This window comes from Chenopodium quinoa, unplaced genomic scaffold (genome assembly GCF_001683475.1).
Source record: "Chenopodium quinoa cultivar QQ74 unplaced genomic scaffold, ASM168347v1, whole genome shotgun sequence".
Lineage (NCBI taxonomy): Eukaryota > Viridiplantae > Streptophyta > Magnoliopsida > Caryophyllales > Amaranthaceae > Chenopodium > Chenopodium quinoa.
In genome coordinates, this window is record NW_018742204.1 from 18,058,821 (window position 1) to 18,130,909 (window position 72,089).

The 72,089-nt window shown below is 34.2% G+C and overlaps 4 protein-coding genes and 1 long non-coding RNA gene across 5 annotated transcripts in view; 2 read left to right on the plus strand and 3 right to left on the minus strand.

Annotated features, from left to right (window-relative positions):
• The window catches only part of LOC110695184 (peroxidase 57-like), a 1,826-nt gene extending 215 nt beyond the window's left edge, over nucleotides 1–1,611 (minus strand). Inside the window, exons 1-3 of the mRNA XM_021872440.1 lie at nucleotides 1,048–1,611; nucleotides 577–756; nucleotides 1–472 (exon numbers count right to left, since the gene is read on the minus strand). The exon at nucleotides 1–472 is cut by the window's left edge and continues 215 nt beyond it. Coding sequence (XP_021728132.1) covers nucleotides 1–472; nucleotides 577–756; nucleotides 1,048–1,536 — 1,141 coding nt within the window. The 5' untranslated portion in view covers nucleotides 1,537–1,611. The remainder of the gene's footprint in view (nucleotides 473–576; nucleotides 757–1,047) is intronic.
• A 5,897-nt stretch (nucleotides 1,612–7,508) lies between these two features.
• LOC110695264 (peroxidase 57-like) lies at nucleotides 7,509–9,159 on the minus strand. Its single transcript, XM_021872548.1, has 3 exons — nucleotides 8,626–9,159; nucleotides 8,191–8,370; nucleotides 7,509–8,075 (listed from the first exon to the last, which is right to left on the minus strand). Exons 1-3 carry the CDS (start codon nucleotides 9,022–9,024, stop codon nucleotides 7,509–7,511), a joined length of 1,146 nt encoding a protein of 381 aa, XP_021728240.1. The 5' UTR covers nucleotides 9,025–9,159.
• Nucleotides 9,160–10,258: 1,099 nt separating this feature from the next.
• Nucleotides 10,259–12,038, minus strand: LOC110695350 (peroxidase 57-like). Its single transcript, XM_021872621.1, has 3 exons — nucleotides 11,417–12,038; nucleotides 11,117–11,296; nucleotides 10,259–10,968 (listed from the first exon to the last, which is right to left on the minus strand). Exons 1-3 carry the CDS (start codon nucleotides 11,867–11,869, stop codon nucleotides 10,402–10,404), a joined length of 1,200 nt encoding a protein of 399 aa, XP_021728313.1. The 5' UTR covers nucleotides 11,870–12,038; the 3' UTR covers nucleotides 10,259–10,401.
• A 17,944-nt stretch (nucleotides 12,039–29,982) lies between these two features.
• On the plus strand, nucleotides 29,983–30,834 carry LOC110695436. Its single transcript, XR_002506068.1, has 2 exons — nucleotides 29,983–30,641; nucleotides 30,728–30,834. It is a non-coding gene; the product is annotated as an uncharacterized LOC110695436 (long non-coding RNA).
• A 27,499-nt stretch (nucleotides 30,835–58,333) lies between these two features.
• On the plus strand, nucleotides 58,334–63,252 carry LOC110720813 (cytochrome P450 CYP736A12-like). Its single transcript, XM_021899857.1, has 3 exons — nucleotides 58,334–59,264; nucleotides 62,212–63,059; nucleotides 63,094–63,252. Exons 1-2 carry the CDS (start codon nucleotides 58,551–58,553, stop codon nucleotides 63,025–63,027), a joined length of 1,530 nt encoding a protein of 509 aa, XP_021755549.1. The 5' UTR covers nucleotides 58,334–58,550; the 3' UTR covers nucleotides 63,028–63,059; nucleotides 63,094–63,252.
• Nucleotides 63,253–72,089: the final 8,837 nt, after the last annotated feature.

Below are 72,089 nucleotides of genomic sequence, written 5' to 3' on the forward strand. Positions count from 1 at the left end.
TGTTGAATAAGGAAGCACTTTGCCCGAATTGTTGAACAAAGGGAACCGTTTTAGGGTCACGAGCCAATGCTTGGTCAATTGGGAGAATTCCTCTTTGCTTAAGGATTTGATCAAAGAAAGAGTTGTCAACTATGTTTGAGCTTTGTGGATTTTGATCAAGAAATGTGGAATTATTCGCCGTTGTGCCCTTGGGGCATGTTGGCATAAGTTGTTGGCGAAGAGTTGGGTCCATAATTGGGTCAAATTGGGTAGTACCTTGGTAAAGTCTATCTTGGAAGAATGCACAGCTTGAGACACCAACTGTGTGACAACCTAAAAGAATAACCATTTCTTCTGTTGTAAATTTTTTTTCATTGAATGCTGAAATGGTTTCACTGACGGTCAAAAAAGGGCTTGGTAAATTTACATCTTGAGCTCTTGACACTAGTCCATCTCTTCGTCCTGTTTGTACGGAGTAAATCGGTCCACCTCCCTGTTGTTGAAAAACCATTAAATGTAAATATTTAATCCTAAAATGAATCGAATCACCCTTAATATGAAAGCAAACTGGGTTAATTTGTAAGTCTATGAGCTTACCAGTTTAATCAGTTCTGTAGTAGCAATGGCAATAATGTCAGCACACGAAACAACACCCGGACATTGTGCTTCTGCAATTGCTTTCAAGGCATCAATCAATTCATATCCTCTTACGCTAAGGTTAGGACCTGCTGCTTTCTCAGTGGAAAGTCCATTTATGAGGATCGATGCATCACATCCCTTCAATAATTTAATGAAAAGACCATTAGTACATGCAGTTGACAATGACAATGTATGATTATGACATATATTGGGATTGGGGGTGTCCAAACATTAAGCTAAATTAGTAAGTGTATTTTATATAAGAAAGACATATAGATGTTATAATAAGGTTTTGAATGATTCTTTCAAATTATATAAAAAGTAGTCAACCTAAAATAACAGGTAATAAATGAGGGCATCACTTGGAAATGAGATTGATGATGCAATGATCGACATAGAATATAGATAGCAAGAGCGTTGAGGGCTTACATGTACGAAACAATCATGAAATTGCATACGAAGGATGGCAGGAAGAATAGTTGGATCCTTTCGGAAATGTTCTTGTACTTTGATTGCAAGCACTGCCTCAATATCCACTAGTTTGTTAGGGCATAGACCTTTATAAAAGCCGACCTGCAAACCCGAAGGTCTAGTAGGAGTAGGAGTAGGAGTAGGAGTAGGAGTTGGAGTTAGAGTGGTAGGTGGAGGAACATTAGGAGGACTTAGAGGAGGGCTTAAAGGAGGGCTTGAAGGGATTGGAGTAGGACTACTATATGTAGGAGGCTTGTTATGCCCACGACCCACATGTCGACCCTTGGAACCATGGCTCTTTAGTCCATAAGACTTTCGGCCATAGCTCGATTTTGATCGTCCTTGTTTCCAACCCAAACCCTTAGACTCACCCACATTGCTTAATGCTAAAATGAACATTGTTAAAGCTAACACTCTAACTAAAATACTAGTAGCTGAAAACTTCATATTGTTTTAGCTTCTTTAAATCGATATTATTTATGAAAGTGTTATAAGTGTATGTTTGCAAATGTGTTAGCAAATTGGCTTATTTGTTTCAATTGGGCAAGGACCTATATATATTGCAAGACATGCACAGGTTTAGAGGTATAATTAATTGGCTAATGATTGTTATTTAATTTCTAAAACTCCTAAACTTTGGCGGCTTAAATTTACAATTAGTATTGCAAGAAGACGTGCGTAGCAGAATGTATTGTCGCCATATTCTTCTGGTAGGCAAAGTCTCCAACACAATTATTTGAAGATTATTGTTTAAAATATAAAGGATAGAATAGACGTGTTGCCGTACAAGCTTAAGCTGGTCTAATTATAATAAGCATATTATATCTCTTTTATTGTTCGCTTTTGTAGTTTCGTTTCTAATATTGCTTTGTTCCACTTTAATTTGCAATGACAAGGGTTTTAGTTTCAAATATTTTTGGGTATTGGAGAATTATTTATATCTTTCACTGCCATTAAAATCCGAAAATGTAGAACTTTTGATAATTCATCACAATTATTTAATAAGTTATTATTGATAATTACAACTACTCCAACAATTCCTCTTATGTCTCTCACATTTTTAATAGGATCTTGCTAACGAACGCCCACGGGGTGTTGTATAAGCATTTAAAATATTACCTAAAGTGGTATTAATTTGAGAAAACATGACAAAATCACGCGTCGATTAATGTTATTTTTTAATTTAATCCTTCTATTTTTAGCTAGCTTATCTAATACCCCGGAACGTTTGTTAGCTTTTGCCTTTTTAATAAGTTATTATTGATAATATTTAATAAAAAGATGCGGAGTATTAAATTAGAACTAGTTCTAGAGCCAGATTATAGTTAATTAGGATCATGCCATGGGAATAACATGTTGACTTTTTAATATTAATCTCAACTCATGTTCGTCAACCGTTTAACATCGAGCCTGATATCATTTTTTATATGAAGAAAATATTTGCAAAATCTGGTTCGTTTAATTTCAACCTGCATGGGTTCGGTGATTAGAATAACATGTTGACTTTGTAAGGGAGGATTTGGGGAAACCACTTAGTTGACCTTGTCCAATTCAATTCAATTATTTTCTTAATTGACTACCAAAGTTATCAGAATGTCATAATATTATTCAATTCAAATGATAAGTTCGATCAATGAGATATGGATGCACATAGACATGTAGATATTAATTTTATTTACTTTAGGTGGTTGAAACACTTAGCTAGCAAGAATATTTCTCTATCTTCTTGTTATTTAGTACTTGCCGTAGTCGTTTAAGGGTTGTATACTTGTATGTAAGAAAATAAAAGTAAATATTAAGATAAATATATAGTATGTACGCCATGTGATTAATTTTGCATATATACATTTGGAATTTTCTTACTTCTTATTTTATTTGATTTGTGCATATTGCTTGAGAAATTTAATCTATTGTCATTTGTCAATGAGAATCGGAATTAGGTTCATAAAGTATAATTTATCATTGGGAAACTCTATATTATACTCCTGAGGTATTGACTATTCCACGTTATACCCCTCCCTTTGAAAAGTTCCATGTTGTAACCTCAAGGTCCCAAAAGTGATTAAGTTGTACCCCTACTGTTAGGGGTGAACAAAAACTGGCCCGGACCTGAAAACCGACCTGAACCGGACCTGTTGAGACCGGACCTTATCCAGACCTGTAGATTCAGGTCCGGTCCCGGTCCTTGAAATTCAAGGATTCCGAGTTTCAGGTCCGGTCCGGGTAAAACCCGGAAATTTTAGGTCCGGACCTGAAACCGGTAAAACTACTTTTTTTTATTTAATAAGTTTAAATAGGTCCATAAACAGGTCCAAACAGCTTTAAATAGGTCCAATCAGGTCTAAACAGGTCCATAACAGGTCCAAACAAGTCAGCACTTTCATATTATTTAAAAAAAATAATAATAATCAGGTCTATTCAGGTCCAAACCCGGACCGGACCTGTTGATTCAGGTCCGGTCTCCGGTCCTTAAAAATCAAGGATTCAGGTCCGGTCCGGTTTTGGACCGGTGTACAACCCTACCTACCGTTATCCCTCCGTTACATGTTGCCATAAGTGGGTCTCACTTTACACCTATTTTTTTTCTCGATTTTTTGCTAAAAAATTTCCCATTAAAGGTTTTAGGGGTCACTTTAGCTTTAAAGGGATCAAATTGAGCTCGAATTTTGCAAAAAGTAACGTAAAAGCCCCGTTTTATGAATTCTAAATTTAACTATGAGAATTCAAATTCACAAAAAGGGGCTTTTACGTTACTTTTTTGCAAAATTTGAGCTCAATTTGATTCTTTTGGAACTAAAATGACCCCTAAAACCTTTAATGATACAATTTTTAGCACAAAAACCAAGAAAAAAAATAAGTAAGCGTAAAGTGGGCCCCACAAACGACAACATGTAACAGAGGGATAACGACAGGGGTCACTACTAGAAAACATGTAAATAACGACGGAATTTTTCCATCGGAAACACCCTAAATTCCGTCGGAAATGGGGTTTTCGACGGAATTTTCGTCGTAACGGGTCGTCGGAATACATGTTGTAGGAAAACCGGCTTTTCCAACGGAATTTCCGTCGGAAACACTATTTCGACGGAAATTCCGACGAAATTCAATCTGTCGGCAACGATTTTCAGGCCAGAGAAACTCTGTCGGAAAATTCCGACGGAATGTAATCCGCCGTAATTTTTCGACGGAAATTCCGTCGGAAAATTCTTAAAAAAAAACAAAAAAAAGCCTCCCACCACCCCACACCACCAGTCCCCCCCCCCATCCAGACCCAACCACAACCATACACCACCAGCCCCCCCCCCATCTAGACCCAACCACAACCACACACCACCACACACCACCATCGACCCTATCCCACCACCGACACCACCACAACCAAAAATTAGCCCAAAAAACCGTAAATTAACCCAGGAAAACAAAAATTTACGCGACAAAAGCAAGAAATAACACACAAAAACTCAAAAGTTGTAGATCTACATATTTAATCACAATTTCATAAAATAAAACGATGATTAATCAACAAAAATTAAATCAAATATATAAATATACAATTACCTATTTAAATTTACAATATATCATTACAATTACATATAAAATTAACTAGATCTAAGAATCTATCCTAAATTAAAACAAGATCTACCAAAAAAAGACGATGGTTGTTGGGTTTGATGTTGATGCCCGATTGTTGGTGTTGCGTCGCTGTTGAGGTTGATGTTGGTGGTGGTTGAAGGAGCTTCATGTTGCAGTTGGTGTTGTATCGTTGTTGTTGTCAGTGTTGTAGGTGAACTGAAAAGAAACGAAGAGAGAGAAAGGGCGATGAATAGAAGAAGAAAGGAAAGAGAAGGAGAAGAGCAGAGGGGAGAACGAAGGAGAAGAGAAGCAGGGAGAACGAAGGAGAAGAAGGAGAACGAAGGAGGAAGAAGGAAGGAGGAATGAGAAAGAGAGAATGAAGGAGGGGAGAGAGAGAAAGAGAGAGCAGAAACATAAGAGAGAGAAAGAGAGGCGGAAATAAGAAAGGGGGAAGGGGCTGCTTTAGGGTTTGGGGAATTTATTTTAATTTTTTTTAATTACTTTCCGACGGAAAATTCCGTCGAAAATTGTAAATTCCAACGGAATTTTCCGTCGGAAAGCACATATATTCCGACGGATATAAATTCCGACGGACTATAATTCCGTCGAAAATTGTAAATTCCGACGGAATTTTCCGTCGGAAAGCACATATATTCCGACGGATATAAATTCCGTCGGAAATTTCCGACGAAAATATTATTCCGACGGATATAAATTCCGTCGGAAATTTCCGATGGATTTTCGACGAAAATATTTAATTCGTCAGAAATTTTCGACGGAATTTATATCCGTCGGAAATTTCACTTTTTCCGACGGAATTTCAGGCCGTCAAAACCAGTCCGTCGTAATTTGCTTGTTTTCTAGTAGTAGGTACAGCTTAATCACTTTTGGAACCTTGAGGTTACAGCGTGGAACTTTTCAAAAGGAGGGGCACAACGTGGAATAGTCAATACCTCAAGGGTATTATGTAGAATTTCCCATTGTCATTTAAGTGAACATCGTTTGATAATAGGTCCCTTAAATGTCATGCATAATATAATGCCCCTCAGTGTTTAACCTTTGGCTAATAAGATGAGTGTTACAACATATGTTTATTCGTTTGCATAAGCTAATATTGAGATTATAATTTTATAAAGAGCATTCGACCACCACCATATTTGTACACTCGTTAGTTTAGAGAACCTTGCAAATTTTGCTAATCACTCATTGCATTAAATAGAGTTTCATTAACCTTTGACCATATTTATGGACCAACTCAACTAAAAGTTAGGGGTAGGTGGATGAGATTTGAACTCGTGATCTTTGAGTCACGTTGTCTCTAATACCATGTTCAAGAACCAACTCAATCAAAAAGTTAATTGAATAGTTAAAGCCCATAATTTGTTATATACTCTATCAAACCCCTTCCCCTATTTTTGCAATAATTTACCCTTAACCACTATTGCAATTTCCCTAGAATTGCTTAAACCCTTTCCTTTCCCAATACTCTCATAGTGTCATCGATTGATTATTGCTTTTCATAAATTGAATTTTGATTGTACATTTGTACTGATCTTGTATCGAGTAACCAACACTTCTCCTTGTACAAGTCAACTATTTACATCCGTTTTTTTTTTCAGTTGATCGTATTCCTTTTTAGGAAAAAAAATTTAGCTGACATTTTTCCTTTTGGGGTAAGTATTTTACCTTGCATTAACTAGCTATCCCACTTGCTTTATCATTCTTTCTCAATCTCTCTCTTCTTCTTAATATATGCCTAAATCAACGCGTCAACTATATAGAAACGGAGAAAGTATTATTTAATATTTAAATTTGTATGTATTTGAGTCTCCCTTATGAGAGTTTCTCGTTTCCCTCTAGGATTTCTCTTTTAGGAGGATTTTCCTAGCCTTCACAGCTAGGTTTTTTTTTACTCTTCTCCCTTTTCTCTCCTCTCCTTTCTTTCATCTCTTTTGTTTCTGGTCTTAATTGTGAATAATTGTAGGGGATTTCCATGGGTATTGTTATTGGTGGTAATCCCTCAAACAATTTTATCTACTTTTAATAAATAAATCTCATCGTTGAAATGATGTTTTTTCTATTGTGGTTTATTTTGTTATATGTTTCACTAACAAGGATTAAAACCCTAGGGTTTCATAATCACCATAAGTATCTAGCTAGTGGACCACATGAATATTTCACCCAAACATTTATTTATTAGTAGATTGCAAGCCGAATTAGTGCTGACTCTACAGATGAAGTTGTGCGATTAAAATGTGATGTAATTAGTGCCTAATCCTGTATTTTTTTTTTTAGGAATTGTTAGAAATTGTTTGTAAGAGCCATTTGATGGTCTCTCATCCATGAAACCATGTTTCTTCATTAAAAAAAAAACAAAATCTTAATTTGTTTGAGTAGAAAACTCAGAAGATCATCAATAATGATTGCTTCAAATATGGGTTTTTTTTTTTTTAATTAAACATATATTGCCTTTTTCATTTTTTTAATTTATTGTATGCTTTATTTGCTTGATATATAGATAGAAGGAATGCTTGATTCCATTTTACATATATGCTTAAATGCGATCAAATTATATAACTTTTTAGAATAATTCAAACTAGAGAATGACAGTATAAAAAACATAGAAATTAGTAGAAAACAAAAAAAATTAATAATTAAATAAACATAAATAATTGAACAATCAAAACCTTATAGGGCAAGGAAATGAATGTAGCATATACGATTATATTATAAAGCAAATATAATGCTTGAATGTAACATAAAAAACCAAGAGTTCTCAATCCTTGGCAAGACTTGAAAATATATATACCCTTCACATTTCAAATTTTGTATCAGATGAACTTCAATTAGTTGAAACTACTGCAAGTTTTTCTAATTTCTCCTTGGCTACCGGTAAGGACATCAAGTGCTTGCATTTTCACCATGGCACTAGCCAATTTAGAGTTGAATAAGGAAGCACTTTGCGCGAATTGTTGTACAAAGAGTGTCGTTTTAGGATCACGAGCTAATGCTTGGTCAATTGGGAGAATTCCTCTTTGCTCAAGGATTTGATCAAAGAAAGAGTTGTCAACTATGTTTGAGCTTTGTGGATTTTGATCAAGAAATGTGGAATTGTTCGATGTTGTGCCCTTAGGGCATGTTGGCATTAGTTGCTGTCGAAGATCTGGGTCCATCAGTGGGTCAAATCGGCTAGTACCTTCGTAAAGTCTATCTTGGAAAAATGCACAATTTGAGACGCCTACTGTATGACAACCTAAAAGAATAACCATTTCTTCTGGTGTAAAATTTTTATCACCAAATGCCGAAATGGTTTCACTTACTGTCAAAAATGGACTTGGAAGATTTACATCCTGCGCTCTTGACACTAGACCATCTCTTCGCCCTGTTTGTACGGGATAATTTGGTCCACCTCCCTATTTTTGAAATTGTAGATCATTTAGTATATATATATATTGATCACATAAATTATAAGCTTGATGAGAAAACAAAGTAATTAGTAGCTAAAACCATAAAAAGCCATGAATTTACCAATCTAAGAACTTCCTTAGTAGCAATAGCAATAATGTCAGCACATGAAACAACACCGGGACATTGTGCTTCTGCTATATCTTTTAAGGTGTCAATCACTTCATACCCTCTTACGCTAAGGTTTGGACCAGCCGTTTTCTCAGTGGAGAGTCCATTAATAAGAATTGATGCATCACATCCCTTTAAAGGTAAAAAAAATTAAATAAGTCAGATAGATACAAATCAAGTGAAACATATTTAGAGATAGTTTTTTTTGTCAAAAACTACCTAATAAAGCCCAGTTTTAACATTTTACCTTTTATAAGGTAGTTTCTTACAACATTTTTTTTATTAGGTAGTTTCTCACAAATTTTAGGTTGTATTAGATAGTTTCTGACAAAGAACCCTTAGAAATACGTGATATAACCACAGATTATACAACTAAAAAGAGCTTACATGTACGAAACAATCATGAAATTGCATGCGAAGGAGAGCAGGGAGAATAGATGTATCCTTTTGGAACTCTTCTTGAACTTTGATTAAGAGCACTTCCTCAATATTTTCTAGTCCGTTAGGACATAGACCTTTATAGAAGCCGACCTGCAAACCAGAAGGTGTAGTTGGGGTAGGAGCACTTGGAGGAACAACGGGAGGAGTTAGAGGAGGACTTGAAGGGATTGGACTAGGGCTATTCCTAGGGGGCTTACCATTACCATAGTCTTTTCGACCATAGCTCGATTTTGATCGTCCTTGATTCCAATTCGAATCTTGAGATTGACCCACATGGCTTATTGCCAATATAAGCATTGTTAGAACTAGGGCTCTAACTACAACACTAGTAACCGAAAACTTCATTTTTTTTTTCCTAGCTTCTTACAATGGATAGATTATGAATGAAATTATAATTATTAGTGTAGTTTGTATGCAAATAAATGTAATTAGCAAAGTGGTTTGTTTTCCTCATTTAATTTAGGCAAATGCATAGATATATACTATGTACGGAATACATTGATAGGGAAGACATACAAAACGTGCAAAGATGATTGTATTGTCGCCATGAAATGTTCGTCAGTGTTGCCGTAGTAATATGTAGATTATTTCAGACCATAACTTATATTATATTATATTCTGATAGGTGAATTCCGCTAAGACAATTATTCTGTGATAATAAGTTATAATCCGTACGATTGTACTTCGTATTGTAGTATTTGCCAAAAGAAGAAATAGCATAGAAATTACGCGTTTACATACAACTTGGAAGTTGGAAGTGGTCTAAATATTGTGGATGCATGTATTCCCTCCATCTTAGAAAACATGCATCATTTTGATTTTACACATTTTATTTTGAAATTTTCAGATATACAAAGTACATTATACAAGTACACAGAACATTATATAAGTACCAAATATCACATAATCACTTTTTTTAGTTTAATTTAATTTTCTTATAAAAAATTAATGTGATATTGTAATTATTTTATTATTTTTTTTTTGAAACAAATGTGATATTGTAATTAGATTAATAATATAGCATTTAATATATTTACTTTTTAAAATTTAAGTTGGGAATTTATCGACAATTTACAAGTAAGTCGGTGTAATAAATATTTATTTATTTTCTATTCTTTCCACTTTTAGCTTCTTTTATGCAATCTTTAGGACTGCAAATATCTTTTTCTTTGTAATTATAATATTTCAAGTTATGTGTTGAAAAATATAAATTATTAAAAAACTAGTTTTTATATTTTCATTCAATTGCGAGTATCAAATTTGATACTTCTTTTAATAATTTAATGATTCAAGCTGAAATTAAGTTAAATTAGGGTCTGCTCAATTCAGCTTTTAATTTTTCCTTCATTTCAGCTTTTAATTTTTCCTTCTCTCATAAAATTAAATATTCATTTCAGCTTAATTCAGTTCAGTCCAGCTCAATTCATTAAATGTGAACAGGCGCTTAGGGTCTGTTCTCATACGTTTCAGTTCAGCTCCTAATTTCCTTATCTTTAAAAATATTCAGTTCAGTTCAATTCAGTCTATGAGAATAGGCCCTTAGTTGTGTCAAAAAAAAAAAAAAAAAAACCCTTAAAATAGAATGTATAGGCATTAAAGTTAACATATTATTACATTCATATAAATGCAAATACAATTGCTTAAATATAGAATTAAAATATAGCTAACCATGTTCCATTCCTGGGCTAATAACATAAAATAGCCTACAGCTTAGAACTTTAATTAGTTGAACCTATTGCAAGTTTTTCTAATCTCTCCTTGGCTACCGGTAAGTACATCGAGTGCCTGCAATTTCACCATGGCACTAGCCAATTTAGAGTTGAACAAGGAAGCACTTTGAGCGAATTGTTTAACAAATGAAACTGTTTTAGGATCACGAGCCAATGATTGGTCGATTGGAAGAATTCCTCTTTGCTCAAGGATTTGGACAAAGAAAGAATTGTCAACTATATTTGAGCTTTGTGAATTTTGATCAAGAAATGTGGAATTGTTCGCTGTTGTGCCCTTGGGACATATTGGCATAAGTTGTTTGCGAAGAGTTGGATCCATAATTGGGTCGAACTGGGTAGTACCTTGGTAAAGTCTATCCTGGAAGAATCCACAACTTGAGACACCAACTGTGTGACAACCTAAAAGAATAACTATTTCTTCCGTTGTGAATTTCTTAGCATTGAATGCTGAAATGGTTTCACTCACTGTCAAAAATGGACTTGGAAGATTCACATCTTGGGCTCTTGATATTAGTCCATCTCTTCGCCCTGTTTGTATTGAGTAGTTTGGTCCACCTCCCTATTAACGGATGAACACAAAATTAATTGAAAGAGAAATAGAAAATAAGATGTACTTGTGTTTAAATTAATTCCAAAGTAATGAGTCACAAATAAAATACCCTTCAATAGGAAAATCAAAAGGAAAATCATTAAGTGTAAGAATTTACCATTCTAAGAACTTCTTTAGTAGCAATAGCAATGATGTCAGCACATGATACAACACCCGGGCATTGTGCTTCTGCTATATCTTTCAAGGCATCAATCAAATCATATCCTCGTACACTAAGGTTGGGTCCGGCTGTCTTCTCAGAGGAGAGTCCATTTATAAGGATTGATGCATCACATCCCTACAAAATTTAAACAAAAAAAACATTAGATGAAACATTTTAATTATGTCATTATCAACCATATGGACAATAAAATTGATGCTACAATATAGATGGCTTGAAAGTTGATCGAGGACTTACATGTACAAAACAATCATGAAATTGCATACGGAGCAGGGCAGGAAGAATAGATGGATCCTTTCGAAAATGTTCTTGTACTTTGGTTGTGAGTGCTGCCTCTATATCCACTAGTTTGTTAGGGCACAAACCTTTATAGAAGCCAACTTGCAAACCAGAAGGTGTAGTAGGGGTAGGAGTACTTGGAGGACCAATAATAGGACTTAGATCTAGAGGAGGTCCTGAAATAATTGGAAGATTAAACCTAGGGGGCTTGTTTCTTCCATGACCCATATGTCGACCATTGGAACCATGGCCCTTTATTCCATGAACCGAACCATGGGATTTACGACCATAGCCCGGTTTTGATCGTCCATGTTTCAAACTAGAACCATGAGATTGATCCGCATGACTTATTGTCAAGATGAGCAATAGAGCCAATGTTTTGACGAAAATACTAAAAATCGAAAACTTCATTTTTTTTTTTTTTTTTTTTTCTTTCTAGCTTCTCACAATTGATTATGAATTATGAATGAAATTGCTAATGTATGTATGCAAATGTAATTAGCAAATTGCTTTGTTTTTCTTACTTATGTGAATGTCTATATATATACTACGTACATTGCAAGGAAAGACATGCAAAATGTATAAGTATTTGGTTAATAATTAATTTAATACAATGCACATTAATAATACTTCCAATACTTAGCTTGGTTGTTAGAAATTATGTAGCAAATCGTGCGTAGAAGATCGTATTATTGGCATGGAATGTACGTAGGTGTTGACATAATTATCTGCAGATTATTCCAGACAACATATAATCTTGTAGGTGAATGTCTTGAAGACAATCATTTGGATTTTTTAATAATTGACAAAATTATAAACTAGTGTATATGCATGGGATTATAATATGCGTTGACCCATGTATATGTGATTGTATGAATATTGTGCATAATTATCAAATTAAATGAATCTTGATTATCTCCTTGGCTATCATCTCAATTATTTATTTTGGGGTCCTATGAAACTTCAATTATTTAAGGATATTTTGTGAAAAACTACCTTTTAAACTTTGAATTTTGCGAAAAACTACCCTAAAAACAAAATGTTGTAATTAACTACCTTATAAAATATAAAATGTTGCAATTAACTACCTTATAAAGTATAAAATGTTGTAATTGACTATCTCTAACCGGAATAACACATTTGATTTTTATTTTTCGGTGTTGACCTTGTCATGTGAGGGTCACATGACCCTTAAATGACTAAATTCTCCCCTTTCTCCCAAATTTTCCCGCTTTATACCAACTCTTTTCCTTAACAATATGATTATTCATATTTTATATTGTTTATTTGCAACTCCTTTGATAATTATATGGGCTGAATTGGTGTAAAGAGGGAAAATTTGGGAAAAAGAGGGGATTAAGTCATTAAAGGGTCACGTGACATGGTCAACGTCAGGAAATAAAAGTCAAATGTGTCATTCCGGTAGAAGGTAGTCAATTACAACGTTTTATATTTTATAAGGTAGTTAATTACAACATTTTGTTTTTAGGGTAGTTTTTCGCAAAATCTGAATTTTAAAAGGTAGTTTTTCACAAAAAATCCATTATTTAATCGGTATGTACCTGATTTTGCCGAGTCAATTCAAGTCATCCAATTTTGGGTAATTTTTTTGTTCATTCTGCAGTTGGGACACTTTTGGATCATCCAATTCAAGTTCAAGTACAATTGGGTTGTGGATCAAGTTAGATCATTCGGGTTGACCTCGGTTAGTTTTGTTATAAAGTATATTTACTTATAAGTAACCATGGATGCTAGTTGGATAAGCTTATATAATAACTTTAGCTAATTTAGATAATTTATACCCAAAATATATACTACCTCCGTTAACCATTATATGCAACAAAAGCATATTTTATATCTCATAAATAATACCCCTTTGTTGCAAATAATAATTAACGGAGGTAGTATAATTCATGCACCCAAAATACAAAGAATAATACCTTCAGGTTGCCATGAGATAACCATGCATAAGGTATTAAGGTAATATACTACTCAGACTCCGTAATACCTCACTCAAATAATTGTTTAACTAAAAAAAAAACAAAGAGGAGAGAGAAAAACAATTTTTTGGTTATACTATACTATAAAAAAATACAGTATAATTGCGCCCTCTATGTACGTTTTCTAAATTATTTTGGAAATTTGCTGCAGGTGTAAAGAATCGGTTATATATTTGTTAGTTAGACTACAACTAATTAGATTATTAGAAGGTCAAATTCTTGTTTAATGATGCCATTATTAAGACTATTAACAATGCAGGGGACAATTAGACCCCCATAAAAATCACGTACTCCGTAATACATTGCATCCTAGCTAGTACAGTACAACTTAATGATATATTTACAATATACATGTATATTTAATAATTATTACGGAGTATTATCATAATTTAAATTATTATTAAGACTATTTTGTTATTCACAAACAATATTTGTTAACCGTTAACGTCAAACAGCAGAATCTGGGATACTTTGAACCTGGCATATATTGTTAGTTATTTTAGGGGTTACTTGGGATTTTGTATGCATTAATGCACATGGAGACATTATTAGTCAACTCTTACGAAAGTTTTCAATTACTAATTAAGTCTAAGCACTTTTAATACTCTAATGTAATACGGAGTACTATAGTCTATAGATAATTAATTAGATAATACAAATTAAACTGGGCACGCACTTGTTTATAACGACAACCCCAAATATAAAATGTTCACGGCTTTATATTCGTACAATGGTGGAGACAAAACTTTTTTTTTTCTCTTTTTTTTTTCTCTTTTTTTATGTGGCCATGTGGGTGAATTGAGTGTACTCCTGGTATGTACTATGTAGTCAATTGGATCCTTCCGAATTCTAGTGACCAAAAAATTGGTATGACAAATTTTTAACATTAGTACAATATGGTAGTCATAAAATTCATCCTTCTTTTCTATCAATCCAGAATATGAGGTAATAATTTGAAATTAGAAAATAATAATAATAATAATAATAATAATAATAATAATAATAATAATAATAATAATAATAATAATAATAATAATAAATAAGGGTTTGTAACATTATACGGAGTGTTTGTTGCATGAGATATATTTACCATACAAAGTAATTATTTAAGAGTGAAGATGGCATTTGAGAGGTTTTAATCATATTCTAGTGATGCATTATTGTATTATCTTTTCATTTCTTTTTGTTTGTCTCATATTTTTATATACAATTTTTCAGGCTACAGACTCGAGCTTATGAATATTTTTTTTTAAAATCATAAGTTAAATAAAAAAAAGTGAATATTTCAAAATGACACAAAGATAAATCAACAAGTTCCCACATGGACATGCTAATTATTTTATTTATCAAAGATTTTTCACATTAAAAGTCAACTTAAAAAAAACGAATGGAGCTATGATAGACTAGTCTACTATTCGAGATATAAATAATTTAGATAATATAATTTTCGATGAATTATACTTCGAATTTGAATTAAATCAATTCATCAAGTCAACTAATTGGATACATATATTACCTCCGTTTTTTTAGTTGACACGTTTTGACTTTAGCACTATTAACACACCGACCTTTGACTTATACATAATGAAAAATATAGTCATGTGAAATCTTGATAGATTCATCACATTATATTCTTTCAAAATATCAGCTTTTCAAAATTTTTTATTATTGATAATTAAATATATTAATGATTGAATAAGTGTATTGGCAAACTTGACTAAAGAAACGTGTCAACTAAAAAGAAACGGAAGAAGTATTATTTTAACTATGTTAACTTATTATATTTAGAAAAAGTACCACAATTTCTATGTTATTATCATCCATACATCCTTTAAGGTTTTGCTCCATACATGAGATATGAAATCCCATTACAGGGTTTCCTCAATAACATAATAGTCCTCACATCAAATCAAAATAAATAAAAGAGTATATACCTGAGCAATCAAAGTAGCCATGTTGCTTAAGGAGATGAATATGATAATACTACTTTAGTTTCCGTGCCATGTACGGTAATTTTCAATAACTATTATTAAACTACCATTATACTACGATTTTTATCAACATTTAAAAAATATAGTTAATAAATTTTGGTTAAAATTAAGGATTACAAAAGATATGTCAGATATATAATGACGCAAAAAATAATCAAACTTATATGTTAAGATTTTTTTTTTTATGTAGCTATATAAATATTTTTGTTAAAGGTTGTCAATTTTTTTTTTTAAGTAATTATATTATATAATATTAGGGAATTATTTTGGTATAATATTTGTTTCTTTAATCGACTTTTATTAAAAAATAAAATAAAATAAAAAATACTACGTAAAATAAAATAAAGAACACACCATAAGATGACACGTTGTAATACCCCGTATTTTTATGTATTTTTATAAAGTATTTAAGTATTAATAAAATGTATTGTCAAGGGCTCAAGTATTTTAATTAAATATTTTAAAGGGTTAAAGTATTTTAAATATAAAGTTTTATGAAAGTAAAATATGTTTTGGGCCAAACGTTTATTAATTATTGGGCAATGTAAATTATTACTACATACTCTTATTGGAATAACCCATTCCAAAATCCATAACTTAAGCCCTATCCCATAACTCAAGCCCACATTTTTATAAGCCCAAATTTAACCCTACACTTTCTACTCTATAAATACCCCATGGATCCCCAAAAATTTCCCACACAAAAAGGTTAGTCTTATTTTCTCTCTCCTTTGTTTTATTAATTTGTGTAATTATAATTATTGATTTATGGGTTTTGATTTTATTGTTTAAAATTAATTTAATTAGTATCAAATTGTATTTTGATGATTAAACTTAATAATTTTCAGATTTTATAAATTTTATAACCTAGGGTTTTTAATTATTGAAAATCATAATTTTAGGGTTTTTATGAATAATTGATTTAGGGCTTTTATAGTAATGATGTTTTGAAATTTTGGTGATTATAACTACTAATTAGTTTAACTTAATTCCAGATTTATTTTGAACACGCAAATTCATGTTTTAATAATTAGATTTCCGTTCGTTAATATTAATCCTGTTTTAATCCCGATCAGGTTCTGAACTTGTCCGATTTTGATAAAAAAAAAAAAGTAGTGTTTTTCATGTGAAAACAACGTTTTAAGAAAGACTCACTACCTTTTTTAGTGAGCATCACCTTCTCGTGACCAAATTCAGCCTCTAAATATGATTTTCGGGCAGTTTTTGATTTTTACGAAGTTTTTTTTATGCTTTAAATTTAATCCTTGAGTTTAAAAGGGGTAAGAGATAATTTAATGTTTCTATGGATAATTTAAGTATAAAGATGTATTTTGATGAAGTTTTAAAGGATTTTTTATTAGTTTAAAATGTTGGAATTTTATTTAAAGTTGTATAATTGTGATTTTTAATAAAAGGGTGTGATTATCCATTAAAAAGGAGTTTAATTAGGGGTTTTAAAATAAATTTTTCAGATTATTATAAGTTATTTAAAGTGAGTTTAAGTTGCAAGGGTAATTAATATAGTATTATTGTCCCTTTATGTAGGAGACTTGGTTCGAGAATTGTTGTAGAGTACTCGGTTATTTTAAGAGCTTATTTAAGGTACGTACGCGTAATTAGCATATTTTGGTGATGTAGAATCATGCTAGGTTGGATTTCAATTAATTACAAGTAGTATCATGCTAAGGTTTATGTATGGAATTGTGAATTTATGATGTTTGTAGGGAAGCATGAATTATTTGTGATGGTTATAGATTGGAAGATTATATTTTGGGCATGTTGTGTTTGAACCACATTTTTATTTATGGCATGTTAGAAGGCATGATTAATTAAATTACATGTTTAATTATGTTTGGCATATTGAAAAGGAATTTTATTATGGTTCAAATAATTTTTATTGATGCTTTAAGCATGAGGAAAGAGCTATATAAGTGTCTATGTACACGAGGAATAAATTGTATGTTGGTGCCTTTGTGCACTTAAGGTGTTTTTAACACCGAGGGATAGGATTTTTGGCGCATTATGCGTTTAAGGTGTCTTTGACACTAAGGTAGAATTAAAAAGAGTTCAACAATAAATAGTATGTGATCACTAATTATTCAAGAATTAAATTGGTATGTTTGTTTGATTGAATAATTATTGTTGATTGATTTATTATGCTTTGAGAGTCATCACCAAGTCTAATAATATGTAAATAACGTAAAGTGAAAGAGATTACGCACCAAAACTCTTGGAATGTATATAACTTGAGTATGAACAATGGGGGGAGTTATGGGGTTTTATATTTAACCATAACTTCTAATGGAGTACAGGACGCTGTATATTCTTTTTTTTTTATTTATTATTATGCGCAGGAATTCCGCCACCTTTGAGTGGTTTTGTCGCTGGCACGGTTAGCTCCCGTGTCAGTTAACCTCAAATTTATTTGGGGGAGGTTAGGAGGTGGAAACCCGTTCGATGCGTAATCAATGCAAAATGAATTAGTTAGTGTCTAGTCATCGTGTCTTGTTGATTGGTGTGTATGCTTGTGAACAGGTGCAATGAGGTAAGTGTGTGTTGATAGGTGAAAGCATGTTAGTGTGGCTAATTTACGCTTATGTACTCAGCTTTGCTGATTGTGTGTGTGTTTGTGTATTTGGCCATGTCTTTACCTTGGCCCTATGATGACCCATTTCTAATGGAGAGTAGTGGAAACAAGTAGAGATAAACTTTTCAGGTATTGAAGCATGATCATGATGGGGCATGAGAGAAGAGTGAATCTTACTAGTTTTCATTAGGTTACAAGGTGTTTTATGCTTTATTTATTTATGATATATATTTTGTGTGGACTAACACAATGGTTTGGTTTTGGGAACGGTTTTTGAATAAGGGCCTTTAATGGTTCCAAGTTGTAGTTTGATTTTATTTGACTTGTTCGTTTGGATTTAAACTTTATTTTCGTTTGGTTGACTTTGGGTTGACTTGTTTAATCGGTTTTAAATTTTGAGTCTTCCGCTGTGTATCTTTGATAATTGCCTTAGCCATTTTCACGGTGGCGGTAATGTCTTAGTTATTCCTAAATCGTATTTTTAAAAGAGTAGAAAGGGTATTTAAAGGAAAGGAATTTCTAGGGTGTTACACACGTGTCATTGCTGGTGTGTCTTTTAGTATATTGTTATTGATTATTGATTATTGATTGATAGATTGAAAACCAAAGCAGGCTCAGTCCAAAATGAAGCAAATCGAAGCCCAAACTTTTTAGCAATCCTAGAAGCCCAAGGATAAAATGAGTCAATAGTTAACACATCAACGTTTGGGTTTGAATTTAACACTAATTCCTCAATTTCCTTATCCACTAAATCAAACATACCACCATGCAAACACCAACCTACAAACTCATCACCTTTACCCGCCCTATCAAACTCCAAGGGCAACCCATCGGGTATAACACTATAACTCTATACTGGATATCAAGCCGCGTACGAGCTTGAGAAAAGATGTCGTCGGAGTTGTCACTAGGGCGGGCTTTGGTGGTAGAGGAATTCAAAAGTTAAGAAAGGTATGGTGAAATTTTTTGATGAAGCAAGTTTAAGGGAGAAGTAAACTACTGGATTTAAGTGCCTTGAAGTGGTAAGGGAAGAATTATTGCATGGTGAACTTTTTTATTTGAGTTTTGAGCTTCCATAATTTGCTATTTTAAAAGGGAACGTGTTACTTATTAGCTTGTGTTGGTATTTAAATTTCACTTTTATGGCCGTCAAAGGATTTTTATATATGTACATATATTGTTTGGTAAATAAGAAGAACTATCACCTAGTTCGGAACCTCTCTCAAAAAAAAAAAACAAAAAAAAACTCTCACTTGTTAATCAAACTTGAATTAGTCAATTAGACACTATTTATTAAAGTAAGGATGAAATCAAAGATAAGAGGATTTCCATAGTTTCTAATAATAGAAATAAACCCCCAGGCCAATAAATATCAAAGTAAAAATTTATTTCCTTATCAGTAGACCAATAATTTTTTGTTTTTTAAGTGTTTAAAGATTCTAAGATAATATGATGAAAATCGATCCTACAATCTTCTGAAATTGGGATGAAAGCTCTTATCACTTGAGCCATCTCTTACTCTCTAGGCCAATACTTTGTTAATGACATGGTTTTATATAGGGTTGGTGAAATGTACAATTTGGTCAAATGATTATTTACGAAGGGTAATTATCAAAGGTAATATAATTACTTGTATTCCTACAAATTTAGTGAAAATAGTAAATTTAGAACAAGAACATACGTGTAGAAGGACAATAAAAATAAAATATGAAAATACGCGCTTTGTAGGTCCATGCATATCTTAAGATGAACTTAGCGCCTGTTCTCTTCAGATTATTTTCACTTCAGCTCAAATATGTTCAGTTTAGTTCTTAATTTCCTTCTTTCATAAAATATTCAGTTTCAATAAGTTCAGTTTAGTTCAGTCAATCAGAAACAGGCCCTTAGAGCACACAGTGCAAAATATCTTGTTTGTTTAATTTAGGATGATATTGCTCTTTTAGTTGTCTTTTGTTTTTCACCGTTTGTCTTTTCATTAGTAAGCGGCGACGCGTTCTATTAGAACTGTGCAATTGTGCACTGTCGTCTGTGTGCAAGGTGAAGCTAAAATAAAAGAAACGAGATAGGAAATCAATGAAATATAAAGCAAGTTAAATAGTTTATCTTTCTAGAAATGGAAACAATGTACTTATATATAATTCCTCTATTATCAAATCGCCACTATTGTTTTTTACAAAGCTTACAACGAAACAAACAGACAACACTAAAACTAAAAAAACCAACAAAGGAAGCGACGATCCCGAGCACTGACAGCCAACCAATGCGCTGGGGCAATCCACTTCCGAGGCACCTTACATATCTGGCAGGCAAAAAACTAAGGGAGAAGATCCTGGATTTCTCGTAACAACCAGAAGCTTGAAATCGTAGAGGACCTGGAACAGCGAAACAAGGAAACTAGCGGAGCATAGTCCGTGTAAATGATGAGACGAAGAAGATCCCTACGTAGAGCCAAGCGAAGGCCCCACAAGCAGGTCTGCAACTCTGCCTAGAGAGCATTATGAACACGGCAGGCTCGCACCCTACCACCAAGGACCCTATATGAAGCAACTTCCCTGGCCTGATAATCCAGCCAGCGCCTGCCCGATTGTCGTGACAGAGCCAGGCTCCGTCAACAACCAAACAATAGTCCAAGCAGTCCGTAGACTTTCCTTGCAAACACAAAGGCGACAACTCTTGGCGCGGACTGGGAGAATGAGTAGCTAAGAAAGCCTGATGATGATGGAAATCTTGAGCTTGAGCAGCTCTAGCTGTCTATTCCTGAGAAAGATGATGAAATAAGGAGGAAGACCAAACTGCTTGTCTAAAACCACAACCATTCCGAATAATCCAGATGGACCAAAGGAAAGAGACGAAAGACGTTAGACCAACGATGTCCTTGGAACCCTTAAAGTGCGAAACCACATACACCACCCAGTCAACAGACGGTGAAGATCCTGGAAAGATACCGTGCAGGCCTAGGAGAAACAAATCCCAGAGTGAGGTAATAAATGGACAATCTCTGAACAGATGGGATGTCGTCTCCAGGCTTGCACGACAAAAGGGACAAATCGGATCCACCAGAAGATCTTTGGAATCTAAGGTAGCTAACAAAGGAAGGGCATCATGAAGCAGCTTCCAACAAAATACCTTAAAACGGGGGAGGAGAGAGAGACCCCGGAAGGATTTCCACCAGTGATCCGAGATTTGAGCACTGACAATGGAGACGACACTAATTTTTGTTATTACTTATTTACTTCCTATAATTCATAATAGACGAAAGCCCATGGATGGTTTTTTTATATTACATAAATCATATGAAAAAAATAATTTTCTAACTCAGACCATATAATTTTTTGATAATTTGTTGTTGTTTATATAGGATACGTAATTTTTTTATTATTATTATTATTAATTTTATGTAATTTAAAATGTGACCTTATTTGTTGATGCAAGTTACATGGAAAGTGAATTTATATTTAATAACTATAAATTATAATTGTGGTTAGAGGGGTCAAAAGCACACTCGATCCGACCCGATCAGAAAAATATCCGATTCAGATTTGGAATCCCGTGGACATAGCAATTTAGTATGACTTAACTTTAAATATTAATCCTACATGGTGATATATATATATATATATATATATACATATATATATATATATATATATATATATATATATTGATAAGTCTATTTATTATATATTTTATTCCCCGTCCCACGGTCATATTTGTGCTTATTTGAGCTCTGCATGGCTATTTTTATTACTAATATACGTTTTTTAGTGTTTTTGTAGAGTTAGTTTTATTTTGTAGGAATTTGCAGATATATAATAATTCCCGAGCTTACTGAGCCACTACAAAGATATTGGAGTTTGATCGTGTTTTATGACCGTATATTTAAAGCCAAGGCCGTTCTAAATAAATTTAGTTCGGTGATTAAGGGCTCAATTAGAGAAGAAAATGGTCCAAAGTTCTCACAAACAAGACGGACCAAACTAATAAATAACAAGTCAGGAAGGCCCAAGACATACAAATTCAAGATCCGAGCAGCACAACTCACTGCTTAACGGCTGGGGCCAATCGGACTGGGCCTAGCTCGATTAGGCTTTAATTTCTCGCTTATGTTTGCTTATGTCGGTTGATGGGAATTATAAATACCAAAATATGTCGTACAATAGTACGAATGTGCTTAACCCTCCACCACTGGTACAACAACCACAACAGAGGTACTACCAACCTCCACATCAGAGACCACAACAGGTTGTTACTCCTCCATTTGATTCTGGCCTATCAGAAATCAAAACGATGTTAGCCAATATGCAGAAGCAGATGCAGAGTAGAGATGCGCAAATTGACTCATTAATAGCACATAATAAAATAATAGATACTCAGATTGCGCAACTTTCCTCTACTCTGCAAACTCGCCAGCAGGGAGCCCTACCATCACAGGCAGTACAAACAACAGAATACACAAATGCAATTACTCTGAGGAGTGGTTCACACTATGATGGGCCTCCTATGCCCAAAGATGATGAACCTGCTACAACAAAAATTGCTAATCTTGATTCCGTTAAACCAAACAATGTTGTTACTAGCCCTGCAAGGCTACAGGGTAAAACTAACTTTTCTGATACTTCTTTGCAGGGTAAACCCCAAGATAAGAGTGGAGATGTGCAGGGTTGCTATCAAACTTCCATTCCCTAATAGACATTTAAAGAGTAAGTTGGATAAGCAATTTGGTAAGTTTCTTGAGGTTGTGAAAAATTTGCAGGTAACAGTTCCTTTCACAGATTTAATTACTCAAGTTCCTGCATATTCTAAATTTATGAAAGAAATTTTGACTAGAAAAAGATCTATTAGTGAGATAGAGACTGTTGCTTTTACTGCAGAATATAGTGCTATATTACAGAATAAATCTCCACCTAAACTAAAAGATCCGGGTAGTTTTTCTATTCCATGTCATATTGGTAATCTGATGATTGAAAAAGCTTTATGTGATTGGGGTGATAGTGTAAGTGTTATGCCATTATCTGTGAGCTCTAAATTAAATCTGAGTAAATTAAAACCTACCAATATTACTACAAATGGCTGATCGTTCTGTTAAATACTCTATAGGTGTTTTAGAGGATGTTCCTATTAGAGTAGGTAAATTTTATATACCCGTTGATTTTGTTGTTCTTGGTATGAAGGAAGATTTGCAAATTCCGATTATTTTGGGTAGACCATTCCTTCATATTGCAGGGGCAATAATAGATGTCAAAAGTGGTAAACTTACATTATGTGTAGGGGATGATAATATTACTTTTCATCTAAATAATGTCCCTAAAAGCCCAATGTTAGAGGAAAAGTGTTTTAGTATTGGTGTGGTTGATGGACATAATTTTTCTAATAAGCCCCAAGCTCCTGTCAGAGATCCCTTGGAGGCAGTATCTTGTGTTGCATCTTCTGCAGGAAAAACTAGTACATGGAAAGATGAAGTGGATGCTATAGAAAGAGCTTTAAATTGTGTTGGACTCGGGTTTGAAGATGAACAAGTGGAGATTGAGAAACAAGTTGTAGAGTTTGAGCCCGTAGTGAAAGTTCCACCCGATCGAGTGATAAATGCTCAATCTTGTGGAAAAACGAAGGAAATCAAATATAGACAAGAATTTCGAGCAGTAAGTAAGAAGAGGACGCCAGTTCGGACCTTAGAGTCGGGCCCGATCAGGCCACGATCGCCCGATCGGGCGCGAAAGCGCGACAGCAAAACTGCTCAACTTTGACAGGCCATAACTTTTGCGTTTCTTAACGCAATTTTACGTGTGACCTATCATTGGAAAGATTTTCAAGTCTAATTTCGAATGCAATTAGAATCACTTAATTATCATTTGTAAAAAAAAAGTTATAAGCAAAATAGTGGACCTAACTCGTTTTTGCTTCTTCTCTTACTAACACTGTTTCTATTTTGTTCAAATTTGTACCCAGGTGATGCATTGAAATTTTTGGGATGGTGGTGGATACGAGTTTAATGATGAGGGGTAGTCACTTGGATTACTTGTTTCCCTTTAAGCCAATGAGGACATTGTCTGATTTAGCTTGGGGGGATTTCTTGTACATATAGGTACTCTTTCTTTCCCTTTTCTTTTTATTTTCTTTAGTGTGCTTAGTTTAGTTTTTAATGCTTTCTTAGTATAGATTTATTGCTTTCTAGTGTAGTTTTATTGTTTTCCTATATGAAAAATACAAAAAAAATTGAAAAATTAAAATATCCAAAAATACATTCCAATGAATTATAAATCATGCTTCCCTGTGCCCCATACTCGAGAAAATTGTTTTGATTCTTGGTTATGATGATAAATATTGTGGATTAGTTGATCATGATTTGAAGTTTGATTGCTTAGATGCCTTAACATGCATCAATTTTGTCCAACTACCTGTGAATATAGTGCTTGACTAGTTGATTTGGTTAGGAATGTGTGTTAGTTCCTGGTATGTCAATGAATTTGAGTATTGGTTTGCAATTATGAGTAGTATTTCATGACTCATTATTATGCACATGAGGAGGACGAAGGCGTTCATTCTTTTAGGTAGCCTTCAGAGTATTTAGATACATTTGTTCCCTTCTTGCTACCCATGTTGTTGCTTGTGCCCTTTTATTGTTTATTAACGACATTACAAGCCATATTTGCCCCATTGGTTGCTAGTCCCAAACTTGGCTTGGGGGAGCTATTAGTGAGTGAGGCGAGGGAGTTTGTAGTGTGCACGTTATTTGCACAATTTGGGTGAGTTTTGAGAAGTTATTTGTTCTTGATCATATTTTGTTTGTTGAGTTTGAAAGTTGAATTTTCTTGGAAAAAAAATAAAGTATGATGATATGAAAAAAAAAGTTCGAAAAAAAAAAATGAAAAAAAAAAAGTGAACTTCAAAAGAAAAAAAAAAGAGCAAAAAGGAAAAAATGTTTAATATTCAAGTGTTCTAAGTGAAGGTTGATCAAAAGGAAAAAAAAAAAAAATCTGAGTTTCAATGATAAATTTCAAGTTTGATAGTAAGTTTGTTTATTCACTCGAGTTCTATATTATTATATTATTATGAGTGAAATTGTAAGAGTTGGGATTGTTTATATTGTTTGGAGTTGTATTTGGTGGATTTTTGTTGGAGTTGGTTATGTTGGAGATGTTGATCATTATTATTTATTAGGATTTGGCTCCCTTTTAAGCATAGCTTTTCTCTCACATATTTCCAAATATTTCCTACCCCTTACCCTAGCCTTACATTAAAAGCTTTAAAGACCTTTCGACCTTGTACATAGAGTTGTGTATATATGAAAGTGTTGCTTATCAATGCAAGTTATGACTTGACATATTCCGAGTCGACTATTAGGTTGAGTGTATGTCTTTTTAAACACACGAGTGTTGTGAGTTTGGGAGGGCATTGTTCACATTAAAAGGGTGGTTGGAGAGCGATCAAGTACATCTTTTACTCGCCACATAAATGAGAGTTGAGTGTGTGAGCACTAGTCTTGAATTCTATATGCTCTTGTGGTTTGCTCTATTTGACAATTGTTAGGGAAGATTGGTAGTTGGATGGATTTGATTGGTTGACTTTGATACATGTTTGTCAGATTTACCTTAAATCGTATTTATTGATTTAATTATTATTGGGGTGAAGTATTGATTTATTTATTCATTGTTTTGCTTAGGGACAAGCAAAGGTTTGGCTTGGGGGAGTTTGATAAGTCTATTTATTATATATTTTATTCCCCGTCCCACGGTCATATTTGTACTTATTTGAGATCTGTAGGGCTATTTTTATTACTAATATACGTTTTTTAGTGTTTTTGTAGAGTTGACTTTATTTTGTAGGAATTTGCAGATATATAATAATTCCCGAGCTTACTGAGCCACTACAAAGATATTGGAGTTTGATCGTGTTTTATGACCGTATATTTAAAGCTCAAGGCCGTTCTAAATAAATTTAGTTCGGTGATTAAGGGCTTAATTAGAGAAGAGAATGGTCCAAAGTTCTCACAAACAAGACGGACCAAACTAATAAATAACAAGTCAGGAAGGCCCAAGACATACAAATTCAAGATCCGAGCAGCCCAACTCGCTGCTTAACGGCTGGGGCCAAACGGACTGGGCCTAGCTCGATTAGGCTTTAATTTCTCGCTTATGTTTGCTTATGTCGGTTGATGGGAATTATAAATACCCAATTAGTGGGTTGTTGCCGGGGGCTTTTTCAATAGTTTTTAGGGGGGATTTCATGTTTCTATTAGTGGACTTTATTTTTCTTTACAAAACTTTTGCTCAGTTTTCTTAAGTTTTAGTTTTATTTACTTTCCATTTATTCTTTAGTTTTGAGCATTGTTATAGATTTTACAGAGGTTTTAGTTTTATTTTCTTATACTACTTTTGCAGCTTTTGTGAGATTTTTAGTTAAGTTTATTTAATTTGCCTTGCTTTTATGTTGCCAACTTTTATTTAATTCGTTATTCTTAGCTTTTCATTGTGATTGTTTTCATTCTAATTGCTTTTATTGTATTGCAGTTTTAATGTTGTTTTCATCATGCTTAATTTAATCGCTTTTATTAGTTTAGTTTTAATTATGCACGAGTAGTTTAATTCTAGGGTTTGTGGAGATCCATGATTAATATGAAAGGGTAATTTATTATTGTTAATTGTTAATATTTGATTGATTTTCTATTGATTGATTTGATGCTATGAAATTAGATTAGCGCTAGTTTAATTGTATGAGTAACGCAATATTGATTCGAGATTCGAGAGATGAGAATTAATATTAAGGCCTAGTTTCAATAGGTGAAATTAATTTATAAATGGTTAAGTCGAGATTCGAGAGATGAGATTTAATACCGGTAGATTAATTCTGTGATTGTAATACGTAGCGAAAGCCCTTTATAATCTGGTTAATTGATGCGCTGATGATTGATTATTATGTTTTACCCTGGAATATTATTTATTGGTAAACCTATGCCCTAGATCTTTTATTTATTAATTTCCTCCTACTTTTATTTCTCCCTACTCATATTCTTCGTAGTATAGTTCCTTTAAAAAACAACTCTTGGTTACTTTAATAATTTAGATTATAATAATTAATTAGGAATAGAAAGACTTGTTTCCCTGTGGATTCGACCCTACTTCCCTATCTATATTTAGTTAGTGGTTTTAGGTAATACTTTTGATTGAGTGATACGACTATACCCTGTCATATATATATATATATATATATATATATATATATATATATATATATATATATATATATATATATATATATATATATATATATATATCAGACTTTAGTGGTGCTCATATTATTCATAAAATCAAGGCCAGCCATTAGGGTGTAGAGCCTCAAACGCTGCATAGGGCCCAACTTTGGTTGGGGCCTCAGATCATTAAAAATGTATAACTAATATATGCTATAGAATTACTTATGCATATTAATTGTGGCTTAGTGGTTTCATGAGCTCCAACATCTATACTTGCAAGGGGTTCGTGGTTTAATTCTCACTAAGTCTTTTTTTTTTTTTACAAAATTTATTTAATGCCTATGCTATTCTTAAAAAAAATATCAGTTTTGTCTAAAAAAAATTATCAGAATTTTCTTAAAAAAAAAGTATCAGTTTTGGATTGATTAGATACAAAAAATGAGAAAATAGTCATTAAAACTAGAAGTATATCCTTTATATATTTCTAGCACAAAAAAAAAAAAAAGAATTTCATCATCTATCCTCTATTTGGCTAACAGATTAAGTTCCACGTTAACAATTTATATTTATCATATCTAAAAATAAAGCTTTATCACAACTTTAAATTCAGTATTTTTTTCAATCCTTTATAATTTCATCTAATGTCCCACACAAATAAACATTCAATATTTTTTCAATCATATATAAACTCATCTAATATCCCACACAGATAAACGTAAAACATTTGTAGGCAAAGAAGCATATTTTAGAATTTGAACACCATGAAATTAAATTCTTGAATGTGATGAACGGTGATAATGAGAAGTAAGTCATAAGTGTTAATTTTGCAAAAGGGGCGGGTTTAATTATGCAACTTTATAACCGGCACGTTCAACGATTGATATAAAGGATAATTGTAGGAAATATTTCAAGAATCTCACAGTTGAGCCCCACTGGGATCATACACTTAAGCACAAAGGCGTCCAAAGGGAAGGAAGTTAGAGCATAAGAGTCGTCAAAAAGTTTTAGGAACTTGTAAACCGTTCACAAGTGAAGCTTACACCCCTTCACAATCCAAGAGATCGCTAACTTCATAGTGGGCCGGAACTATGACTGGATATTCGGGGATGAAGGTACAAGTCCAACCTAAAAGAGATTGAATCTGCCCTAAATTCCTCTACTTTATTCTTCTCATATTCATGTGCGCTTTCTGACTAACATACAATCAATATTAATCCTAAAACTGTTTAATCTATGTTGATTGAATATTAATGCACAAATAAAACTATTATTGGCGATCACTTGAATTAAAAATATATTGGCCTAAATAAAATTATTAATTATCTTATTAAACGTGATTTCAAGTACAACTTTCTTTTAAAACTACAAGAGAGGGCGTGATAAATAAATAACAATAATATCAAGCAACATAATAATATTGACACAACACTCATCATCATCATAATATCAATCTCATTAAAGTATAATATATTATTAGCAAGATCATAGGCATGATACAAACAAGATTTATAACAAATCCTAGCATGTCGCTAAACAATAAAATTCAAAGCTTTATTCCTAACTTGATACTAACATGATAGAAGAAATTAGGAAGCAACCTAATAAGCATGATACCAGAAACACACATCATATTAGAAATATTAGTTAATACACTAATTAAACATGATACTAGGAATTATAAAGACATCCTAAAAACATGATACTAGGAATTAAAATAATCTAAGCATAGAAATAGAGCAATTGAATTATTCACTTTGTTGTCTCGTACCTCTTTCTATCAAAACAATACACACGTTAGTAACTTCAATAAAAAATATTAAATCAAATGATATTTAAATAATTAAAATAGGGATTTGGGACCAAACCCTCAGAAATTATCAAACTTTCACGTCTAGAGCGAATGCAACTTCGAGCTTGGCTAGGTGTGTCTAAGTATCTTGATGGACATATGGTGTATTTTTGAAAAGGTTTAGAAAATCAAGAAAGAGAAAGAAAGAATAAGCTTCTAGTTTTGAGAGAAAATGGAATAGATGATTGTTGATGATTTAAAACGAAGGAAATAGACCCTATTTATAGAGCAAAACATCCGGAAACAATAGAAAAGAGTTATAATTTGAATTGGAGTAAAATTCCTTTTGACGCGGCAAGATAAAAAGTATCGCGACACGATAAAAACGGTTTTTTGCGGATTTTGTTTTTATCATAACTTTTGATTCAAAAGTCAAAATAAGGCATATAATATGTCGTTGAAAAGCTCTTGAATTCTACTTTCCAACCCAATTAGAATAAGTTTAAAATATTTTTTATAATAAAATATATGGTAAAAATATTGGAAGGGTATTAGATTTGGATTGAGTTCCGTATTTCTTTCAAATCTTTTTCGTTATAGCTCGGAAATAATATTATAATATATCATTGGAAGATAATTTCAAGGGCTATCCAACCATCTAATATTTGGATAAAAATTATGAGGTATGAAAATAATATCTGACTGTCTTTGAACGTCTTTCATTTTGAATAGAATTAGGACTTTCAAAAAGAGAAGTTTTATTTATTCAATTTTAAATTTTTTTATCTTATCTTTCCAAAAAAGATAATTAACATATTTTAGAAAATTAATAGAAGCTTCTAATTCATCCTTATTATTTTAGGAATAAGATTAATGGACCCTCCACATGATCATTGGGTCGCACATTAAACTTGTTTAGACCCAGTTTAGTATTTTGATCATAACTTCCTAGTTATAACTCGGAATTGGGCTTATAGTATATCATTGGAAAAGTCTTTTCAAATCCCATCTAACAACACAACTATTGGACCCTGATTATGGACTATAATAAACTTTAGTGGACATTTTTCATAAATAAGATACAAAATGAATGATTTTCGAAAACAGAAAGAAGTATTTTTATTAAAAATAGAGGCATCACGAGTAGGGGTGTTCAAAAATACTCGACCCGTTTGACCCGACCTACTGACCCGCAAAATACCCAACGGGTATTTTTTGAGTTTTTTCCCCATTTTGCGGGTCGGGTACCCAACCCGCTAAAATATCAGATTCGCAGGTCGGGTAATGGGCCGACCTCTGACTATTTCGGGTACCCGTTAAATACCCGCTTTTCTTTCTTTCTTTCTTTTTTTTTTTTTTTTTTTTTTTTAATTTTATTAGCTGGAAAGTGGAAACCCTTTAGGGAATTAGGGTTACTACTCTTTCCTCTTTTTCACTAGTAGCTAGCCGCATACTCACTCTCCCCTATTCTCTCTCCTCTTTCACTGAAACACTTCCTCTCCTTCCTCCCTCTCAAGCGACCTCCTTCCTCCCTCTCAATTTCTCAAAGTCTCAAGCGACCTCCTTCCTCCCTCCCGTCAGATAGACCCTCTCACTCTCTCAGGCGACCTTCATCAGCCGCGCAAGGTGAGTCTTGGCTCGATTTTTTTTGGGTTAATTTATTTGCTTGTTAATTCTTAGATCGTTAATTTATTGGGTTAATTTATTTGCAGGTTATATTTGGTGGAAGCAGGTTTTTAATATGATTTTGCTAATTTGTTGCTGGAAGCAGGTTCACTATGAATTTGTGAAAACATCAGCTTTTTTTTTTTTTTTTTTTTTAATGAAATCAGCAGGTTGTTTTAATATATAAACACATCATTTTTTGTTTTTAATGAAAAAGTTAATTTTTTAATAAAATCAGCAGGTTTAACTCTATATTAACAAGTTTTTTTTTTTTTTAAAAAAGCAAACATATATATTGAAATTTCGGGTACCCGGTATGCGGGTACCCGCTTTTAGCGGGTTGGGTAATGGGCCGCACAAATAACTACCCGCACTTCCGGGTACCTGAAATCAGGAGTCTCTTTCACATTTCACCTCGTTTGATAATCAAATGACGTGAAAAGTACTCATCGCTAAGTTTGGTTTTGGGGAGACATAATTTGGTTTCTACTATAATGCAAGCCCGAAAAATCATATTTTCACCGTTTTCACAATTTGAAAAAAAAAAGTTAGTTAAACAAAAACATATAGCTTCACATATATTAGGGCCTGTTCACATTTACTGAGCTGAACTGAACTGAACTACATTAATTGGACTTGAACTGTACTAATTGGAGCTGAACTGAACTGAATTGATTGGAGCTGAACTAAACTGAACTGAGCTGAATATTTTATGAGAGAGGGAAATTAGGAACTGAGCTGAACTGAACTAATTGGAGCTGAACTAAACTGAACTGTTTAGAGCTGAACTGAACTATACTGAACTGAAATTAAGTAAATGTGAACAGACCCGTCTTTTCTTTCTATCTTTCTTTAAGAAATGGTTTGAATTGTTGTTTAAACAAAAAACTTTACAAAATATACATGTATGAACCTTGATCGTATAAGATATTATGATACTTAAGTATATGGCTTTTCAATTCCGAGAAAATATTTGATATGATATATTATTGTGTGTTTGTTTTTAATTCATCTATGAGAAAGTTTACAATTTATTATCAATATTTTAAGGAAAACAAAATTAACTAATAGCAACAAGCTTTTTATTATAGTAACGAGGTTTAATAAAATGCTCTAGTTATTAAGAATACAAGTTTCTAGCATAGTTAGTTGCATGTAGACATTGGAAACATCTCATGTTTAGTTTATGTTTTGTTATAATAATGAACTTATGCTAGACCAACAATGTTCCGACTATCTATGACTGCTTCAATTGGTTTATTCTCGTGCATCAAAGGTAAAAATTATTTTCCTTGCCTTTTGTAAATTGGAAGAATCTCGCCGGAACAGTTTAGAGGTCTAACTTCTCTAGGATCGTTCTCCTTCATTATAGATGATTTTTAGGTGATTCTTTGTTTGAATTTGGGTGATTTTTTTGTCTACTTTTTGCATGTAAAATTTCAGAATTTATTGAGTTTGTTTGCTATTAAACTGGGTTATTTTCTAAAAACTAGTTAGTTTTGGTTCAATTTGGTATATACTTCTGTTTTAGTGCGTTTTTCTTAGCTTAGAGATGTGTTGAGATTTTCACTGGGATATTCCTACGTGGTTTAGGGTGTTTTAAGAGTGTTTTACTCATATAAATTGCTTCCTTTCTAACTTATGTAATACTTCTTGAGAAATTATATACCGTGAAGGAAAAGTTTATTGATAGATCAGAAGCTAGGTTTGATATCTTTGCTTGCTTGGTACACAATACAATTTGATGGCCTGTATGGTTGTCAGATTTACTTGTATCCTCAAGAAGTAAAGTTTTTAATTTTTTTTCTTATTTTTATGCACATATCAAAATTGATATCAGATGCATCTAGCTTGTGGTGGTCACATTTCAGGTTGGAGTTCACTCAAGCAAAGGTCAACAATGTTTTGAGCTAGTTTAGGCACTTAGATTCATCGAGGCAATTAAATAATTTTGCAAAGAATGATTTTCAATTCCTAAGTGTATATGTCGATGTCTAATGTCACCTGAGTAGTCTCCCTGTATTTCAAGAAACTTCTATCTTGTGTATGTGATAGGTTGTGATATCAGGCACCTGCTATCTTGTGTATGTGATGGTTTGGTCTAGTTCAGGCACCTCCGCATCTGCTAGTTAAGGCACCTCCACACCTGCTAGTTCAGGCAATTGAAATTTGAGCTATTTCAAGTACCTCATAGCTTATGTATGTAATAGATTGTGCTAGTTCAAACACCTAATTAAGAAACTGAAAATTGAGCTAGTTCAGGCACCAAGCATCTGGTACCCTATGTTTTGTTGTATTTTATATGTGAGGTTGTTTTATTGCTCTCCCCTTAACTATAAAAGCAATTATATGTATGTGAAAGTTTAGTCTGATACAACTATATGTATGTGATAGCTAGTTTAGTCACAACATAGTTTTAGTGAAATTAATGGTTTTGATTTCTGTATTGAATTTATTTGTGACTAGTTTTGTCTAATAAGTGACTGAAGTTTTTCTTTTAAGTTTTGATGCTTATTTTCTTTTATATCCCCCCAGTTTGATGCATTGACCATGCTGGAAGAGTTCACTTGGTGCCTGTCTAAAATAACACTTTTTAATGTATATATTTCTTTCCCATGCAGAATTCTGTCGCAATATCAATGCCTAGTGTGAACTGCTGCTATCCCATACAGAAAAGTTAAATTTGTGAAGCATATAGAGACAAAATTGACAAAATCGTCAAAATTTGACTGTTGACCATTGTAACAATTAACTACTAGCTTTTTTTAGTTATAGAGTATTATTTATTATTGTGAGTTGTGAGAGAAATATTTGTAATTTAATTTACAAGTACATCAATTCAATATAATTTACAAGATGTCGCTTAATTAAAATTTGTCTTATATTGGTTAGATTGATAGTTATTGTATTTTATAAAAGTTTATTAATAATTAATGGTCTTTACATTAAAAATAAATAAATGTAGTGTATGGGTGGTGGAAGTAAAAGAATTTGCTACTGCTACCATTTTATTTATTTTTTTTTTAAATAAAAACACTATTCGTAATTGGTGTTAGGCTATGCTAGTTTCAAATTTTACTCTATTTGTAACCGGCATAACTTAACGCCAGTTACAAATAGTATGCTTTCTAACTTGGAAAATAGCCTATTTTTAACTGGCGTTGGGTAAAGCCAATTACAAATAGTACATTATTAGTAACTAACATTAGTCAGTTATACGAATAATTTTCACTAGTTGTAACGGTGGCAATAGCAACCAATAATGTCAGTTACTAAACGTCAATTTCGCTAGTTACAAAGGACAGTTTTCTACTAGTGTACGTGGCTCAATACTTAACTTGGCGACAAACTGGAATAAAAGTTATTACAAATGGCAGTTTTTCTATTAGTGTTCTATTTTTACTAAAATAAAAGTATTTTTAACAAACTAAAATTATTTTTTTTATTGATTCTATATTATTTTGTTAGATAAATTAAATATTTTATACATGAATATTTTTTAAAAAACTTTTTAAAACGATTTTAATAATGAAAATAGAACTGAGCTATAGAATATTTATTAAAAGTTATGAGTAATTTTTTATATATGAAATATTATAAGTATACCGATAACAAAACTATATACAATATTTTTATCTTACAAAATTTATCATTATCATCATCATCATCATCATCATTATTATTATTATTATTATTATTATTATTATTATTATTATTATTATTATTATTTGTGACTACAAAATACGAATCCATTATCGAATAGATATGTCTGATTTTTTATATTGTTACAAATTACCTTATTTAAAATATATTTCTTATTAATAATTTGTAAGAATTATATATCATATATTGTGTTATTAAAAAACATGACATAGGGAGTTATATTTATAAGATATAAAATAATAGTTATGGAAAATATTTTACTATCCGTGAGGCCCATTAATGGGCCTCATGAGGTAGTGACAAACCATATAAGAAGTTGGGCTAGAGTAGTTAGAATATTATAGGAATTTGGGCTTCACATGGACACTTATTTCTAGATATGATCTATAAATAAAGTCCATGTCTAGGTTTGACAAAAGACACAAATAACGTAAAGTGTGAAACAAGGCAACCAGAAATTCCCTAACCCTAATCTCTCTCTCTCATGCTCGCCCTCCCCTATCTCTCTCCCATCCATACGGTCGGCCTCTCCCCTTGGTGGTGCGTGGTGTTCGTGGTGGTAGATCGTAGTTAATTCGTTCCTCTCCTCTCTGTAGAAGGTTGATTGAAATGGTTCAATCACGACTAACTAGCATTAGTTGAGGTTCAGTCTGTGCCCGTACTAGACTAAGTAGAGGAATCACGTTTGGGGTTCTTATTCTCCTATTGTTTTTGTTCGATCACATGTGGAATCATATCACGCTTCAAAGGTACAATTATATGTTATTTATGTGATATGTATGCTTGTAGATCCTGTTTAGGTGCTTATGAATGTGATTCATGCAATTCCGCTTATAGTACCTAAAACTCTATAGATACGTTATGGGCTAACCAAGTAGCAAATTTTACAGTAAAGTCGCCAATATTAGACAAACACCAGCAAGGTTCATCTTGGATGGACGAGGAAGGAAGAGGGATACTGTCACGGTCACTCTTGGGTCGGCCTAGGCAAGGCCGTCGACCACCCCGCATAGGCGCGCAAGGCCTTCGAAATCCTACTTACCTACACGAGCAAGTATGCGCTCGGTTCGGGAAGAACGATCCAAGTGAGGCTAGAGTAGCTCACTACCATGTCTAAGGTATGTGAGGTTATCAGGGATGACCTTCGGGTGCTTAGACCGTGGTGCTGGTGAAGCATGGGTCAACTAGGCCTTGGGCTTATGGCTAAGCATGCACGCGCACACTAAAAAATCCTCGGAGTGTTTGAACGAGCAAAACTCCATAACAACCTTTGATACTTATTGAGGGGACTTATTAGGACCCTAATAGATCATACATGGCCTAAGGGCCAAGGTTGGGTTCAAGGATCGGACTTTAGAGTCCATTATTGTGTTACTGTCAGTTGGGTGTTCACTAGTATTCCAAGACTTGAGCTAAATAAAGTTCTTTAGGGGGCAAGTGCTCACTCAAGGGTCAGGGGCTGACCTAAGGGTGGCCTTAAGGATAGGGACCTTGGGCATGGTCTTGGACATAGGATAGCCTATGGATACCATAGCACACTTGGATGGCTATGGTGGACACTCAATAGGACAAACTGACTCGGTAGTCCCGGCTAGGAGGGATGCGGGCTGACCAACGAAGGCTGAGGGCTTAGTATGGTGCATGCTTGCTAGTGGTGCGTTTGATTAAGGGATGCTCTTGGGATCATGTTAGGGTGTCTCTATGGTGGTAACCATAGTGACTCCGACATGGAGGAACGAGTGCGGCCCGGGTCAACGATGTCTTTGGTGCCTTCGACGAAACCATGGACTTGCGTGGCCACATGCTCGATGCTAAGGAACGACATTGGCTTGTAGATGGTCTAACCAAAACTCTCCTTGGTGGATTAATTTGTAGGGACTCCTTGACGATTATGCCTAGTCACCATGATGGAATGCGGTTGCCTTAAATTTAGGGATTGGGTAAGTAGTGGCAGATGGTGGGCGGTTATACGAGGTAACCACCCACGTTGTACCACTCTCCGTAAATTATAGGGACGGTTATGCTGAGGTGGAAAAAGGGCTAAGTATGGTTCCTAAAATATAGGACCACGACGTTAGTGGGTTGGCTAACGGTTATCCTGACCATGACCTTGACGTGGGCAATCGGGAACGCGGTTAAGCCACACTAGAAGGCGGTTCCTATAAAATAGGAGTAGCCAAGGGTGGTGGGGTGTAACCATGGACGTGGGTAGTTATTCTAAAGGGATAAATCCACGTCATGAGGAAGTTACCCCACTCACTTAGTGGCCCTTGAAAATAGGAGCACTAAGGGAGTGGGCGGTTACGCTAATCAGGCGGTTACATCGGCCAGACAGTTGAAGTGCCACATAAGCACACTAATGCATGTCTCCTAAAATGTAGGGGCATGGAATAATGGAATGTGACGGTTACCAGGCGGTTACAAGAACAAGAAAAAACGTGGATAACCCCCTTGACTACGTGGACAGGTCCAGATTCATCCAAGTAAGCATCCAAGTAGTGGGTAGTTACAAAATCATGGGTGTAGTGGGCATAGTGGCCAGTTATCCTATCTAACTGGCCTGTAGTCAGTGCCTATAAATAGGCCAAGGCATTCATTTACTGGACATCGATTTTAGGAGTTCTAAAGAGAGATTTTAGAGAGAGAAACTCTTGTAGTTTGTAAGCTACAAAATCAATAAAGTGTTCTGGTCATTGCTTGCCTCTTTTCTTGTGTGTGTTCTTTCTTTAAAGTGCTTAAGTGTTGTATTTTGGTTTAGACTCGGTCTAGATGCCATCACGGGAACCTCTTTAGTCCCTTACTTAGAAAAAAAAAACTAGTCCCCAAATAATCCCGTGACAATTTGGTCCGACCTGCCGGAAAGGCGAGTTCAACTTAAGCAAAGCAACAAGATGGGACCTTCTCCCTCTCGATCAGAAAAGAAATCGTGGCTAGTATCGAATCCGACGGCTAGGAAACTGACCTTCACAAGAGACATCCCTAAGGGCGTGTTGGTCAGTCCAATCGCTGCTAGACCTCTACGTGCTGCTTCTAGAGAGTCGAGTGGTTGTGTGCCTCCCCTGAGGACAAACACCCCTCAACCCTCGAAAGAGCTGGAAGATATCTTGAATGAGGATCCCCTATATTCCAAGGTCATGACCTACTTGGGGGATCTTGCAGGAGAGGTGCTACATTCGAGCGACCCGTGGCTATCTCTTAGCCAGTTAAAGGCCCTCGTGAAGGAAAATCGCGAGAAGCTTGGGTTTAACCTTAAGGATCCGTGGTCCACTTGGTGGAACCAAGTGAAGGCTGGGGAGATGTTCTCTATGGACAACCGCCAGGCAAAAGTCATGGAGCAGTTGTGCCACCGCGTGTGGGATGTTAGCAGCAACTTCATCTCACAAATCCCCTCTCTGAAGTTGGAGGTGGCCTCGGTGACTAATTTTGTTCCTTGCAATGCTCTTGTTTCTCATGCAGGTGGTTGGATCGAGGATCCTCCGGTGCAAGGAAGCAAGGAGGATGCTGTGCTTAAGGGAAGGACCAAGAAATTAGCACAAGCGGCCAACCTCATCAAGGTAGCGACCAAGGCCGTGGAGGTGGTCAACCTTGAAGATTTTGAGGATGAGAGCGAGGATGACGCTCCTGCTAGGTCTGAGGGCTCTCCTAGTTGGAAGGGGTATCATTTCAGCAATGACAAAGGGAATATGGTGATTCCATCACCGGAATACCACCCTACTTGTGCATTGCCGGAGTATAACCTGACCACTCTTGAGTATGCCAAGCTCAAGACTGACTTCTGTCCCTTTGGCCCGTGAAGCTAAAAGTATCTCCTATGTGAGGAATTTATCTATCCATGTTTATTGTCGCTTATCATGTTGTCTTTTCATTTCGTTTTTGAATTTCGGTTGCTTTATGTATATATGCAAAGTGTAAATTAAAGTATTAATGAAAAGAAATGTTGCTTTTGGTTCATTACATTGCTTGTTTCGATAGTCACGGTGGGTTATGCGATAACACACTAGCTTAATTGATCTATGTATTGATTTTAAGCCGGAAGTGCGCACAAGGTGCCACTCCACTCAAAAAAAAATTTGACTTGAAACAATGCGAGTGTAACTGTTGTGGAAGATGGGTAGTAAGTCCTTAGTAGCAATAAGGTTCCTTGTGAATCACACTTAAACTTTTGAGAATTCCAACCGGAATGGGGACATCCTACAAAGGTTGGCAGTCAAACTAGGGGTTACGCCCGATTCTTAAAGTATAAGTGGGTATGTTGAAGGAACGACGCTAATGAAAAGGCAAGACCCTTCCCAATGGCATCCATTGGCAGAGTTGTTAAACTTTGCAAACTTAGCTTGGAACGGTGAGGAAGCTAAGGAAAGCAACAGAAAGTCCCATATGGTTGGGCATATGGTCGTTGAGTACCATGTCAATCCGAATGTCAAAGTTCTGAGATGAACCATGGGAACCTCTTAGTGAAAGAGGAAGGATGTCAGTGAGAATCCTAGCAACTAAGGCGTTGCGCTCATGCTAGACTTAGAGACTGAAGCATTGTGAGAGTGACTCTCATGTCTGACTTTTCGGATCACCCTTGCGAAGTGTTGGGTGTGGGGAAACCCATAGAATGGGCAAGAAATTTAGGGTACGTAGTACCATTTCTTAGCTCCAGGGCTGTGTACGTAAATGAAATTACGCCAAGAGTGTTACTCTTGTGTCTGCGTAATTGTCATTGATGCACCGTAAAGCCTCGGATCAAAGGTGAGGGCTCCCTTTGATGACACCAAAAGGGTCAGTGGTGCCTAGGTCGAACCTAAGGCTGACAAGGGAAGCAAGCTGGATTGCTTGTGCTCTCAACGACGCAAAGGTAATAGTGTTGAGGTGAACACTGTTCGAAATCTTCAAATGATGCTATGAGAATGATGGTGTGATCAGGTAAGCTCGAGTTTTTGATTTTTCAAATTCGGTTGGCTAGTGGAATCTATAGTTGTGGAATGTCACAAACGTTGCTTAAGGCAACACCTTTGTTGATGCTATGCAAATCTTAGAAATATGCTCTAATCGTGTGTGATTTGGGATGTCAAGGGAGTGACCTTGACTACGATCACCTAAAGATTTGGATGCCAATTAAGGAATGTTGCTATAATCAGATGGAATGTCCGAGTCTTAAGCCTATAGAGTTTGAAGAACTGAGAGGGCCTTACATTCATAGGCATCACCATGACTAGTTGAGTCATGTGCGAAGGGCTGCTCAAGACATGTTCACAAAATTCAGTGGAGTAAGGTAGGAACTTACTACCCTAGTTTCTCATGAGAAGATGAGAAATGTTGAGTACAACTCAATGATGAATTAATACCATGGTAAAGAAATCACTCGGAGAATGAGTCGGTCTATAGACCAGCAATCAATGCGATTGGTTGCGAGGCGGTTGGGGAGCAATGACGATTGCTGCCAACTGAGCCGAGGTTAGCAAAGGCTAACAAAAGTCTTGGTGATAGAGCTTACATGTGGATCCCTGGGCACATGAGCACTTCCAAGCGAGTGAGTGGCAAGAGTATGCCATCACTCCACCCATTAAGGTGGTTACCCGAGCGAGGGGTAACCCTTGGGAGAGATGCGAATCATCTCGAAATAAGCTCCGTGGGAGGGAGCAACCCTATGAGATTGCACTCGGGAGAACGAGATTAAGTCCAAAAAGTTTCGTGCCGGCTTTTAGAAGGAGTTTTGGACGAGGGTAATGTAAATGGATCTATGATGTTGCCTAAGTACACGTTGGTGCTACAAGGTAGCCCAACCGGGTGTCAAGAAGGCTAGGCGTGCGAGGCACGGCCAATCTCGAGTAGGGGAAAGTCATGATCCAAAGAAGATACTAGGAAGTATTGTCGGATTTAGCGATGTGACTAGGCACCTCTAACAAAAGAGACAAGGGGTAAGACCCGGATTGAGTGAGGGCGTTGTGCTTGGATAGCATAGGTCACGCGGTGATCTACCTTCTCAATCTTTGATGAGGACGTCAAGCTCTTTTGGGTGGGGGAGGTTTGTCACAGTCACTCTTGGGTCGGCCTAGGCAAGGCCGTCGATCACCCCGCATAGGCGCGCAAGGCTTCGAAATCCTACTTGCCTACACAAGCAAGTATGCGCTCGGTTCGGGAAGAACGAGCCAAGTGAGGCTAGAGTAGCTCACTACCATATCTAAGGCATGTGAGGTTATCAGGGAGGACCTTGGGGTGCTTAGACCGTGGTGCTGGCGAAGCACGGGTCAACTAGGCCTTGGGCTTATGGCTAAGCATGCGCGCAGGAGCACTAAAAGATCCTTGGAGTGTTTGGACGAGCAAAAATCCATAACAACCTTTGATACTTATTGAGGGGGCTTATTAGGACCCTAATAGATCATACATGGCTTAAGGGCCAAGGTTGGGTTGAAGGATCGGACTTGAGAGTCCATTATTGTGTTACTGTCAGTTGGGTGTTCACTAGTATTCCAAGGCTAGAGCTAAATAAAGCTCTTTAGGGGGCGAGTGCTCACTCAAGGGTCAGGGGCTGACCTAAGGGTGGCCTTAAGGCTAGGGACCTTGGGCATGGTCTTGGACATAGGATAACCTATTGTCACGGGTCATCTCCCACACCAAGGATGGGCGTCAAGAGGGTCACTAGGCAGCAAGGCAACATTCGGGGCTAGGGGGCCTGCCTTGTTGCTCAGGTATGCACTTCCCCCTAAAGAGCTTTATATTGCACCTTGCTTAAAATCTTAGTGAACACCCACTTGACAGTAACACAATAATGGGTTATTTGGAGACCCAAATGAAGTCCAAATGGGCCCAAATTTGGGGGTCCACCGTATTTTGGGCCAAGGAAGACGATGGAGGTGTCGGTTTTCCGAGACGAGGTCCCGAAATACAAGTTTGTGCAACAGGTAGCCCGGAAAACGCGGGAAGCCTCTAGAAGGTTCTGGAGCTATCCACGGGGTTCTTTTGGAGGAGTATTCTAGAGGGGATGTCTCTAGAATATTCAAGGTTCATCTAGTGCATCTTAGAAGTCTCTAGGGTCTTTTATGTATGTACATTTTGTATGTAAAGTTTTAGAATGTTCTAGGTTAGTCTTTAGCATTCTAGGCTTAAATGTGTGTAGAAACCTCCATGTATTTATGTTCCTTTGGAGGTGGGAACTTTCCAGAATGTTATAGTTTAGAACCCTCCATTTGAGGAGGTTAGGAACGTTCTAGAGATAGCTTGTAAGTAGGGAGGAACACTATAAATAGGCTCCAAGGCATCATTTGTACATTGAAGTTGAGAGCAATACAAAAAGCATTCCAAAGCACTTGTGTTCTCTTGCAACTCAATCTCTTTCCTTCAAACACTTAGAGAGTGTGAGGAAAACTAAAGCACGAGGGTGCCAAGTGAGTGATCGGGCATACTAGCAAGGGTGATAGCTTGTGTGCTCAATTGTCTACGACACTTAACCGTAAATTCGGACTAAGGCACTAAGGGTAAGTGCTTAATTCAACCAAGGGGACTTGTTATCACCAAGGGATCGTGCTAGAAAACTTATTCTAGCAGAACAAAAGGTTGTGCTACGTGGGCACAAGGAGTTAGTGCCAAGGAGAAAGCCTGACTCGTCTTACGACGGACTGTAAGCGGGTGGCGCACGAAGCGTGACTAGGGCAAAGTAGTCGGAACGTGACACTATGGAGACCATAGCACACTTGGATGGCTATGGTGGACACTCAATAGGACAAACCGACTCGGTAGGCCCGGCTAGGAGGGATGTGGGCTGACCAACGAAGGCTGAGGACTTAGTACGGTGTCGCTTGCTAGTGGTGCGTGGTTTGACTAAGGGATGCTCTTGGGATCATGTTAGGGTGTCTCTATGGTGGTAACCATAGTGACTCCGGCATGGAGGAACGAGTGCGGCCCGGGTCAACGATGTCTTTGGTGCCTTCGACGAAACCATGGACTTGCGTGGCCACATGCTCGATGCTAAGGAACGACATTGGCTTGTAGATGGTCTAACCAAAACTATCCTTGGTGGATTACTTTGTAGGGACTCCTTGACGGTTATTCCTAGTCACCATGATGATATGCGGTTGCCTTAAATTTAGGGATTGGCTAAGTAGTGGTGGATGGTGGGCGGTTATACGAGGAAACCACCCACGTTGTACCACTTTCCCTAAATTATAGGGACGGTTATGTTGAGGTGGCGAAAGGGCTAAGTATGGTTCCTAAAATATAGGACCACAACGTTAGTGGGTTGGCTAACGGTTATCCTGACCATGACCTTGACGTGGGCAATCGGGAACACGGTTAAGCCACACCAGAAGGCGATACCTATAAAATAGGAGTAGCCAAGGGTGGTGGGGTGTAACCATGGACGTGGGTAGTTATTCTAAGGGATAAAGCCACTTCATGAGGAAGTTACCCCACTCACTTAGTGGCCCTTAAAAATAGGAGCACTAAGGGAGTGTGCAGTTACGCTAATCAGGCGGTTACATCAGCCAGGCAGTTGAAGTGCCACATAAGCACACTGATGCATGTCTCCTAAAATGTAGGGGCATGGCATAGTGGAATGTGACAGTTACTAGGCGGTTTCAAGACTATGTGGACAGGTTCAGATTCATCCAAGTAAGCATCCAAAGTAGTGGGTAGTTACAAAATCATGGGTGTAGTGGGCATTTATCCTATCTGACTGGACTGTAGTCAGTGCTTATAAATAGGCCAAGGCATTCATTTGCTGGACATCGATTTTGGGAGTTTTAGAGAGAGAAACTCCTGTAGTTTGTAAGCCACAAAATCAATAAAGTGTTCTGGTCATTGCTTGCCTCTTGTCTTCACTAGTGGAAAAAAGGTCATCCGTAACGGGCAAAAAGGGCCCATCCGTAACGGGCAACGTCCGTTACGTATGCGGCCATTACGGATGGTCATTATTATTCGTAACGAGCACCGTCCGTTACGAATAACTACTTATTCGTAAGGGGCACTTACAATGTCCGTTACGAATAAGTAGTTATTCGTAACGGGCATTTCAGGTGCCCGTTACGAATAATGGGTTATTCGTAACGGACATTGTAATTGCCCGTTACGAATAAGTACTTATTCGTAACGGGCACATGAAATGTCCGTTACGAATAACCATTATTCGTAACGGACATTGTAAGTTCCCGTTACGAATAAGTATTTATTCGTAACGGGCAATTACAATGTCCGTTACGAATAATCTCCGAATAAAACAAAAAATTAGGGGCATTTGTAACTAGCATTTCAAGTGCTAGTTACAAATACCCCTATTCTTCTTTCCATTTACCACCCAAATTATTACATTCTAAAAGACTTATTGTTCCTTGACAAACAACAATACTAATAACACCTGCATATTTGTAGCAAAATATCATGTAAATGCTAGACAAATCCTGTATTACACACTTACGACTTCCTGTTAAAATTCTCAGCAAATTTCATCTGACATCATTAGAACAGTATGAATTTGGTTAGAGAAATCATGAAATTTAGCTACAAAATTGAAGTGTTATCACCCAATTAAAGGCTCCAAGAAGTGATAATGATCACTAAAGAAAGCCTCAATATCACGTCAAAATGTTGTGCTACTCTCATTGGCAGACATCGAGGCACCTTCAGATTTCACAGCGGGTGTTCCTCTGCTACCAATGTCAAACCCTTGTAATCAATCATCCCAGGGGATCATTCGGCATAAATTTTTAAGGGTTTTGGGAATTGGATGAATGCATATGGTGCATGTTATTATTATTTCCCTGAGATTGATGAAATGATGGCATTTGCATACTATGTTGGCCTTGAGAGACGTGTTGCTGAGGTAGCGAGTAAAAGGGAGAAGGATCGTATTGCATGCTAGGCATCCCTAAGTTAAATGATTTGAAGGACCCATCATTTCGCCTGTGGCCATTCTAAGCCTCTCCACTTACTGCTTTAATGCTTCATTGAGTGCTGAAAACAAATTTCTATAAATCAAAGACAATGTAAAGGGTAATCAAAAACAGATTTCTATAAATCAACGACAATGTAACAAGCTTAAAGTGGTATGATTTCCATCATGAATCCAATAATACTTCATATATCAAAAACAAAGCTTTTGTACAATTAGTAAATCAGATATATAAAATGCAATAATCCCACATTACATAATTCTCATTACACAAGATCTAGAATGACCCAAAAAAGATGAAAATCAGTCAACATCAAAGGCAAAATGAAAGAATGATGCAACCCTTTTTCTCTTTTATACTACAATTGGGTATATATATAAGCTAGTTAAACTACTAAAGTCTACATCATAATTACTAAAAAAAAATTAAAAAAAAAAAAAAGTTATCATGATAATGATCTAGTACTACACTATTCTAAATGTAGTCAATCAGCGGTAAAATCTGCCCATTCTCTTCTAGCATTCGTCAAAAACCCTTGTATAACAAGCATCATTTATTATAACTCTGGTTCTTATCGTAATATTTTAGATTTAACCACACTAATTCATGTAAATGCAAATTCAGGCCATATCTCCCTACTCCAATTAACAGCATAACACAGCACATTTGACCAAAACATTTTTTTCAACTGCATTAAAAAATCTAACGTGATTATAAGAAACATGAAATGGTGTGCTCAAGAAAACAGCAACACATTTGACAACCTTTCAGCCACAATAAGGATGCTACTAGTCGGAGATTTTAACCATGTTGAATATATATCGGATAAAGTAGGGGGAATTTGGATATTCCTGGCTGTCATGATTTCATGCAATGGAAATTAGACGTGGTTCTAATAGATATCCCATTTACAAGACCCGTTTTCACTTGGACTAATGAGAGGATAGTGCCAGATCCTTCCTTTGAGAAATTGGACAAAGCCTACGCTACTTCTCTATGGTTACAAGATAGGCCTGCTAACTTTGTTCTGCACCAACCTATCTTGTTTTCTGATCATGCAGCTATTATTTTGAGTGACTCTTCTTCTACGGGTACTTGTAAACGGCCATACCGAATTGAGAACTGGTGTCTCCATTCTACTGATGTGGCAGACATGTTGAGGTCTATTTTTGCAACCCATGTTCCGGGTTCTTGTATGTTTTCATTGTCTCGAAGGCTCTGTATTCTTCGACATCGGTTGTTAGCCTGGTGTGTTACTCACAAGAGATTGTGGAGTATTGATTGGAAATCTTTGGTTGGTGATGTTTCTCAAGCGTCTGTTGTTCTTAACTCCCGCTACGACCGCTGCCTTTTTCATACAGTGCGAATGGAGAAGATTGCTGAGGCCCAGGTGGCCTTTCTCTTTTGGAAATAGCGAGCCAAATTGAAATGGGATGCGTTTGGTGATGAACATACCCGTTTGCTCTTATCGGTTGTTCAGGCTCGGCGGAGGAAGAATTGTATTCTGGGTTTGCGGGATACTGACGGGTCTTGGGTATCGGATGTGGGTGGTATTCGTTCGATTGCTCTGAATTTCTACAAGGCTCTCTATAGTGGGGACTCACAATGCCCATCCTCGGTTCCATCCTCTGTTTCTCAGTTTTCCTAGGAATCTCTTCATTTGCCTTCTTTATCTGATACGCATCGCCAGTCCTTATTGGCTTCTTTCTCTGCTAATGATATTAAGCGGGCTATGTTTAGCATTGCAGATGACAAATCTCCAAGTCCAAACGGTTTTTCTTCGGCCTTTTTTAAAACCTATTGGCATGAGGTAGGAAACCATGTAATCACGACTGTTCAATTAGTTTTTGCTCATGGTTATTTATTGAAGGACTGGAATCGTACGTTCTTGGTTTTACTCCCGAAGGTTGATCATCCTGAGTTTGTTTCTCAATTCCGTCCTATTGGCCTTTGTAATGTCGTTTATAAATGCATTACTAAATGTCTTTCTCATCGATTGCGCGGGGTGCTTCCAGACTTAGTCTCTGACTACCTGAATGCCTTTATTCCAGGGAGGCTAATGTTAGATAATTGCTTGATGGTGCATGAGTTGATTTCTTTAATGAATGCTTCTAGGGCCAAGAAAAGGTTTTATGCAGCCCTAAAACTGGATATGAACAAAGCCTATGACAGGGTTAGTTGGGTGTTCTTATCCCGGGTGCTTCAGGTCTTTGGTTTTCCTCCTTATTGGATTCATTTAATTATGCAGTGTGTTTCTACGGTGTCGTATCAAGTGTTAGTTAATAGTGCTCCATCCGAGTCTTTCCATCCTCAGTGTGGTTTACGTCAAGGGGATCCTCTTTCTCCCTACCTGTTTGTTCTTTGCATGGAAGTGCTCTCTGGGATGCTAAGGAAAGCTGAACGTGAAGAGTTGTTTCATGGTATCAAAATTTCAAGGGGAGCACCATCTATTTCACATCTGTTCTTTGCAGATGACTCTCTATTGTTCTTCCAGGTTTTGCCTACGGCTTGTGAACAGGTGATGAATGTTCTTTCTGAATTCTGTGCTATTTTGGGACAGATGCTTAATATGCAGAAATCTTTTGTAAAGTTTAGCCCGAATACTCCGGAGGATTATCGGGCATATTTGTCTAAGTGTTTACAGCTTCGGTCTGAATCACGACTGGGTACTTATCTGGGGATTCCGGTCGATTTGGGTTGCAGTAAGTGTTCCAAGTTTGGTTTTCTTGTAGATAAGGTGGCTAAGCGCGTTGAGGTGTTTGCTGCAATGCATCTTTCTCATGTGGCGAAGCTGATCATCATTAACTCGGTGCTCCTTGCCTCGTTTAATCATATTTTGTCGGTTTTTCATATTCCGGAAACTATCTGCTCTCGGGTGGACAATTTGTTAGCCAAGATTTGGTGGAGGTCTTCTCAGTCGAGGCGTGGGATTGCTCTTCGTTCTTCTAAGTTGCTACACCTCCCAAAGGGACTAGGGGGTTTGGGTATTCGGAGTCTTGCACCGTTTAATTCCGCCTTATTAGCAAAACAAAGTTGGCGTATCATTCAATCCCCGCAGCTGTTAGTTTCCCGTCTTCTGTTTGCTAAGTACCCTTCGTTGGCAGGGGGTACTGCATCCTCGGTTTCTCGTCCTTCTTGGGGTTGTCGAGTTCTTCTCTCAAGAGTGTCTGTTTTGTCTAAGGGTTTGGTTTGGAAGGTTGGTTCGGGTTCTAGGGTTCGTATTTTAGAGGATTCTTGGGCTCCAGATGGACAGGTTCAGTTCAAGGATCTTCCGTCAGAAGCGGTTAGGCCGACTCTTGTGTCTTCTTTACTTGATCCGCGTTCTTACGCGTGGGATACTTTGATTGTTCATAGGTTGTTTGATTCTCCGACGGCTGCTAAGATTCTTTCTTTGGACTGGCCGGGAGGCTAATGGATGATTTTGTATACTGGAAGTTCACCAGGGATGGGGTTTTCTCCACGAAATCGGCTTATGCCTTTCTTTGTCGGTCCCCTATTACCTCTAGTTGTGGAAGTCGGTTGACACCGACCTGGTGGCGGAGGTTTTGGCGACTTCATATTCTTCCTCGATGGAAGGTGTTTAGCTGGAAACTATTACATGATGCTCTTCCGATGGCATCTCTTATGCATTCTCGTGGTTGTCCAGTTGACCCGATATGTGCCTTTTGCCATTAGGAATGGGAGGAGGTGTCGCACACTTTCAGAGATTGTCCTGCTGTGAGATCTTTATGGCAATCGAGAGCATTGGGGGTTTGTTGGGATCTATGGCAATTCCCTCAATTTGGGGATTGGCTGGTTGACACCGTTTCTCAGTTCTATTATCACAAATTTTGGAAGGGTATTATGTCTTTATTTGCTCTTCTTTGGGCTATTTGGCTTTCCTGGAATCAGTTAAGGTTCAGACATGCGGTTTGGTCGCCTAAGAAAATTGACGGTCTGGCTGAGGATTGGTTCCACCACTATGTCAAGTCTCAGGAATGGAAAAAATTTGTATTGGGGTCCTGCTCGTCTAGGTCGCCTGTGCTCTTAGGTAATCCTTGGTTATGTTTAAGGGGTTTACCTAGCATATGCCCCACAGTTTGTTTGATTATCGATGGAGCTTGGGATTGCTCCACTTGTAGGGCTGGGGCTGGTTGGGTTATTCTGACCTTTATTCTTCGGAGATTCTGGGTGGAGGTAGTAGGGATTTTTTATCTGGATCGGTATTACAGTCTGAGCTACAAGCTTGTTTATGGGGACTTCAGGCGGCGGTTCGCAAAGGATTCTTGAAGATTCGGATTCATCTGATTGTGCGGCCCTTCTCTCTTTGCTTCCGGATTCAGTTCCAATGGACATTTCGGTTTGGTGGCTCACTCTAGAATTGCGTGCGGCTGTTAAATTTTTTTTGGTGTGTCAAATTCGTAAGGTTCCTCGATCCTGGGTGTCTCCGGCTCACTGGTTAGCTGGTTGCGCTAGGCGACGACAATTGCTGTTTTTTTCAGTTTTAGTTTGTTTCTTTCTGTTGTAGTGTGTTTTTTCTTTGATAGCTCTCTTATCAAAAAAAAAAAAAAACCTCACAAAAATCCTCCTTCCATGATTAATTGGGGAGCACAAACCACAAGCAACTTATCTAAGTCTCAATAAAACGTACAAAAGTAACTGTAGACACCTAAAACCAACCCAACTTCTAGCCCATTTCCCCAAACCATAACTTACTTTCATCTTTTCGTGCCTTTAAACCCAAAATCATTCATTTCGTGTCCATTAAAATCATTCATTTCGTGTTCTTTTTATAAAAACGTTTAATCCAGCTTATTTTGGTCCATAATCTGGGTCCAATGATTGAATATTTGGATGGGGATTTAAAATATCTTTCTAACGATATATTATAAGCCCAAATCCGAGTTATAACGAATAAGTTATGGCCAAAATATTCAACTGAGCCCAAACCGAGCGAACCTAAGCCCACCTTACCTACGACCCAATGATCATGTGGAGGGTCAAAATTATTTAATCTCATTCCTAAACCACTTAAGATTAATTGGAAGCTTATATAAGTTTCTAAAAGAGCTTAATTATCCATTTTGAAAAGATAAGATTAAAGAGTTTGAAATTGAATAAAACTCCTTTTTTTTAAAGTCCTAATTCTATTCGAATTAAAAGACGTTCAAAGATAGACAGATATTATTTTCTTGACTCATATTTTTTATCCAAATTTTATATGGTTGGATAGCCCTTGAAATTATCTTTCCAATGATATATTATAATATCAATTCCGAGCTATAACGGAAAAGATATGAATAAAATGTCAAACTCTATCCAAAACTGACACCGTCTCACTATTTCGGCCATATCTTTTATTATAAAAAAAAATTAATCTGATTCTAATTGGGTTAGAAATTAGACTTCAATATCTTTCCAACGATATCTTATTCATGTTATTCCGTTTTCTGGATCAAAATATATGATAAAAACAAAAACCGCAAAAATTGCTGTCTATCGCAAGAGTTTTATCCCGATTCGAATTCTTATCTTTTCTGATTCATCGACCCTCTTTTTTCTCTATAAATAGAGGTCATATCTCCCCCTTTTTTCCAATCATCAACAAGCTTGATCATCATATCATTCTCTTCTCCTGCTTTAGCCTAAACACTAACCTCCCTATTCTTCCAAAATACTTCCCTTAAGCACTCCAAGGAGTTCATACTTAACCCAAAGTTCTATACTTAAATCAAAGGCATGAAAGGTATAAATAACTGAGGGTTTGGACCAAATCAAATCTACATTCATTTAATTTAATTTTCATTTGATTTATATTTTTTTTATTGAAGTTACTAACAGTTTATTCATGATGTAGCAATTCAAGGAAACGCGGAAAGTAAGTAATTAATCACTTAATTACTCTTATTATTCTTGTTGCTAGTATCATGATTAGGTTATTATTATTATTTGATTTGACTAACACTATTATTGTTAAATTGCTTCCAATATTAATGTTGATTTTATTATATTATTTTTTATGATCACCATATTGCATGTTAAAGGGAATATGTAATTGAAAATCACGCCTAATAAGATAATTTGGACAACCGGTTTAGGTTCCTTTTTAATCTTGTTGTTTAATCAAGTGATCACTAATATTTTATAATTATATGTTGCATTAATATTCAACCAATTTAGCTTAATAATAGTTTGGAGCAAATTGAATATTTTGTTTGTCTGCCTTTGAGATCGCAGAAATCACTTTTCACTATAAGAATCGAGTAGAGGCAAATATGGGCGAATGTGACTCCATGACTCACTTCGTACCAACATCCCCGATGCCCCTTTCGTGGTTCCGAACCATATGGAGTTAGTAATCTCATGGATTATGAATGGGGTGTAACCTTCATGGGTCAATCGTTGTTGTCTTCGTTGTCCCTTTATTCGTGGTTGCCTTTTATGATCCGTGAATGGTTTACAAGTTCCTTAAAAACTTGTTGGCGACTCCCTACTTTCCTTGTCCCTAATCGTATATGTCAATTCCCACATCCTATGATTGCCAAGCATATTCACCACATGCTTTAACGTAGGCGCACTTCGAACGACGCCTACAGTAACGCATGATCATCAAGTGATCCATACTAAACAAGATCTTAATCTTAGTGTCAATAGAACGTTCAAAAGTAACTAACTCATGATCATATGTTCTTGATATCATGCTAAATTTTTATTTAGGAAATAATAGAATGACTTGTTTATAATTCAAGACAAGGTAGAGTATTTATATAAAACCTAAGCTCAACTCATTCGATAGGAAATTTTTTTCCTCAAAAATATAATATCATAACCATATATCCTAAACATGTATTCACTAAATAATATCTTAATATAAATAAACCCAAATATATAATTCTCTTTATTAAAAATATATCACACATACATTTTCTTATATTGATGATATATCTCATATCTCTACCAGGCCATAAGCTAAGATTTATTTAAAGCAAAAATGTTATTTATTATTTTTTTTTTGAGCCAATCATTAATTATATGATGTTAAAAATTTATTTAGAGGCAACCCATGCGCGATGATGAAAAATGGCTTCCGAGACAACCATGACCTATGTTGATGTATGCTAGGTACCTTGTCCAAATAAAAGTTCACAAACGTCATTTTACAAGAATCCAAGCGGGATATTTCCCACTTCCTTTTAAGACATTAGCCTTGTTTGGAGAAAAGCTGAAAGTTGAAAGATGAAGCTGATTGTATTATTTGATTGATTGTGTTAAATGACCAATAAGTTTAATGTGGGGTAGGTAGTTCAAATAAGGTTTTAAAGTAAATGGGGGTATAATGTATAAGTCATTTCACCATAAAAACTGAATAAGCTAATTGAAAAAAGGAAAATTTTTAAATTACCACCCAAAAATGTTACCATTTTCGAACTAACCACTTGTTTAATGTTTTATTTTAAATTACCACCCCTTAAATTCAAAAATCCGGTGGATTTTCCGTCAGTGGGCCCCACCTAACTCTTATTTTGATCCTTTTGAATGATTTTTCCCCCGATTTTTCTCTTTAAAAACTCTCTCCTAACTTCAATTCACATTTTTCTCTTTGAAATTTGGTAGAATTTGGTGAAGGAAATGTGAATTAAAGTTTAGAGAGTGTTTTCAATGAGAAAAATCGGGAAAAAATAATAAGTCAAAAGGGTCAAAATAAGTGTTAGGTGGGGCCTACAAACGGAAAATCCACCGGATTTTTGAAATGAGTGGTAATCTTAGCATTTATTTAATTTAAGGGGTGGTAATTTAAAATTAAACGGGTGGGTAGTTCGAAAATAGTTACATTTTTTTGTGGTAATTTAAAAATTAACCTTAAAAAAAAAGAATTTTTTTAAAAAGAGCTTATTTTGTGGAATAAAATATTCAAATAAACTTCTCACCAAATTAAACACCTTAAATTACTTTATTTAATAGTCAATAAACTAATGTTGGTTAAATAAGCTAATTTTGCTCAAATAAACTAGCTACCTATTATTTTCATTCTTTAATTTGTTGACTTTTCAACACTCCAATTTTATAAGTTATACTCAGTTGTAACACTTGGCTTGTATGTAGCCCTACTTATTAAGTAGGGTAAAGCAACGTTACATTGAAGTACATTACATCGATGGAGCTTGCTGAGATTTTTTCTTTTGTTTTTTAAAAGCCCAGCATCAAGTGGATTTCTTTCTTGAAGTACATGTACTTCTAACCAACTTAATTAATGAATAATGACAATTGACAACTAACTATCTAATTGATGACTGATGAGTAAATGTGTTAAATGTTAAAGATAAGTCTCACAATTCATGTCTCGTCTAAATAACATCCACAAATGTCAATTCTCAAGTGGGATGCTTCCTTAGTTCCTTTCTTAACACACTACAAATTCTATTCATATACGAGTAAATAGTTATACTCGTATGGTACAACATTGTAGACTTTTTAACACCCCACCTTTTCACTTGGATAAATCTAAGAAAGAAGACATAAATTACCCAAGTGGGTTAATTTTACTTACAGTTTGAAGGGCATTTATATTATTATCTATATTATTAACTATACTTAGGGCCTGTTCACATTTACTTAGGGTCTGTTTTCATAGACTGAACTCAGCTGAACTGAACTGAATTTATTAATTAGTGATTTTTAACTACAGATTAGTGATCTTTGATTATTTATTGATTATTTATTATTATACATATGTGTATACACAAATATACATATTAAAATATTTAAGAAAAATATACTATTATTATTTATTGATTATTATTATTATTTATTGATTATTATTATTATTATAATTATTATTATTATTATTATATTATTATTATTATATTATTATTATTATTATTATTATTTATTGATCATCATCATCATCATCATCATTAGTATTAGTACTAGATATAAGCCCGTGCGATGCACGGTTCTAGTAAATCTTTTTAATTAATTTAAGATTTTTTTATATGAAGATCATTCATCGGATATTTGAATAAAATTCCTAATATCATAAGATAATTTTTTTTTTTAATTTTAACACTAAAGTTATCTTTCGTAGGTTTATTTATTTTACGTGGCGCTTGAATTTAAAATCTCAAAACTTATTCTTTAATTTTGCTTAATAAAAAATAAATGACAAATCATTTTATTTATTGATTAAAATAAGTCCTTTGCAAATGCCTTTTTTTATATACTCGTTCTATTTCAAAATGTTAGTCTCATCTAAAATCTTTTAACTATTAAAAAAATTAGGGGGAATCTTCTAAATTTCTCTTTGTATATAAGGAAAAACATATTGATATGAGATTTAGTTTTATTCGTTTTGATGAGTACATTTTTAATATCTAATTTTTATAATATTTGCTAGGGATAGATTAAGGATATTTACGATCAAAGATTTGCATCCATATATGTAAAAAAGATAATTATTGGTTTTTTAAATAATTTAAATTTTAATTGTTCACTATTCGTTATTTTTACCTAGGTAGCAAAATTCTTAAATCTTATTCGTCACTTTTTCTTAGGTGGCGAATGAATTTTTTAATTCTAAAATAAATTATTAATCTAAAATTCCATTGGTCAAAATAATACCATTTCTTATGTGGCGCGTCGAATGCTCCCGAAAAATGCCTACTTTATTTATATATATTAGATTATTATTATTATTATCGTCGTTGTAATAAGAGCTTAAAACAATGAAATTTGGCTTTATATCATTAGCAATATCATTACACATGAGCTGAACTGAACTAAACAGAGCTGAACTGAACTGAATTTCAACGTATGAGAACAGACCCTTAATTTCATTTCAGTTCAGTTAAGCTCCAATCATTTTAGTTCAGTTCAGTTCAGCTCCTAATTTGCCTCTCACAAAAAATATTTAGGTCAGCTAAGCTCAGTTCAGTTCAGCTCTAATCAGTTCAGTTTAATTTAGTATAGTTTTGCTCCAATCAGTTCAGTTCAGCTCAATTCAGTAAATGTGAACAGACCCTTAATCTATATATACCTATATCTATATCTATATTTTTTTAATTTAAAAATACAAACCATCATCCCCATCATGCCGCATCTAAACTTTTATTTTTCACCAAAACTACATGTCACCTCACATTTTCATTAATAAATCCTCTTTCTCATATTTTGTAAAAAAGGTTATAGCCTTTATTCATTCAATTCATGTATAAATGTTATTTGATTCACTTTTCAGTTTCCCCCAACTTAATATATTCTACAATTACATTTAATTTCCATCCCTTCTTCTCAATTATAAACTATTCATTTTCCATTTAAAACAAACTATAAAATTAAATTAAATTTTATATTGTACAGTACACCTATAAACATTACGTGCATTGCCCAGGTAATAAGACTAGTTTAAACTCAAAGAGATCACATGTGATTGACATATGTCATCTCTTTCTTAGTAGGAGGTGGCACCACATAAGCAATGACATGACATAAATATTATTATAAAAATTGCTTGGGTTAATTAAAGATTTGATCCATACACTTTAATTGTCATGAATGCTCATCACAATAAGAAATATTTGCAAAGCCATATAATATATACTAAAAAAAAAAAAGAATACAAGATTACTACAAAATACTCCTTATATTGTATTCTCAATTTTAATTCTCTTCGAATAATCTCATTCTTTCATCTCTTCATACTCCATTCATTTCATCTCTTCATACTCCATTCATTTCACTTTAAATTACATTCATTTCTCTTCAAATATCATTCATTATTTAACATTATATTGTATTCTTTTATCTTTAAATTACATTCATTTCTCTTTAATTTACATTCATTCACTTTTTAGTCATCAATAATTCAATTTAGTTTGTAACCGAAATTACATGTAATCAAACCCCTAAATATTTCCAATTATAGTTTTCAATTAGTTAGCCATATATCCTTATAATATTCCTATAACTCTATACTAAAGTCTTCATCTCCAAAGGCTTGCTATTTTTTCTGTACACAACTTTTTAATCACTTGCTTTTTTTACCCTTTAATATCTAATTGGCTTTGGGAACTTGGCCTTCAATAGTATATACAATCTCTCCTTTTTTTTTATACATACATATATATATCACACTTGCCAACGCATTTAACGATTAATATCTCTAATTATCAACATTAAAAAGTGGATATTAGCAAAATATACATTGAAATGATTCAGATAAGACCCCACATGAATATGTTTTATTGTATCTATAAACCACAAAACAAGTTAAAAGCGTGTTGTGTGAATAGTGTAAAAGTCAAACGGTGTCAACTAAAAAAACGGAAGAAATATATTTTAATTTGGTTTTATATCTCTTTTTGTATGGTGTATTATAAGTTTGAGTAATTTAATTTGAGGTTACCGTCAACAGTTCATCACGTACTAATTATTAAATTGTCAAGGGAAACAAAATTGGTAAGTTGCATAATTTTGTACTTCCTTGCATCACTTTGATTTTTGCACTATTCACATACCATGGTTGACTTGAATTTTTCACCTCTATAAAATAAACGTTATTATATAATATATCATTAGATTCGTCATAATGTCTAGTTTCATAATACGGAGGATAATTTTGTTATAATTTTCATTAATCAACAATTAAAGATATTAATGGTCAAAGTTGCGTCTCGGCAAATAATGTAATGGTCAAACTGATGCAAATAAAAAAAAAAACAGAGGAAGTGTTCTATTATTTAAAAATTATTTTCATAAAAAAACTTGATTGAACACTATTTATTCTTGGTAAAACTGTGTGTTTAGTTTAGTAAAATAAATATATCATCTAAATTATGTTACAAAGTCAATATCTTTACAAGATTCAACTTACTTTTAAATTGAATGTTGCATACACAGTACAAATGTACAATCTTAAATAAAACCTTGCTTAAATAATTTAAGGTTGTTCAATAATTTTTTACAAAAGAACAATCTCAACTCTATCTTTCAAATCCAAAAAAATAAAACTCCTTACTTGAATTAAGAATCTGGGGCAACATCCTGGGCCACAGACTAGTTATTTCCTTCTTTCTTCTTCTTAAAAAAAAATAAATAAAAAATAATAATAATTATTATAATTGCAAAGTAGTTACAATATTTATTAATCCAATTAAATAAGGATTAGTCAAAGTGTGATGGTGATGGCTCTTCTACAAGGCATTCAAATCGTTGGAATAAGCATGGCCATCCGCCGTAATAGAGCTGTACTCTACTATTTTGAACCGATTCGAAAAACGAAACTGAACTGTTAAAAATCTATTTTTTGGAAATCAAAAATCGATCCGCCTCAATTATATTTTCTCTAACTTGAAATTGAACCGAATTGAATTTGTTTGTACCGTTACTAACCTAGCCCGCTATCAAGCCAAGCCGTTACAATTCGAAATTGACAACAATTTGAATCGATTATGTCTACACCTGATAGTAACCCGATCCATTTTAAACCGAAAACCATTTAAACCCGGCAAATATCCGATAAACCAGAATCGGTCCAACCTGTAACCCTTTGTGACCGAACCATTTATAGCCCATAACCTATTGTGACCGAACCGTTTCCAACCCGTAAAGTGTCGATATCGAACTATTTATAAGCAGTAACCCGTTAAGATCGAATTAATTACCACCGGTAACCCGTTATGATTGAGTCATTTACAACTCGTAACCCAATATGTTTATGATATGGTCCGTTTCAACCCACTACTCGATAAACCTAACTTATTTATGACTTAACTTGATTATAACATAACCCGTTCCAACCCATTGTCTAACTAACTCAACTCAATAATGATCCAACTCGATTTTAACCCAATATGTTTTGGATTGAAATCCACTTTAAGTTGGGTAATCCCCTTTCAAATTGACCAAGTTCAATCCAAACCGATTATGACCTAAATTGATAATGACCATACCTGATTCACCCGATCTGTTTTTAACCGAAATCCATTTTCAAATCAATCCAGTTTAACCCAAATTGATTACAACCCGACCCGATTAGGTATTGAATTTTTAACTAAAATCTACTTTAAACTGGCTAAACCCGTTTTCAAACCGACTCGATTCCGCCCAAACTGATTATAACCCGAACCAACTATAACCGGATCCGATTAGGACCCGATCCAAATAGAAACCGCAATAAAAAAAAAAAAAACCGAACTGACCTGATGATTTTCAAAATCGACCCAAATCGACCCGTTAATCGTAATAACTCGAAACTGATAAACCCAACCCAAACCCGAATTGTTTACCCGAATTAACACCAATAGGCAATAGCGAGCTGTAATGTTTCTCCAGCTCCACCCTTAACTAAGTACTCACTTCATTTTTAAATACTCGCTCCATTTCTCCATGGCAAAATTTGAGGAGATATTGGAGAAAGTACTCCCTCCGTCCTTGATTGATAGTCACTTTTGCTAAAAAAAAATTACGGGAATTAAGGAATACATTGAAAAAGTAAATTTACATTGGGTATGCAAAAAAATAGAGAGAGAAAGTAATTAAAGTACATGGAAAAGTAAAATATACATGAGAATTTTAAATTTGCACAAATATATTTGCAAATGTTAAAGAATTTTGGTAAAAAAATATAATATTAATGGTACTTGAAAAAAACAAATGCGACTAACATTTTGAGTCACCCAAAAATGGCAAAAGTGACTATCAATCGGGGACGGAGGGAGTAATAGAACATGGAGTTAGTGGGGTAGGGGGAAGAATAAAAAATTGTAATAAAAACAAAAGTAGTTGAGAGAATTGGAGGAGAGAGAATATGAAATAAAAAAATACTTCGTATATGATTCATGATGGGTACACTAGGTGAGAGAAATAAATTAAATATTATAAAAGATTTCTAAAAAAGTATATGAACCAATTATTTAAAAATGGCTCAAAAAGAAAAGTGAAGTATTTAAAAAAGGAGGAAGTACATATTTAAAGGCAATTGTGTTGTATGTGATACGAAAAAGGATTATTTAGAAACAACTACATTTAATACTCTAACCCGTCATTTTAAAATCTAAAATTTGAAACACTTAATAATTTATGATAACCAATTAACCAGTTTACACGTTATACTTTCCTTTTAAAATTATAAATACCTTTTGTCCAGCATAGTGTCACAGATATGATTCTTAATAATCCACGAGAATCAACCAACTATAGGCTACTTTTATTTTTATTGTTTAAAGAGCCAAAAAGAATGGGTGTGAGGAACAATTTTAAAATCTACTGAAATTGCAAAGGAAGCTCTAATCACTTGAATTATCCCCCACTCTTAAACAATTGAGATACTCTTGTTAGTATAACATAAACAACAATAATAATGTTGTCCCTTGGTATTACCATCGTTGTATTTCTCATTGGCCTAATGGTTTCTTGGAGATCACTTATTCAACTACTTAAACAAAAAATTACCATTATGCCCTCATCAAAATCATTGAATACACCAAAATTACCTCCTAGCCCACCAAAATTACCCATCATAGGACATCTTCACTTAGTAGGGAGCCTCCCTCATCGTAGCTTCCAAAACTTAGCCAAAAAATACGGGCCTATCATGCATTTAAAGCTTGGCTCCATGGACGTCATTGTGATCTCCTCGCCACAAATGGCGGAGCGCCTTCTTAGGAATCACGATGTACTTTGTGCAAAGAGGCCTATGTCCGAGGTTTCTCATGACCTTTCATATAATTGTAAGGGAATTATTTTCACACCATATAGTTCATATTGGAAAAATGCGAGAAAATTATGTGTCATGGAGCTTATGAGTGCTTCAAAAATTAAGTCATTCGCATGGTTGAGGGAGGAGGAATTAGGTAAACTAATGACTTCATTGAAGGCTGCTTCGGCAGCTGATCAAGCCGTAGATATTGGCGCTAGTGTTGGTGGTGTCCTTGAGGAGTTGATATATAGAATGTTGTATGGAGCTCCCAAGAATGATTTGGCGCTTAGAGCTACTGTCCTTGAGGCTTTGAGACTCTCAGGAACCCTAAATATTGCTGACTTTTTGCCTTTCCTTGCATCATTTGATCCTCAGGTTTGTTTCAAGCATTGTCTTTTTTTTTTTGGGTGTTTCATATCTGGTTCATTCTTTACGGTAATCCGAATTCGAGAATTAGTTCTTGGTAGTTAGGTTCATGTCCCCTCCAGCCCTCCTATTGTTGTTGTAGTGGATCGAATACTAAATGCAATCAATGTTTTGCTTGTTAACCAAAAATATATACATGTAGTCTCTAAACTAAGAATTGGTTAAATTTTATACACCTCATATTTTTCAAACTAGAGTTAACTAATTATTAGATCAAAATCATACATCTATCAAAATCATACATCTACAATAAAAATCAAAACTAAAAATGCATACAATATAAGATCAAATAATATAATTCTACATACTATGAGAACATGACAATTGCTTGTTATATTGAAATCTTACACGTTTGGAAACCTCTCTTACCATGTATAACTGTTTAATGGTAGCTTCTTCCTATGTGAGAAGGTTTATCGATTTATGTTAGGTTAGTATAACTTTTTTTTTTTGAGCAACAGGTTAGTATAACTTGATTGAATTAAATTAATTATTGACTAGAAATTGACATATCTCATGACACTGAACAAATCTTACACTTAATATTTAAAAACACAAACCACAAACCACAAAATACTCATATGTATGTCACATTTCACAATAAATCACTCATTTGCAACACATTACAAGAAAACTAACTTAAGTAATAGCCCGTGTATTGAACGGGTCAAGAGGCTAGTTGTTTTCATTAAATTGAATGTCGTTAGAAAATTGAAAAATGTTTCCTCCGTTTTAATAGTAATTCATTAAGGATGAAATTACGCATTCCAACGCATATTTTATATATATGTCAAATATCTATACGGAAAATTTGTAAATTACTACCTTAAAAAGAGGACCTTTATGAATTAATACCGCTAAAAAAACGTTTTTAATTTACTACCCCTAAAATCGATTAATTCTAGTAACTACTACCTTTTTCTCTAATTAGCCTACTTAATCATTTACTGACACATTATCCGTCTAAATTGTAATTAATAGCTTTTAAACCTTAATTAATTAGATAAACCATTGCATCACCACCACACCACTATTGTTGTATTGCACCACCTCCAGCAACTCTCCGACCGTGAATCTCGTTCCCCTTTCGATCCCCCATCGCGAAAACCACCCATCCCGTTCCCCCACCACGAAATCCAATCTAATCCCTACTCATTCCCCCACTTCCATGTTTATATCATGGTGTACTCGGAAAGAACATTAGACATATTTTAAAGAACATGGGCAAAAAAAAGCACATGCTAGTGTTTCAAAAAGAACAAACTTGTGTTTAACAAAAGAACATGTTTGTGTTTGACAAGAACATGACATTACAAATAACATAAAGTCTTTACAAAAAGAACATGATAATACATTAAAGAACATGTTAATTTTCATGGTTACTCGGGTGGTTGAACATGTTTGAAAAAGAACATTATATTTGACAAAAAAGAACATGTTTGTGTTTAACAAAGATAGAGGTGATCATTGGGTGAGCCGAGCTAAGGTTAAAAAATCAGCTCACTTCTGTGGTCAGGCCAAGTTTTGGGAAGAATTTTTTGTGCCCAAACCCGCTCAAAATGGTCCGGCCGTGCGGGCTTTCGGGTCAAGTAAAAAAAAATCAACTAAAATGCATAAAAACGCATTCCCAAACCCGCCCAAAAAATTAAACTTTCGAGCGGGGTCCGACCTAATTTGGGGGCGAAAAATTCAGCCTGAAACCCATCCAAAGTCGGGCTGGGCCAGGCCGGGCTAACTTTAATCACCTCTAGCCAAAGAACATAAAGTCTTTACAAAAAGAACATGCTCTTTTACCCGGTGATGTGATTAGATTTTTTTTTTAATTTTTTAATTTTACTTTATGTACATACATTAAAGAACATATTGTATAATGTAAAGAACATATAGTTCAAACTCAAAGAACATAATAATCACACTTAAAAAACATATTATGTTCGCGTTTTTTTTATAAATATCTATAATGTTCACTTTTCCCCCATGTTCTTTTAAATTACCTAATGTTCTTTCCGGGTGCACCAACCACACATTAATAAAATTATTAGTTTAGAGTTTTATTTTCGATAAAATACCAATATTCCAGATATACAAATTGAATTACAATTTTATGCAAAATTATTAGATTATAATTCTCAAAAATTGAATAAGTTCAAAGCGTAAAACAACCATTTATAATATATACTAATCGGTTAAATTAATATACTTCACAATCTAATAGAATTTTATTACTATGTAGACTTGTCAATTAAGGTCAGGTCATGAGTTATCTCGGATTGGGTCACTTCATGTTACGAGTCAAAAAATGTTCAACCCTTGTCCAAAGTTTTGGGGTTGGGTCAACCCAACGAGTTTTGAACATTTATTTTATTTTATTTTTTTTTGAATAATTTTTTATTTTATTTAATGTATTAAATCAAAATTTTCCACCAACATTATTATTAGTTATTACATGCCTACTAGATAGCAAATTGTCACAAAATATTATCAACTCCTAACTGATTTTGTATCAATGGTATATTTTAAAATTTGACACATTAATATAAAATTTATCTTAAAATCAATAAACATCCCAGACATCATACGGGGAACAAATCTAGTATTATATTAAGTAAATCGGAAGCCACTATGTCAAGTTTTTCTTTGTCGAAATTCCATCCTAAATCAATTATCAATAGTTTAACAAACGAAAGATGTAATAAATTTCTTAATGAGCATTAAATAAATAATTAATGAATTAGAGATAGTAGAGCTTTTATATATAATGCTATTAAATCAAATCATATTTCAATTATTACCAGTATTATAATAAGTAGATGCCCATGTTTTCCATACAAGTTAAATAAATTAAATCAAGCACAGCTTGGGATATTAACTATATTCACTATTATGGAATTATCAGGGGTTGAAAAAGCGCATAAAAAAACTTATGATAATTGTGGATGATGTCTTGGAGAAAATCATAAGCAACCATGAAGATGAAGCAAAAAAGGAGCAACGAACTCACAGAGATTTGGTAGATGTTATGTTGTCATTGATGAACAACAACACCACCAAAACATCATATGGCATTAAGAGGGATGGTATAAAAGCCATTTTAATAGACCTAGTTGTGCCAGCAATTGATAGTGCTACAAACATAGTTAAGTGGGCACTAGCATATCTATTAAAGCATCCAGAGAAAATGAGGAAATTACAAAACGAGATAGAAAGTGTTGTAGGAAAAAATAGTATGGTGCAGGAGAAAGATGTGCCAAAGTTCAAATACTTGGACCTAGTTATTAAAGAAATCTTTCGCCTATATCCAATCATTTTTGCTCCACATGAAGCCATGCAAGAAATTACATTCGATGGGTATTATATTCCCAAAGGCTCACAAATTTTCCTAAATGCATGGGCAATTGGTAGAGATCCAACTATATGGTCAGATAATTATGAAGAATTTCATCCGGAAAGATTTTTGGTTAATGATGTTGATATAATTAGTGGACAAGATTTTCGCCTTGCACCCTTTGGATTTGGTCGAAGGAGGTGTCCTGGCACGCAGCTTGGTCTACTAAATGTTAAGCTAATATTGTCCACATTGGTGCATTCCTTTGATTGGCACATGCCTGATAATACTTCTTTCAACTATTTAGTCATGCAAGAGAAGTTTGGCCTTGTTATGTCCATGGCAAACAACTTGGCACTTATTCCTAAATATCGCCTCAATGTCTGAGTCTGTTTAAAGCTTTGGTACCTTTTTTTTTTTAGAAAAAAAGCTTTGGCACTTCTTATATAGTTGTTAGATATACGTAGTACATATTTATTTTTCGTGCTCAAGAGCCCTATTATAGTGTTAGATGGTATGTGTAATGCTTTGTAGTGTATAAGTACTAGTTTTATATGCATGTGATGCGTGCATTGAAATAATATTGGTTATTTTACACAACTTTTGTGTTGATTTTTTTTTTCAAATCATAGCATTTCTTTATCCCCAAATTTTAATTTATTTTGGGTTTATTTATATTTTTGTATTTGTATTTTTAGAAAATTTTATCTAAATTGTACTATTCTATTCTTTTTTTTTAATTTTTTTTTTATTATTTCCTTTTCAAAATTGCAAGGTTTTTATTCATCTATTATGACTTACCAGATAAAAAAAAAATAAAAAAAAAAAAGAATAAGTAGAAGAATTCATGTGTTTAAATATAGAAGTGAAGATAAATTAAACTGCAAGTCGATATGATTTTTAAATGTACAAAGCACTAATTTTTCATTGGTGGCATGAATTGTAATTGTATGATATATATTTGATGCATAATTGAAACTCAAATTTTAGCTAGGTAGTAAGATTGCAAGAACAGTTCTAGTTCTCTTGGTATAATATTGTAGGTTTTTTTTTTGTTGTAAAATTTTCGTATTTGTAGTTAAACGTGACTTTAGATTGATTTACAATTATCATTTGCATTGACTTGTAAATTACATTAGGAACGTTTTCACTACATCCGTTAACTTTTAGTTACAACTTTGGAAGATTTTATATCTCACAAATAATACCCCAAACTTGCAACAAAAAGTTAATGGAAGTCGTATATGTTTTTTTATTTGATATGTTATACATCTTAGGTTTGTAGGGCTTATTTAGAAATTGTAGTGATAATTATTGAAGCAAAAAGCTAGGGTAGAATCCTCTTTATATATGGATACAATGACGTTATGTTTTGGGTTATATAATAGAGATGGGTCGTGCAATGTAACAATAATTACGTATAATAAAGTGAGATTCCATTAGCGAAGTTTCCTCTATCTCATATTGTAGGACAATAGTATGTGCTAGTTATAATAATATGTGTGTGTGTATATACGTTCAAAATTTTCTGAATCTTGCTAATTTAGGTGTCTAAGTGTTTCTGAATATTGTTCTAAAACTTGTCAACTTTTCACATCTATGTCATATTTAGCTATAAATTCTCAAACATACTCATATATGATGTAAACCAAGTGTTTGTTCTTATATTTGCACGCTAGCTAAAAAAAGGAAAGGTTAAAGCCAATTTCGCCTAAAAACCCATTTTAATATTTTAACTTGTACTTAAGCTTGTCATATTTGCTCATTTATGTGAAATAAAGCCTCCTAATCCCAAAAGTAATCATAGTTTATGTCACGCAAGGTGGTACTCCATTTAGTTCACTAAAGAACACATAAATGGGAAAGAGAGAAGTCATTTTAGGCCATGGTGCTTTTTTGTTCTAGATTGTCCTAAATGTTGTCAATCAAGAACTTTTAAGTCATGCAAGGCCTTCAAAACACAAAACTTATGTTGTTTGACATGATAAAAGTGTCCATGTATCCATGTCACTATTTGATTCAAAAATAGGAAAGGAACAAGACATTTTTGGCTATCTCTTCTTCTAAAACTTATCTACTTATCATATCTATGTCATATTTAGCTATAAATTCGCAAATATACTCTTATATGATGTAAACCAAGTGTTTTTTTTCTTCATTTATATGCTAGATATAAAAAAAAGAGAAAGGTTAAAGCCAATTTCGCCCAAAAACCCATTTATTGTTCTTACTTGTACTTAAACTTGTCCTATTTGCTGATTTATGTGAAATAAAGTCTCCTAATCACAAAAGTAATCATAGTTAATGTCACGTAAGGTGTTACTCCATTCATTTCAGTAAAGAATACATAAATGGGAAAGAGAGAAGCCATTTTAGGCCATTTTTTAGGTGCTTTTTTTTTTTTGTTCTAGAATGTCCTAAATATTGTCAATTAAGGACTTTCAAGTTAACTAGGCCTCCAAAACACAAAACTTATGTTGTTTAACATGATAATGGTGCTCGTTCCTCCATTTCACTAGTTGCTACAAAAATGGGAAAAGGAACATAACATTTTAGGCCTTTATGACTATCTCTTGTTTTAAAACTTATCTACTTATCACACCTTTGCTATATTCAGCTATAAATTCACAAATGTACTCGAACATGATGTAAACCAACTATTTGTTCCTTCATTTGTATGCTAGATTTTTTTTTTAAATGGAAAGGTTGAAGCCAATTTTGCCCAAATACCCTATTTATTATTCTAACCGATACTTAAACTTGTCATATTTGCTCATTTATGTGAAATAAAGGTCTTAATTTATCTTCCTACAATTGTCAATGACATACAAGTTTGTGAAACAAACAAGCATATGGCACAAATTATTTGACAGTTTTTGAATTTTTTTAATTTGAATACACTACTAAAATTAGGCTAAAATGCGACCGTCTCTAACGGTCGTTGAAAATAGAAAAAAACGATCGCTAAAAGTAATTGCGGCCGTTAATAGTCGTAACGTGGCGGTCGTTATTCATGAAACGGGGCTTTTATGTTACTTTTTTGCAAAATCCGAGCTCAATTTGGACCTTTAGACCTAAAATGACCCCTAAAACCTTTAATGGGTAATTTTTTAGCACGAAAATCGAGAAAAAAAATAAATAGGTGTAAAGTGGGCCCCACTAACGGCAACATGTAACGGAGGGATACCAGCAGGGGTACAACTTAATCACTTTTTGTACTTTGAGGTTATAGCGTGGAACTTTTCAAAGGGAGGGGTACAACGTGAAATATTCAATACCTCAGGGGTATAATGTAGAATTTCCCTATATTATATGACTGCGCATTATTTTTTACTTTCTTGAAAAGTGGGAAAGGATAATGATTTAACCTAGTGCCACACATGTCCATTTTTAGAGTGAGTTGGTGTGTTTAAGATTTTAAGTGAAAAAGCTACTCAAATTAAAGACTCCCAAAGTCCCAATGTGTAAGATTATTTTTTAAGTCATTCATTGATTAATGTTGCTCAAAAGTATTTTTGGATGTAGCCATAATCAATGTTATGTTAAAACTAAAAAGTCTCAAGAGGTAATATGAATTTGTGTGATACTACGGGCCTGTTTTCATTGACTGAACTGAATTGCACTGAACTGAACTGAATTGAACTGAACTGAACTGGGTTGAACTGAACTGAATTGAACTAAATATTTTGTAAGAGAAGGAAATTAGGAACTGAACTGAGTGGAGCTGAACTGAACTCAACTGAACTGAATTTCAACGTATGAGAACAAGCCCTAAAACTCTAAAAGATACATTGAAATACAATCATAGTCATCAAGGCTGTAGAAACTAACAATCTTTAGATGCAACCCTAATTTTATGTGTCACTGAAAGTCATTTTTAGAGGCAATAAGCTAAAATCTAGTTAAAGAATTTCCTAAATAAAAAAAAATTAAAAAAAAGATCTAGTTAAGATGTAATTTTAAAGGCAATCATAAATTATGTGATGCAAAAATTTTATTTAGAGGCAACCATAATCCATGTGATGCTAAAATGGTAATTTTTAAGACAACCATGAACAATGTGATGGTGAAAAATAGCTTTGGAGACAACCATAACCTATGTTGATGTTGAAAAGGTAACTTTAGAGCTAGGCAAACACAATAGATTTGAATATGTGATGCTAAGTACCTTATCCAAATAAAGTTCACAAATGACATTTTCCAAGTGGGAAGTTTCGACTTTCCTACTCCCTCCGTTTTTAAATACTTGTTTCATTTTTCATTTTCGGTCGTTTTTTAAATATTTGCTTCATATCCTTATTTGGAAAACTTTTATAATATTTAATTCATTTTTTTCAAATAATGAACCCAACATAAATCATATTTTATTAATTTTATATTCTTTGTCCTACAATTCTCTCAACTACTTTTGCTTTTTACAATTCTTTTTTATTCTTTCACCTACCTCACTACCTCCATATTTTAATCTTTCTCCAATTTCTCCTAAATTCCGCATATGGAGAAATGTAGCAAGTATTTAAAAATAAAAAGAGTATTATTTTATTTTCATACTTTAATTTGTAGACTTTTCAACACCCTAATTTAGAAGCTCTCGTAAAAAAAAAAAAAAAAAAAAAAAAAAAAAAAAAAAAAGGTGTAGAAGTTATACCCGGTTGTATCACTTGTATGTAGCTCTACGTGTATGGTGTATTGGGTAAAGCAACGTTGCTTTGAAGTACATTACATCGATATACATTGGAGCTTGCTGAGATCTTGCAATATTAATAATTGAAACTGTTAAATTTTAGGGAAATTTTTTCCTTTTTTCATTGAACTTTTCTCATATAGACAATAGGAATATCTAATCCTAATATTCTTAACTATCTTAACAACCTAGATATCACTCATACGCACACTAGGAAACGTCTTAGGAGGTCGTCCATTCTAAGACTACTGCCAGCCAAGCTTGCGTATTTGAGAAATATTTTAGTATATGAGCTACCTAAAAGAAGTTTATGGTAAAAAAAAAAATGCCCTTCAATTTTTTTTATTCACCTTTAATTTTTTCTTACCATTTAAATTTTAAACAACCAAAAAAAAAAATCTTATTTAATAAGGAAAATTAATCTAATCTTACCGCACAATTGCTCTCAAAGTAAGTAAAAAGGAGTTGGTATTACTGAATTTCGGAAAGTAACCCATCATGTTCCATAGTAATTAAAAAAAAAAACATTTGTTAAATATGATTTCCCAAAATGTCATTTTCTCTCGCTATTCAAATTATTTTCTCTATTTCTAAAAAAATTCAGCAGCCAAGAACCCTAGTATAATTTTAAATTCGTTCAATCCAACCTTGAATCTTGAGTATATGGCTGATTCAAATGAAAGGTAATTAAAAAATTTTTACAACCACGGCTTTTTTAATCCATAATTTTATAATTAAAGCGTCTAATTTTGTTTTTTTTTTTTTTCCAATTTCGTTTTTTTTTTAATCAAAATAACGAACCAACTATGGTTCGTGAAGAACAAATTCAAGAAGACAATATTGTGGTTCGAGAAGAAAACAAGAAGATATTACGATCGTTTGATTTATATAATAGGTTCTTTCTCAATCATCAACGTGTTTATTTTTCAACTGTATGACATGTTCTTTTCAATTAGCCAGCATGTTTTTTTTATTGATTTAATAGGTTCTTTCTCAATTAGCGTGTTCTTTTCTCAATTGTACGACATGTTCTTTTCAATTAACTTGCATGTTCTTGTTTTTTGCTGCAAAACTAGCATGTTCTTGTTATTGATATAATGTTCTTTCTCAATTATCAGCGTGTTCTTTTCAATTAGCTAGCATGCTCCCTCTCTAAACTTCTCTCTTATTTTTTCACTCTAAAATATATTTTAAATTAATTTAGGTTCCGTGTCATTTTTTCACTCTAAAATATTTTAAATTAATTTAGGTTCGTGTCATGCACGATAATTTGTAGTATAATTATTAATTTACAACTATTTTAATCAATAAAAAAATTGTCAAAAATTAGTGTGAAATAAATTGCTGAAACATTTACTAAAATGAAACATAGTCATGAAAAAAACCGATTAGCTAAATATGTACTTTAAAGTTAAGCATTTGAGCATATGGTTATTTTAAGTATTTCGGTGTTGTATTGTTAAGGTGTAATTTTTCTTGTTAACTAAATGAAATTTTTAAAAGTTATGTACTGTACTAACTTTAAGAATAAATTTTCTTTGTACACAATACTAAAATCATTGTAATATTTCAATCAAAACTGTGCAACCTACGATAATATTATTACATATCATTTTAAGGCTGTCTAAACATATCATTCCGACAATGTATTATTTATTCAACTAATTTTTCTACTGATTTGAACTCTAATAGATATCAATATATTTTAAATTATATTTTGGTAATATTTTATATAATAATTAATCAGCACGTTTCTGATGCGGCTGACCGCACGGTGCGGCAAGGTGTCACATCAGTAACTGTAACCCTTTAAGTAACCCTTCTTGTAACCCTTCAAGTAACCCCTCTAGTAACCCCCAAAGTAACCACTTTAGTAACCTCACTTAAGTAACCCTTATAGTAACCCCTCAAGTAACCCCCCAACTAACCCCTCAGTAACCCCACTTAAGTAACCCCCCAAGTAACCCCTCTCGTAACCCCACTTAATTAACCCCTTTAGTAACTAACTCATCTAGTAACCCTTAAGTAACCCCACCTAAGTAACCCTTTAACTCATCTAATAACCCCTTAAGTAACCCCATTTAAGTAACCCTTTAAGTAACCCCCGACCTAGTAACCCTTGACCGGATCTAGTAACCCTAACCCACCACCAACGGAAAACTACCACCCACCCAGAACACCACCATCATAATCTAACCCCACGAAATTGATATTATATTAAGCTTAATAATCACAGTTTTATCTATTTCCAAGTTTCTATCTGTTCTTTAATTTGACAAATTATGGTGGACGACAAAACTTCTAAAAGCGCATTATCATCATGACATCATGTTCACAAATGTTCCTCAAATTATTTACAAAAATTATGCCTCTAAGAAGAAGAATACAGTAACATCTTATTGCAGTACTAGACGCCTTCCTTTTGAGCTTGAATATAACATTCTCGAAAGGCTTCCGGCTAAATCTCTTCTTCGTTTCCGGCGACGGAGTAACCAAACCACCACTACCCTCTTAGCGAAGCCACCATCTACGAGGAACGAACCACGAAGACAACTATTGACGACGGTTGCGAACTTTGTGTTCTCCGAGAAAATGAGATGAAGATTCTGTCTTGAAAAAGAAGAAAAGAGGTGAGAGGATGAGGAGAGAGAAGAGAGAGAAGAGAGAGAAAAACAATTAAAAAAAAAAAAAATTTGTGGCTGGCCGCACGGTGTGGCCTGCCACATATGAAACTTTGTGATAGTTAATAGTTATAAATCAATAAATTACTGCCTCCGATTTTTATTATTTGCAACTTTAGGGTATTATTTGTGAGATATAAATATTCCAAAGTTGCAAATAATAAAAATCGGAGGTAGTATATATTTATTGATTGATGTTCTTACATAAATATCAAGTTAATTTGCTTAACAAAAATAAGTAATAAAAATTCTATGTTGATAATCTAATACGTAAATGATATTTTTCCCAAGGAAGTTATTATATTTTATTCTTTCTATAATTAAAGATCTAAATAATTACTTTTTACAATTAAGGTTATTTACATTTTAGTCAACTTTTTTTTACCTCATTAAAATTTACTTCAATTAATATTTTCTCCAATAAAATAAAAAAATATATATTTAAGAACACACCAGACGATGACACGTATCATTGCTGGTGTGTCTTTTAATATATAGTTATTGATGATTGATAATGGAAAAATGCTAGGATTTTGATTTTGGAAGCTAATAAAATAAAAATGATCAAGAAAAATTCCTTGAATTGAAGAATAGATTGATTTGAAACTTTTTTTTTAAATTATGATGATGTAGACACCCATTTGTGTCTCCCCAAAACCAAACCCAGTGATGAGTACCTTTCACGTCGAATCATAATCGAATGAAGCGAAAGTGTGATAAATCTAGTGTTGCGGATAGTTTTAATTTCTTTTCTCTTCTCTCTGTTTTTGAAAACTTATTTTAAGAAAACAGTCAATCCAGTTTGGTTGGTCCATGATATGGGTCCAATAGTAGTGTAGTTGAATGGGGCTTGAAAAGAGCTTTCCAACGATATATTATAAGCCCAATTCCGATGAATATTGAGGAAGTTATGGCCAATTTACTAAACTGGGTTCGGTTTGAGCTTTATATGCGACCCAATGATCTAGGAGAGGGTCTAATATGATTTATCATTCCTAATGCAATTAGGAATGGTTTTAGTCTTCTAGATTCTTCTAGAAGGTTCTTTTTATTCCTAATTCAATTAGCATTGATAAATTGACTTTTGTTGACTTTTCAGAGTTTTAATTAAAATCAAATAGCATTTTCGAGGAAATTATATGATTTTATCCTCCAGTACGGCAAACTTATCTGATTTTCGAAAACGCGTTAAAACCAGGCTTGGCGCCTGACTCCAGGCAGTGGCGCCTGGAACCAGGCCTGGCGCTAGCCATTGGCGCCTAGCGCTAGTGTTGGTGCCTGGCGCCAGTTAGCCAGGGTTTGCGCCAGCTCTGTTTTTTATGCGTCAGACTCTGTTTTGATATTTATCTTTTTGGCTGATTTTCTCTATAAATAGCGTATTAAAAACTCCGTTTTCATTCACGAATTCTCATCAACATTCATCAACAATCAGTTTTAATTAATATTCACCTACAACCAGTTTTCATTCATCGATTCTCTCAACATTCACCATCTCTCTCTCTCTTTTTCTAAACTTTGCTTTTCATATACAAAATTCCGCATTCACAAGATCTAGAAACACCTAGCCATATTCGAAGTTGCCTTCGCCCTAGACGTGAAAGGTTTAATTTCTAAGGGTTTGGTCCCAAATCTCTATTTCAATTATTTAATTTAATTGTTTTGATTATTATTTCCTTGAAGTTACTAATGTGTGTATTTTGTTATTAGAAAGAGGTACGAGGCATCAAAGTAAATACTTTAATTGATTTGTTGATATTATGATGTAGAAATCATGTTTAAATTGTTATTATGATATTCCTAGTATCATGTCTAGGGTATTTTAATATTAAATATGATTGTTACGATGCTTGGTGACATGCTAGGGTTTGTTATTAATCTTGTTAGTATCATGCCTAGTATCTTGCTATTATTATGCTTTAATATTAACATGATGATAATTGTTATAATTTATGATGATTATTTTATTTATGATTATTATTATAATTATTATTATGATGATTATAGTTGCGATGATTATAATTTTATTATCATGATATTTATTATTATTATGTTGCTTGATGATATTTATTGTTATTGCTTGATCA

What these genes read in the sequence shown, in the direction of transcription:
- LOC110695264 (XM_021872548.1), bottom strand. Translation starts at nt 9,024, where the DNA reads ATGAAGTTTTCGGTTACTAGTGTTGTAGTTAGAGCCCTAGTTCTAACA. An exon ending in TTCATGATTGTTTCGTACAT is followed by an intron (nt 8,371 to 8,625) that starts GTAAGCTCTTTT and finishes TTACCTTTAAAG; the next exon opens with GGATGTGATGCATCAATTCT. An exon ending in CTAAGGAAGTTCTTAGATTG is followed by an intron (nt 8,076 to 8,190) that starts GTAAATTCATGG and finishes TTTCAAAAATAG; the next exon opens with GGAGGTGGACCAAATTATCC.
- LOC110695350 (XM_021872621.1), bottom strand. Translation starts at nt 11,869, where the DNA reads ATGAAGTTTTCGATTTTTAGTATTTTCGTCAAAACATTGGCTCTATTG. An exon ending in TTCATGATTGTTTTGTACAT is followed by an intron (nt 11,297 to 11,416) that starts GTAAGTCCTCGA and finishes TAAATTTTGTAG; the next exon opens with GGATGTGATGCATCAATCCT. An exon ending in CTAAAGAAGTTCTTAGAATG is followed by an intron (nt 10,969 to 11,116) that starts GTAAATTCTTAC and finishes ATCCGTTAATAG; the next exon opens with GGAGGTGGACCAAACTACTC.
- LOC110720813 (XM_021899857.1), top strand. Translation starts at nt 58,551, where the DNA reads ATGTTGTCCCTTGGTATTACCATCGTTGTATTTCTCATTGGCCTAATG. An exon ending in TTGCATCATTTGATCCTCAG is followed by an intron (nt 59,265 to 62,211) that starts GTTTGTTTCAAG and finishes TGGAATTATCAG; the next exon opens with GGGTTGAAAAAGCGCATAAA.